General features: G+C 51.2%; 2 protein-coding genes across 2 annotated transcripts; one reads left to right on the top strand and one right to left on the bottom strand.

Annotated features, from left to right (window-relative positions):
- Positions 1–24,621: 24,621 nt before the first annotated feature.
- Positions 24,622–38,232, bottom strand: LOC750576 (chitobiosyldiphosphodolichol beta-mannosyltransferase-like). The gene is made up of 8 exons (XM_063809302.1): positions 38,219–38,232; positions 37,629–37,739; positions 36,767–36,888; positions 36,526–36,581; positions 35,836–35,895; positions 34,523–34,632; positions 32,858–32,972; positions 24,622–25,509 (listed from the first exon to the last, which is right to left on the bottom strand). The coding sequence occupies exons 1-5, from the start codon at positions 38,230–38,232 to the stop codon at positions 35,881–35,883; spliced, it is 318 nt and encodes a 105-aa protein (XP_063665372.1). The 3' UTR covers positions 24,622–25,509; positions 32,858–32,972; positions 34,523–34,632; positions 35,836–35,880.
- Positions 38,233–44,107: 5,875 nt separating this feature from the next.
- On the top strand, positions 44,108–48,389 carry LOC741067 (putative gustatory receptor clone PTE01). Its single transcript, XM_009447286.5, has 2 exons — positions 44,108–44,249; positions 46,186–48,389. Exons 1-2 carry the CDS (start codon positions 44,126–44,128, stop codon positions 46,884–46,886), a joined length of 825 nt encoding a protein of 274 aa, XP_009445561.4. The 5' UTR covers positions 44,108–44,125; the 3' UTR covers positions 46,887–48,389.
- Positions 48,390–71,087: the final 22,698 nt, after the last annotated feature.

The following is a 71,087-nucleotide window of genomic DNA, read 5'->3' as shown; positions in this document are numbered from 1 at the left end:
ATCTTAAATTGGGGGAAGTTCTTTAGAGAAGCACTTCCATAAAGCTGAATCGCATCATAGACTATGACTGCCAGGCAGTAGGGAAGGTAATATCTCACCTGCCTGTGGATAGCAGAGCTTCTGAGGCCTTGCAAAGTATTTAGTACTAAGATTTCTGTCTTAGCTCAAGTTCCCTAAAAGCAGAGCCTGAGGCAGGGATTGAATGCATGTAATTGATTCAGGAAGAACTCTCAGGAGATAGGAGTAAGGAAAACAGGATATGGCAGGGCAGGAGCTAAGTGAGATGTGGTCTCAGCTGGAGACTGGCTCCAGTCTGATCTCACAGGGAGCGCCAGAGGATGAACTGCACCACTATGTTATCCCAGCCTAAGCTGTTTTGTTCTCCTGTGTCAGCCGGTCCCTGGCCAAGGGCTGCAGACACTCTGGGGGCCCCAGCAGACTGGAGGAGAAGGAGCATGGTCTGTGGTCTACTCTTTTGTGCACACCAACCCACCTCTTCCCCAGCTGACACTGCTGGAGGAGGAGAGGGAGAGATGTCATCTCCTCCTATGGCAACCTGTGGGATGGCAATGGACCTTTTCCTGTTGGGCGTAATCTGCTGCCATCTCTTGCTGTCTGCAGCCTGACACAGAAGGGTGAAGGTCACCAGGTTCCACTGACAGGGGTCTTTGTCTCAAGCGGCAACCCTAGGACCGCGGGTCCCTTGCAAGATTCAGTCACATTTCATGACTGTCTGCAACACACCCCATGCCTCTGATGGAAGGAACACAATGCTCCATGCTGCACACATTTCTGCCAGACCGGGGTCCCTGATCTCAATTATCCTCTGCAGTCCCCAACTCTGGGGTCTGCAGACACATTTCAGATCCCTTCTTAGTATCTCCCAGGAGGCAGAAGCCAGAGGAAATAATCCTTGTCCCAATGCACCTGACCATGCCACCTCACTACATGCTCTTTCTCCCTCTCCAGGAAAAATCAAGCTTGTTGAATACTTACCAATATGCCCACATGCATTTAGTCCCCATAACCACTTCTTGGGGCAGCATTACCATCCCCAAGTTACAGACGAGGAAAATGAGGAGAGCATTAATATAACATGCATCTAAGTGGTGGACAAAGGATCTAACCAGGCAGTGCGGCACCAGAGCACACATTTTTGTTGTTCAGAAAGATGGGGTCTCTCTCTGTCCCTCAAACTGGAGTGCAGTGGCCTGATCATAGCTCACTGCAGCCTTGAACTCCCGAGCTCCAGCAATCTTCCCGCCTCAGGCTCCCGAGTAGCTGGGACTAGAGGCATTCACCACCAACACAGCTAATTTTTAAAAAACATTTTTCTAGAGATAGGGTCTGATCCCAAACTCCTGACTTCAAGCGATCCTCCTGCCTCAGCCTCCCAAAGTGCTGGGATTAAAGTCGTGAGCCCCCGCGCCCAGCCCAGAGCACGCTATTTTTTTTTTTTTTTTTTTTTTGAGATGGAGTCTCACTCTGTCGCCCAGGCTGGAGTACAGTGGCAAAATCTCGTCCCAGAGCCCACTTTTAACCACCATATCATTCTGCCTCTGGGTAGGTTAGTCAAGCTCTGTAGCTGATCAGATGTCTTAGAGAGAAAGAGACATCAGTCTCCCCTTTTTCCAGACACCCCCAAATTTTACAAGTGATTTTCTCAGATCCCTCAGCATCAGGAATGGGGATGAGCAGGGCAGCCTTTCCCCTTCCCAACAGCCCAGCAGATATCCCAACATTACATCTCATTGGCTCTGACTAGGACATGAGCCCAAAGCTGACCAGTTGCTGTAGCCATGGCATTCAGCATCCTCAGTCCTCTGGCCAGGCCAGAGCTACATCCCACCTCTGGATCCTCGGGTTGAGTCAATACATCTTGAACCAGGTGTGGACTGAAGCTCAAGGGGGAGTCAGAGTAATGTGACCCAGCCCACCAGGGAGTGGGTGCTGAGCAGGCAAGCATTCATCACCCACTGCACACACCAGGGAAGGCTTGTGGTGGCTTAGTCCCACCTGGGGGCAAAGAAAAGAGTGCCTGCTCTGTGCCAAAATGTGATGCCCAACACTGTATCTTAAAGCTAGCTGGCTTTGTAATCCCAGCTACTTGGGAGACTGAGGCAGGGGAACCACTTGGATCCAGGAGGCGGAGGTTGCATTGAGCCAAGATCATGCCATTGCACTCCAGCCTGGGTGACAAGAGAGAAATTCTGTCTCAAAACAAAAAAATAAAATAAAATAAAAAGCTAGCCTGCTTAATCTTCACAAAGATGCCATCTACTTTTTGGCATTCTACAGGTAGAAACACTGAGACACTGAGGCACTGGGAGATTTTAAAACTCACCACCAGCCGGGCACGGTGTCTCATGCCTGTAATCCCAGCACTTTGAGAATCTGAGGCAGGCGAATTACTTGAACACAGGAGTTCACGACCAGCCTGGGCAAATTAGTGAGACCTCATCTCTACAAATTTTTTTTTTTTTTAAATTAGGGCTATGCGCGGTGGCTCACACAGGTAATCCCAGCAATTTGGGAGGCCAAGGCAAGTGGATCACTTCAGCTCAGGGATTCAAAACCATCCTGGCCAACACGACAAAATTCTATCTCAACTAAAAATACAAAACTTAGCTGGGCATAGTGGCACATGTCTATAATCCCATCTACTTGGGAGGCTGAGGCACGAGAACTGCTTTAACCCAGGAGTCAGAGGTTGCAGTGAGCTGCGATTGCACCACTGCACTCCAACCTAGGTGACAGAGTGAGACTGTGTCTCAAAAATGGCCCCAGCTACTCAAGAGGCTGAGGTGGCAGAATCACTTAAGACCAGGAGTTCAAGGGTGCAATGAGCTATGATTGTACTACTGCACCACTATATATACATGTATATGTATGTATGTATCTATACACACACATATACATGTATATGTATGTATGTATCTATACACACACATATACATGTATATGTATGTATGTATCTATACACACACATATACATGTATATGTATGTATGTATCTATACACACACATATACATGTATATGTATGTATGTATCTATACACACACATACATGTATATGTATGTATGTATCTATACACACACATACATGTATATGTATGTATGTATCTATACACACACATATACATGTATATGTATGTATGTATCTATACACACACATATACATGTATATGTATGTATGTATCTATACACACACATATACATGTATATGTATGTATGTATCTATACACACACATATACATGTATATGTATGTATGTATCTATACACACACATATACATGTATATGTATGTATGTATCTATACACACACATATACATGTATATGTATGTATGTATCTATACACACACATATACATGTATATGTATGTATGTATCTATACACACACATATACATGTATATGTATGTATGTATCTATACACACACATATACATGTATATGTATGTATGTATCTATACACACACATATACATGTATATGTATGTATGTATCTATACACACACATATACATGTATATGTATGTATGTATCTATACACACACATATACATGTATATGTATGTATGTATCTATACACACACATATACATGTATATGTATGTATGTATCTATACACACACATATACATGTATATGTATGTATGTATCTATACACACACATATACATGTATATGTATGTATGTATCTATACACACATATATACATGTATATGTGTGTATGTATATATGTATGTGTGTATATATACATGTATACGTGTATATATGTGTGTGTATATATATATGTATATATATATAAAACACACATGCACAAATTCACCACCACCAACTCAGAAATTACCCTCTCCCTCTATTCTAAGGAATTATTTTTCATTTTGCCATCTCTGAAGTTGGAATACACCTTACAATCACTGGAATGTCACGGTCTCCTTGGCAGCATTTTTCTGCTTAGTAGCCCATAACATAATAGCACATCTTGTAACTAACAATGTTGTAGACGATATGAGATCCTCGGGAAGCCCAGAATCTAACTCCACCCTGTCTGACTCCAAAGACCACATATTTCCTATGCCTTTGGACTGGGGCACAGATGTAGACAACTCGAGCTTTGCTGATTGTGAGAAAGGTATGAGAAATAGCCCTGATGCAATTTTCTTCTTGTACTTGCAGGGGAACAAAGCGGCATCATTCCACTATTCCAGGGGAGGTGCTAAATACGAGGGTGAGGCTGTCAAGCGGTCCCTGGTGGAGTCCTACACTCACCCAAACAGCAACGAGACAGAGCGGAGGGGAACATCGATACTGTCATGAACAGGTTCACCTAGGAAGACTTTGACTTTGTGACTCTGTGCTACAGAGAGCCAGATAACGTGGGACATCGATTCGGGCCAGAGGCAGAGAACAGGAAGTTGATGATTCAGCAAATCGACAGGACCATCGGGTATCTGGTGGGAGCCACTGAGAAGCACAGCCTGCAGAGCACCTCAGCATCATCATCACATGAGACCATGGGATGACCACCGTGAAGAAGAGACCCAATGTCAACAAGATCCCTTGTCCAACTACATCAAGTTCAGGAACTTGGTCAAGTTTGATATCGTGGGCTATGGTGGCTTTGGGATGCCCCTACCCAAATTGGGGCAAGAGGAAACCCTTTACCAGGCACTGAAGAATGCGTACCCTCACCTCCACATCTACAAGAAGGAGGAGTTTCCAGAGCATTTCCATCTCGCTAAACATGACCAGGTTCTGCCAATCGTGATGTATGCCAACTCTGGTTACAGTATCAATGGGGTAAGTTCATTCTAAAATGAATAAAGTCACCTTGGATCTAGGAGACAACCATTAGAGAAGGGTGGTTCTGCAAAAATCAAACATAAGTGCACAGCCGGGCAGGGTGGCTCAAGCCTATAATCGCAGCACTTCGGGAGGCTGAGGCAGGTGTATCACCTGAGGTCAGGAATTTGAGACCAGCCTGGCCAACATGGTGAAACCCCATCTCTACTAAAAATACAAAAATTAGCCGGGCGTGGTGGCGCGCATCTGTAGTTCCAGCTACTCTGGAGGCTGAGGCAGGAGAATCGCTTGAACCTGGGAGGCAGAGGTTGCAGTGAGCCAAGATCATGCTACTGCACTCCAGTCTGGGCAACAGAGTGAGACCCTGTCTCAAAAAAAATAATATAATATAACATAATAAAACAAAACAAAACAAAATAAAATAAAATAAGTGCACACACTACGAGTTGTAGCCCACAGGGTCCTAAATGTTCCCCACCCCCCGCCCAACCAATGCTGCCCCAAATTACCATTATACAAGATTAATGACCAATTCAACTTGACAAGGCTGATTTAAAAATAAAAATAAGGCTGGCCATGGTGGTTCATACCTGTAATCTCAGTGTTTTGGGAGGCCAAGACAGGAGGATTGCTTAAGGCCAGGAGTTCAAGACCAGCCCGGGCAACATAGGGAGACCCATCTCTACAAAAAACAAACAAATAAATAAATAGCCAGACATGGCGATGCATGCCTGTAGTCCCAGCTACTCAGGAGGCTGAGGTGGCAGGATTTCTTGAGCCCAGGAGGTCAAGGCTGCACTAAGCTGTGACTGCACCACTGCACTCCAGCTTGAGCAACAGAGCAAGACCCCGCCTCTAAAAAATAAATAAACAAATAATAAAAAATAAACACCAACTTCATTATTCAAAACTGTGCACAGCGCTTCACTAAACATTGAATAGCAGTTCTTTCATTTTTGTCTTCCCAACAGCCCTATAAAATAGATGATCTTAGTTCCACCATTTTAAAGAAGAAATCAAAACCTAGAGAGAAGTGACTTGAGATTAAAAATGTAAGGTTGGGCTGGGTGCAGTGACTCACACATGTAATCCCAGCACTTTAGAAGACTAACGTAGGTAAACTGCTTGAGCCCAGGAATTTGAGACCAGTCTAGGCAACACAGTGAAACACCACCTCTACAAAAAATGCAAAAAAAGTAGCTGGGCGTAGTGGCACGTGCCTGTGGTCCCAGCAACTCAGGAGGCTGAGGTGGGAGAACTGCTTGAGCCCGGGGGTGTTGAGTCTGCAGTGAGCCATGATCACGCCACTGTGAGATAGGAGGCAGGACTTGACTCCACAGGCAGGGCTTGGACACCAGACCAAATTGAGGACTAGCTAAAACAGGGCTGGGGCAGAAGCAGCTTTCCATCAGACATGCCCACCAGTGTGCCATGTGAGTTTACTATTGCCAAGGCAACACCCAGGAGTTACTGCCCCTTTCCATGGCAATGACCCAATGACTCAAAAGTTACTACCCATTTTCTAGAAATTCCTGCATAAACTGCCCTTTAATCTGCATGCAATTAAAACTGGGTATAAATGTGATTGCAAACTCTCTGCTGCTGTTCTCTGCCTCCAGGGTAGCCCTGCCCTACAGGAGCAGTCACAGAGCTGTAATGCTGCCTCTTCAATAAAGCTGTCTTCTTTTATACCTCTGGCTTGCCCTTGAATTCTTTCCTGGGTAAAGACAAGAACCCTCACGTACTGTTGAGAGGTGACAGCATGCTGGCAGCCCTCAAGCTCACTCTCGGCGCCTCCTCTGCCTGGGCTCTCACTTTGGCGGCACTTGAGGAGCCCTTCAGCCCGCCGCTGCACTGTGGGAGCCCCTTCCTGGGCTGGCCGAGGCTGGAGCCGGCTCCCTCAGCTTGCGGGGAGGTGCAGAGGGAGAGGCGCGGGCAGGAACCAGGGCTGGGCACGGCGCTTGTGGGCCAGCGTGAGTTCTGGGTAGGCATGGGCTCACTGGGCCCTGCACTCGGAGTGGCCCGTTGGCCCCGCTGGACCCGGGCAGTGAGGGGCTTAGCACCTGGGCCAGCAGCTGCTTTGCTCAATTTCTCGCCGGGCTTTAGCTGCTTCCCTGCAGGGCAGGGCTCGGGACATGCAGCCCGCCATGCCTGAGGCTCCCCCCAACCCGCCATGTGATCCTGCGTGGCCTGAGCCTCCCCGATGAGTGCCGAGCCTCTCCCATGAGCACCGCCCCCTGCTCCAGGGCACCCAGTCCCATTGACCACCCAAGGGCTGAGGAGTGCCAGTGCAGGGCACAGGACTGGCAGGCAGCTCCACCTGCGGCCCCCATGTGGGATCCACTTGGTGAGGCCAGCTGGGCTCCTGAGTCTGTTGGGGACTTTGAGAACCTTTCTGTCTAGCTAAGGGATTGTAAATACACCAATTGGCACACTGTATCTAGCTCATGGTTTGTAAACACACCAATCAGCACCCTGTGTCTAGCTCAGGGTTTGTGAATGCACCAGTCGACACTCTGTATCTAGCTAATCTAGTAGGGACTTGGAGAACTTTTGTGTCTAGCTCAGGGATTGTAAATGCACCAATCAGCACCCTGTCAAAACAGACCAATCAGCTCTCTGTAAAACAGACCAATCGGCTCTCTGTAAAATGGACCAATCAGCAGGATGTGGGTGGGGCCGTAAAAGGGAATAAAAGCAGGCTGCCCCAGCCAGCAGTGGCAACCCACTGGGTCCCTTTCCACACTGTGGAAGCTTTGTTCTTTTGCTCTTTGCAATAAATCTTGCTGCTGCTCACTCTTTGGGTCCACACTGCATTTATGAGCTGTAACAGTCACTGCGAAGGTCTGCAGCTTCACTCCTGAAGCCAGCGAGACCACCAACCTACCAGAAGGAAGAAACTCTGAACACATCCGAGCATCAGAAGGAACAAACTCCGGACAAGCCGCCTTTAAGAACTATGACACTCACCGCGAGGGTCCGTGGCTTCATTCTTGAAGTCAGTGAGACCAAGAACCCACCAGTTCCGGACACACTATGATCCATTTCGGGTCTCCCCTGCCCTGCGTCAACTGCACTCTGGCCTGGGTGGCAGAGAGAGAGACCCTATCTTAAAAAAAAGAAAGAAATGTAAGGTTAAGTGCTGCCCCCAAGCCTGAGTGGCCAATCATTATACAGAGTACACAAAGATCACCTAAAAAGTCACCACAGAAGCCCCCCGCCGCTGGTTCTCATTTGCCCATATCAAAAAATATGCAAGCCTGTTCATACAAAGACACACACAGATGCTCATAGCAAAATTATTCATAATTGTCAAAGGTGGCAACAACACAAATGCCTATCAACAACAGATGAATGGGCAAACAAGTACAGTCTACCCATGTGATGGAACATTAATCAGCCAAAATATGGAATGAAGGGCTGATTCATGCTACAACCTGGATACACCTTGAAACCATTAGGCTAAGTGAGAGAAGCCAGACAAATATGAGATGATTCTCTCTCTCTCTCTCTCTCTCTGTGTATATATATATGCCCAGAATATGAAAATCCAAAGACACAGAAAGTAGATTAATGGTTGCCAGGAGCCAGGGGTGGGGATAGTCGGGGGGAAATAAGGGGTGACTGCTAATGGATACAGAGTTTCTTCTGGGGTAATTAAAATTTCTAAAATTGATGGTGATGATGGCTGCACAACTCTGTGAATATATTAAAAACCACTGAATTATGCACTTTACTTATTTATTTAGAGACAGGGTCTGGCTCTGTTGCCCAGGCTGGAGTGCAGTGGTACAATCTCAACTCACTGCACCCTCCACTTCCCAGGCTCAAACCATCCTCCCACTTCGGCCTCCTGAGTAGCTGGGACTACAGACACACACCACCATGCTCAGCTAAATTTTTTGTATTTTTGGTCGAGACAGGGTTTTGCCATGTTGCTGGGGCTCATCTCAAACTCTTGGGTTCAATTGATCCTCCCACCTCAGCCTCCCAAAGTGCTGGGATTACAAGTGTGAGCCACCATGCCCGGCCAAATTGTACACTTTAAATGGGAAAATTGTGTGGTATGTGAATTATCTTTCAAGAAAGCTGTTATTAAAAAGCAGCTTTAAGGGCCAGATATAAGGGCCATGCCTGTAATCCCAGCACTTTGAGAGGCCAAGGCAGGAGGATCACTTGAGCCCAGGAGTTCAAGACCAGCCTAGACAACATGGCAAAACCTGGTCTCTACAAAAAATTTAAAAATTAGGCTTGGCGTGGTGGCTCATGCCTGTAATCCCAGCACTTTGGGAGGCTGAGGTAGGTGGATCACTTGAGGTCAGGAGTTCAAGACCAGACTCACCAACATGGTGAAACCCTGTTGCTACTAAAAATACTTTTTAAAAATTAGCCAGGCATGGTGGTGGGTGCCGAGGCTGAGGCAGAAGAATCGCTTGAACCCGAGAGGTGGAGGTTGCAGTGAGCCGAGATTACGCCACTGCACTCCAACCTGCTGAGAGACAGAGCAAAACTCCATTTCAAAAAAAAAATTAAAAATTAAAAATTAGCCAGCGGTGGTGGCCCTTGTTTGTAGTCCCAGCTACTCAGGAGGCTAAAGCGGGAGGATTGCTTCAGCCCAGGAGGTTGAGGCTGCAGTGAGCCAAGATTGTGTCACTGCACTCTGGCCTCAGCAACAGAACAAGACCCTGTTTCACAATTTTGAAAACAATTAAAAAACAAGCCTAAAGAAAACACAAAAACCAATGCTAACTGTGAGACATAAATGAGGTGGTCTATTTTTTGTTAACTACCAACCAACAATTCATGGCAGAAACAAAGTTTAAATGATGCTATAGCCAGGCGCTGTGGCTCACGCCAGTAATCCCAACACTTTGGGAGGCTGAGGCGGGTGGATCACCTGAAGTCAGGAGTTTGAGACCAGCCCGGTCAACATGGTGAAACCCCGTCTCTACTAAAAATACAAAAATTAGCCAGGCGTGGTAGCGGGTGCCTATAATCCCAGCTACTCAGGAGACTGAGGCAGGAGAATCGCTTGAACCCCGGGGGGGCAGAGGTTGCAGTGAGCCAAGATCGCACCATTGCACTCCAGCCTGGGCAACAGAGCGAAACTCCGTCTCAAAAAATAAATAAATAATTAAATAAATGATGCTATAAACCTCATGTGAGGGAAGACTGCCCCAGGTACAGCTTGAAGAACCCTTGCTGTGAATAGGAGCCAAATGCGATCATTATGTTTACAACTTGCTTCATGTTAGCTTGCTGCAACTCCAGAGTGTAACAGGTATGAGAAAACTCATGCGGTTACTGTTGAATGTTGGTGGAAATATTCACATTAAAATACAACAGTTTATCACCTAAGGTATATTTTATCCCTCAAGTGGCCCGGAACACTGTGATTACTGCACACCAATCCCACGCCCATAAACCTGGTTTATGACGTTTTGTAACAGGGTATCTTGACAGTAGCATGAGGACATTTAACGAGACAAGAACATTCCCCACTGACCAACCAGATGGTTTGAGGGAACAGGATGCTGTGCTCAGTTTAATATTCTGCTGAACCGACCATTAGCCAGAAAATCCTTTGGGTCAATGTCTCTCACTGAATCCACTTCTCATCCTCTCCACCTGCCTGCTTTGCAGTGCAGAGTAAAGTGGGCCTTCCTTGACTCTCTTCAGGGACCAACGTGCTTGAGGCCAACATGAGGACGTTCATTTTTTTTTTTTTTTTTTTTTTGAGAGAGTGTCACTCTGTCGCCCAGGCTGGAATGCAGTGGTATGATCTCAGCTACCCACGGCAACCTCTGCCTCCCAGGTTCAAGTGATTCTCCTGCCTCAGCCTCCTGAGTAGCTGGGATTACAGGCACGCGTCACCAGGCCCAGCTAATTTTTCTATTTCTTGTAGAGACAGGGTTTCACCATGTTGGCCATGCTGGTGTTGAACTCCTCACTTCAAGTGATCCACCTGCCTTGGCCTCCCAAAACGCTGGTATTATAGGTGTGAGGAAACGTGCCTGGCAGAGGGCTTTCATTCTTGATGGACTGCTCCATAGCCTCAGAGACAGTCGGACTGGTTTCTTCAACCAGAGCGGAGCAGACAGGCAATTTCTGTATGCACCAGGCCAAATATTAGACCAACTCTTCAATGTACAGAGAGCATCACATTTCTTATATGCTAGAATATCTGTTGGTCTAAAATATAAATAAATAGTATTGTAGCCGCCACAGTGGCTATAATTCCAGAGCTTTGTGGGGCTGAGGCAAGAGGTTCACTTGAGGTCAAGAGTTCGAGACCAGCCTGGGCAACATGGCCAGACACGCCCACCACCACCTGCCATCTCTACAAAAATTAAAATAATTAGCTGGGCATAGTAGTGTGGGCCTGTAGTCCCAAGTACTTGGGAAGCTGATGTAGATGGATTGCTTGAGCCCAGGAATTTGAAGCTGCAGTGGGCTATGACTGCATCACTCTACTCCAACTAGACCTTGTCTCAAAAAAAGAAAAAAGTGTTGCCATTGACATTACTTTATCATTTGAAAAGAGGGACAGACAAGAAAGGTATTTGGCATTTACCATGCAATTACCCAGAATCCTCATCCCATTCTACCCCCACCCTTCCCCTAAAAGTATATGTATATGTATTTATACCATAAAAAATACATCTATTTGGCTCTGGAACCAGATTGCTTGGGTTCAATTACCTGATCTAGCATTTGCTCCTGATGACTCAGTGCAGAAAAGCTCTGTAACTCAGTTTCCCCAGCTGTAAAATGGGGAATGGCACCTTTACTGGGCTGCCATGAGGGTAAAGGAAGTAACATATATTTATGAAGCATTCAGAACAATTCATGATACATAGTAAGCTCTATATATATGAGCTTATTATTACTGTCAGAATGATTATCATCATCTTGCTGTTTCCAATGGGTACGCTTTCTACATTCTCTTTCTTAAAGACCTTTAAATCCTTGGTATTCTCTCCACCACCACCGAGAGCAGTGTCCTTGTAGTTTAAATTCTCAAAGACTTCGTGGATTCAACAAGCATGACATTAACTAAGGGACAGTTTTCTTTCAGCGGATTGGAACCTAAAATGGCTTTTTTATTGTTATTATTTTTCAGAGAATTATAATGTGTTTCAACAAAGGCAGCCGTGGCTTTGATAATGTCCTCATGGATATGAGACCATATTCAGAGCTTTCGGGCCAGATTTCAAGAGGAATCGCCTGGCCGAGCCTTTTAACGGCATCCACATCTACCCATTCATGTGTAAGCTCCTGGGAGTCACCCCCAAACCCACAACAACTCCCTGGCAGTCACCCAGGAAATGCTCGTGAACTCCTATGTCCAGCAGCCAGGTGAGATACAAAAGCAGCTGCCAGAAAACTGTCAGCATAGTCTGCTCCGTCCTGAGATAGAAAAGAATCAAAAAGGGGTCTCATGGTGGGGAGGAGGGAATTCAAGCACAACAATCCTGTTTCCCAGCAGCTTTGGAGCCCCAGGAACAAGATGCCAATAGCTCCAAACATATAGCAGGGGAGGTAGGGAATCCCTCGACCTGCTGGCAACATTTTACATAGTGTCTTTTAGGCAAAGGGAAGGCGCTCTATAAAGTCAGGCTGTAATCCTTCCGGTCCTCAGGAAATCACTGTGTACAGTCTGCCCCCAAGATGCCCCTTCCAGATACGGAAATCAGCCCTCCTTCAATAGCACAGAAAGCTGTTCATAGGGGAGGAGCAAAACCCTGCTGTTCCCTCGATGCTGAAAAAAGGAGAGGGGAGAGTCTGAAATGAGACTGCAAATTCTCAAGACTTCAAACCCCTTCAATCTGGGTGATACAAAGGAAGAATAAAATCATCTCAGAATTTGCTGTTGCCTTCTTTTGTGGGTTGTTTACAAACACTGGCTATCTTTCCTTTTGCCAGGAGAGACTTGGATACTGTCCAGTGATCTAATGAGCGCTTAAAGCAATTACATGCAAAAAGGAGTAAGGAGCTGGGCACAGTGGCTGATACTTGTAATCCCAGGACTTTGGGAGGACGAGGTAGGAGGATCACTTGGGGCCAGGAGATTGAGACCAGCCTGGGCAACATAGTGAGACCCTGTCTCTACAAAAAATTAGCTGGGTGTAGTGTCACATGCCTGTAGTCCCAGCTACTGGGAGGCTGAGGCGGGAGGATAGCTGGAACCCAGGAGTTTGAGGCTGCAGTGAGCTATGATTGTGCTACAGGACTCCAATTCCTGCCTCTGAAAAAAAAAAAAAGGAAAAGAGGGGAGGGCAGGGGTGATACACATCCTTTCTCTTCTTGTAAGCCACTGCCCATGATCTCCTTGTGAACATACAGGAAGCAGTCCCTTTTGTAGAAAACTAATTAAATGAATGACTAATTCACCAAATTATGGAGGATTTTTCTGCTTTTTAAGTTTTGGAGTTTTGCTACAACTATTTTGTAGCCCCTCCCCTGTCCCACATCCCATTGGGAGCCTGGGATAAGCTGCGTCTGATTGTCAGTTACTGATAAGCAGGACATCCCACAAACAGATTTTCAGTGAATTGGCTTTCAGCAAATTGATCACTTGGCAAATTGTTCATTAGGCAAATGGGTCATTTAGCGAAAAGGTCATTTAGTAAATCGGCTTTCAACGACTTGCCCTGTGAGATTTCTCTAGAGTGAGCATTTTCTTGGTTAAATGTACATTTCATTTCCATAATGAATACTCACTGGCGGCTAGATGGGAAACTTCCCAGGGAACCAGGAACAACCAGAACAACCTCTTAATAATCAGGCAATTAAAAACCCTCTGGTTTCTTAACAGGAGCGGAGGTACAGATGGCATCTGCTCTGCAAGGCACAGTGATCGGGTTCAGCATTGTCACAGGAGCTCTTGCGGTTCTGTTTGTTGCTAGTGTGACATACACAGCCATTCGTCGGAAAAAGGACTGAGTGGTCTTTGGGTCTCCTGTAGTTGATCATTCATATGATAACCCATGACAACTCCTTGCCACATGCCACAGGAGGTCCAGCACTCCAAGAACCCAGCAGCCAGGGCCAGCTTCATGGGTTTGCAACCTGGACAGTCCCACAGGGACACAGAAGAGTCCCCACTGTGGTTTAATAATCTGCCATCACCATCTTGAAATTCTTTATTTTTTAACAAGGGTGGCCAGGGATAGTGGCTCATGCCTGTAATCCTAGCATTTTGGGAGGCCAAGGCAGGCAGATGGCTTGAGCCCAAGGAGTTTGAGACCAGCCTGGGCAACATAGCAAGACCCCATCTCTACAGAAAATACAAAAATTAGCCAAGCGTGTAGTCCCAGCTACTTGGAGCCTGAGATGGGAAAATTACCTGAGCCCAGGGAGGTCAAGGCTGCAGGAGCTGAGATTGTACCACTGCACTCCAGCCTGGATGACACAGAGGGATCTCGTCTAAAAAAATAACCACAAGGCAGGGCATGGGGGCTCATGCCTGTAATCCCAGCACTTTGGGATGCTGAGGCGGGCAGATCACTTGAGGTCAGGATTTTGAGACCAGCCCGGCCAACATGGTGAAACCCCATCTCTACTAAAAATACAAAAATTAGATGGACAAGGTGGTGCATGCCTGTAATCCCAGCTACTCAGGAGGCTGAGGCAGGAGAATTTCTTGAACCTGGGAGGAGGTGGTTGTAGAGAGTCGAGGTCGCGCCATTGCACTCCAGCCTGGGGCACAAGAGTGAAACTCCGTCTCCAAAAAAAAAAAAAAAAAAAAAAAACAACCACAACAACAATGAGGGCCCCGCATGTGGCTGAAAACAACAGAAAAGTATTGTCTCGCAGGCCTGGATGCTAGAAGTCCAAAATCAGGGTGTCAGCCGGGCTTCGCTTCCTCTGAAACATGTAAGAGAGAATACTTCCTCGTCTATTCTGGCTTCTGGTGGCCGCTGGCAATGCTTGGTGTTCCTTGTAGATGCATCGCTCTAATCTCTCCTCCCTCATCACATGGCTGCCTTCTCCCTGTGTCTCTGTCTTCACCTGACATTCTCCTCTTTATTTTATTTTTTTGAAACGGAGTTTCCCTCTGTCACCCAGGCTGAAGTGCAGTGGCACAATCTTGGCTCACTGCAACCTCTGCCTCCTAGGTTCAAGTGATTCTCCCGCCTCAGCCTCCTGGGTAGCTGGGATTACAGGCGCCCGCCACCACGCAGTGCTAATTTTGTATTTTTAGTAGAGATGGAGTTTCACCATGTTGGCCAGGCTGGTCTCGAACTCCTGACCTCAAGTGATCCACCCACCTCACCCTCCCAAAGTGTGCTGAGATTACAGGCATGAGCCACCATGCCCGGCCCTCATTCTCTTCTTTTATAAGGCCACCAGTCATTGCATCTGTCCCCCCAACAGCAGCCCCCAATCCAGTATGACTCATCGTTACTTGATTACATCTACAAATACCCTATTTCCAAATAAGGTCACATTCCTGGGTACCGAGGATTAAGATTTCCAATTTTTTCCCTGACTCAATTTTTTTTTAGTCAGGGCCTCACCCTATCACCCAGGCTGGAGTACAGTTATGTGATTATAGCTCACTGCAGCCTCAAACTCCTAGGCTTAAGGGATCCCCTGACCTCAGCCTTCCAAGTGGCTGAGACTACAGGTGCACACCATCATGCCCAACTAATTTTTTTTTTTTTTGGTACAGATTAGGTCTCACTCTGTTGACCAGGCTGGTCTCCTGACCTCAAGCGATCCTCTTGCCTTGGCCTCCAAAAGCACTGAGATTACAGGCATTATCCCATGCCTGGCCCTCTTTCTACATCTCAATCATTGTATCATTAGCCTGAGCTGCCCATATTCCTTATTCTGCCCATCCCTGACCAATCTCCTCCTTTAACATAACTTCCATCTCGATATCATGGGGCCTGCTGGGCACTGCAAACAGCCTAAGGAAAGTGGAAACTTTACTTAACTTTAAATCCTATTACAAAGTCCACATTGAATGTAATTTATATTTGAACTATAAAAATTTTCTGTAAGTTGAAACAGGACCTATAAAGGTCTCTACACCCTGAAGCAACGTTTTAGAAAGAAATCAATTGGTGCTTTTCTGCAGAAACCATTAACCATAGGAGAGATAAAGGAAAAACTTCAGTGTACTGATTGAACTTCCATGCCCATAGCTTAATTTCTAAAAGGCAATCATTCCATACTGTTAAACTGCCTTAGGTTGCTATTACTGTTATTAAAGAGACCCTCAAAGCCAGAAGTTGAATCTTGATTGTAGTTCTTGCACATACACACACACTTGCAACTGAAACCACTCAGATTGTCCTAATGCTGAGCCCCATAACAACACCACCTGGAATTTTACGTTTGGTTTTAAGCATCAGTCCTAATCTTCACTTGCACCCGAACACACCGCACCTGTGAGAGCCACGTGACATTAAAAAAATCCCTTCAGTGAGGCCGGGCATGGTGGCTCACGCCTGTAATCCCAGCCCTTTGGGAGGCCAAGGCAGATGGATCATGAGGTCAAGAAATTGAGACAATCCTGGCCAACATGGTGAAAACCTGTCTCTACTAAAAATACAAAAATTAACTGGGCGTGGTGATGCGTGCCTGTAGTTCCAGCTACTCAGGAGGCTGAGGCAGGAGAATCGCTTGAGCCCGGGAGGCAGAGGTTGCAGTGAGCCGAGATCGTGCCGCTGCACTCCAGCCTGGCAACAGAGGGAGACTGTCTGAAACAAAAAAATCCCTTCAGTTCCTTGATCCTTCCAGATTCAGGTCCAAGATAGATGACATTTGTCCCTCATCAGAGCCCGCACACCAAGATAAAGATTTCTTCTGGCCGGGCGCGGTGGCTCACGCCTGTAATCCCAGCACTTTGGGAGGCAGAGGCGGGCAGATCACCTGAAGTCAGGAATTTGAGACCAGCCTGGCCAACATGTTAAAACACTGTCTCTACTAAAAATACAAAAATGGCCCGGCATGGTGGCTCACGCCTGTAATCCCAGCTACTCGGGAGGCTGAGGCAGGAGAATCACTTGAACCCGGGAGGTGGAGGTTGCAGTGAGCCGAGATCGTGCGATTGCACTCCAGCCTGGGCAACAAGAGAGTGAAACTCCATCTCACAAAAAAAAAAAATGTTTCTTCTGTGTGCATGGCTCAGCTCTGTGGTCCGCTAGCGTCCTTCCTCAATCCGCTTCCAATCTATGGAATCAGGAAAGACTGAACCAACCTAGATTTATTAATATTTTAGTATAACATAATACAGTGTTACTTACTATGGTATTGACCGTATATATACCCTTTTGCTCCTTGGAAGAAAGGCAATTAATAGCTATTATGTGAGTTAGTAAAATAAGCCCAGGATTTATGAGTGTAACTAACCTGTTCCCATTGGTTTTCCTTGTCTCCTGCAGGCAGAGAGCTGATCAAAACAGCAAAAGCAAAGCAGTGCCCCTGGCCCAGTTCTGAAGCCAACCTTCCTTAACCACGCAGACCCATCCCTGGTTAGGACTTGCTGTGGATTCTCAGGTGACTCCATCTCAGGATACAGGGACTGAGAGGGTATATGCAACATCTCAGACCCAGAAACCATTGATTCTGTCTAAAAGCACAGCAATAACCACATCCCACCCTCTTGATTTAAATGAAAGTGTTTGGGAGAATAAAAGATGAACCTTTTTTTTCTTTGTCAGATCTTGCGCTCATTTGGTTCTGGTGGGGAACATCTATGAGAGAACAAGTGTATTCAATTAGAATTAATTCCCCTCTCTTATTCTCATAGCTGAGCAGGGCTCAAGTGGCTCTCATCTGAAAGAGGTAATAAGATTTTATCTGTCTCCTCATCTACCTTTTGCAAGTATACTTAACAAATTAGCTCTCTGGACTCTTCCAAATGGAGTTTTATGAGGCATTTGCTAAGGTAAAGGTTTTAGACTTTGAACACAGTTCAGATTTCAGGGGCAGTACTGAAATCTGAACTGTGTTGCTAACTGCCCTGCTTTTCAACTCAAGACACAATAACTTTGAACTAAAATAATTATATTTTTGTTGTTTTCCACTCTGTCCCCAAGTCTATATCACCACCACCACTAATCCCACCCCGCAGGAGCTAACTCCTCCTTCCTGTCCCTGCAAGATCAAAACTCCTCCTGGAAGCCCCGCTAGCTCTGTCTGCTCACCTTCATGGCAGATATCGCTATTGTACTTTTATATTCATTTATATGATAAGTACTTCAATGTCCACTTCTTCCACCAGCCCCTGAGACCCTGGAGGGCCTGGACCACACCTAGTTTTTCTCACTGTTACATCTGCCTTGCCAGGCGCATGGTAGGCGCTTAGTAAGTATTTGGTGAACGAATGGCTTGTTTGGTGACAGTCCAAAGGCTGGGGGACAGAGGGAAAGCTCCCTCCTGTCGGGCCCCAGACGGGTGGCGCTGATGGAGAGGCGGCTAGGATAAGGCCTCCAGGACCGAAGCGCGCACCCATAAGGCCCCTGCCAAAAAGACCTTCCTGAAGGCGGAGGAACTGCGACAGTGTCTACTTTGGCCCAAGGCCTGACTCGACGATCCCAGGGACCCTTGCCCTAACCGGCCCCGCCTCCCGGGCCCCAAACCCGGACTCGGCCCCGCCCAAAGCTCCGGCTCCTAGGGCCCGCCCCTGGCCCCGCCTCGGCCGACCATGGCCTTGCTCCTGGGCCTGCCTCAAACCCTCCGCAGGTAACGCCTCCCGAACGTGAGCCACACTCCGATCTCCTCCTCAAACCCCTCCCCGTTTCCCACACCCTGGACCCCTCGCTCCGTCTCGGCCCCGCACCAAGCCCAGCCCGTCGCGGCCCCTGAGCCCAGCCCCGACCCGCCTCCCAGTCCCTGGGATCCTCCCGACACCGGCGCCTCCCTAAGCTCCGCCTCCCAGGGCCCGAGCAGCGCCTGGCCATACCCCAGGGCCCGCCTCCTGAGCGTAGCCCGCAGCCCAGACTCGGACCCGCCTCCTGGACCCTGGGCCCCTCCCCACGTCGGCCCGCCCTAAGCTCTGCCTCCCAGAGTCCGAGCACCGCCTGGTCATGTGCTACGACATAGTCAACGCCCCGCCCTGGCCCCACCTCCTGAGCCCTTCTCTGTGCTATTGTTTTCTTCTTAATAAAATGGGGGATATAATGATAGCTACCTCTTAGGGTTGTTGTCAGAGTTGAGTACAAAAGCCTGTCGATCAGTGCCTGGCTCATGGTAAATGCATGTCGGTGTTAGCTACTGTTTTTATTCGGTCTGAAAATGTTTAATAAATGCCTTCCGTGAGCCAGGCACCATGGATCAGCAGTACCCATGACAGATGAGGCTCTGCTTGCATGGGAGAGCCAGAGAACAAACAAATAAATGAATAAACAAGAAAAGACCAGATGAGAGTAGCTTTAAAGCCAATAAAACAGGGAAATGGTGAATGGAGCAACTGGGGAGAAGAGTCACCAAAGTCGGGGAATCAGGGAAGCCTTCCCCAAGGAGATGGCATTTGAACTGGGGCCTGAGTGGTGAAGCAGCTAGCCATGGGAAGGGCTTGGGGAACAGGATATGCAAAGTCCCTGTGGTGGAAACAAGCCAGCTGTGGTTGAGGAACAACAGCAAGGCAGCCAGTGTGGCTGGAGTGGAGTGAGCAGGGTGGGCAAGAGGTGAGGGAGAACAGGCCAGAGAGAGGGATTAGGACCAGGTCTTGTAGGGCCTTTTACGGCATGGAAGGAGCTCTGAAGCAATGAAGTGCCTTGCCCCGTGTCACATACCAGCCGAGACAGTCTGCCTAACTCGGGAGCCAAAGCTCACTGCTGGGCTTGAGGCCCCTGTAAGAGGACAATGTAACCCAGGCTGGTATGGGCACATTCTGCATTTCCAGTTAAACTCAGATGGCAAGCCCATCAAACCTTGGTGCAATGGCTGCCCTGGTAATTCCTGGCTGACCAGTGCAACCAGGGAGCTGGCCCATGACCTGGGTGGCAGCTAAGTAGCCAAGACTAATGTGGCCAAGAGTCAGTGTTCTAGCCGTCTTCCTGTGACTCATCCAGGTGCACCTGCGATATTTGAAGGTCAGGCTTTCAGCTGCTGTGGCTTCCACTTCCAACTGGCTCCACGTCCCCAAGGAGAGATCACATAGCGCTTTGCCAACACATTCTATTGCATGTTTAATGTTCCTGTGAATGCACCCTTGAGATTTCTCTCTCTTCCCTCCACACAGAGCTTAGAAGCAAAGTTAAGAGACTCATCAGATTCTGAGCTTCTGCGGGATATTTTGCAGAAGGTAAGAATCCCAGAGTCCCTGGGACTCATGACCCTGCCTCCTGAATCTCTCCGGAAGACCTGAGAGAAGAACCACAGGTGTGCTTGTACCCTTTAAAAACACCCCTGTTCAAAGAACAAAACCATTGAGTCAGCACTGCAGGTGGGTGTCAGCACCTCCGACAGCTCCAGCACTTTTGTTTTCTATCTAAGACTTAGACAAAGACATCAGTAGATACAAAAATCTGCATAAGAGGGGGGAATCTAGGGAATGTTTTTTAAACCATCCACAGCAGAAACAGAGATGACAGGTGCAAAACAGCTTCTAGCATTTGGTAGATGCTCAGAGACTTTCTTTTTTGCATTTATGAGGCCTGTCCCGCCCACTCCTGTCTCTTCTAGACCTAAATGGGCCCTTGCTTTGCCCAGGGTGGGGTTTGCACTCAAGTGCATCTGCATGCAGGTGAGAGGCAGGATCACCACCCGGCCCAGCCACAGCCTGACCTTGGCCTTGAGGGCCAAGTGCAGATCACCCTGCATCCTGGGTCTTCACCTTCAAAGGGCCATGAGCCCTTCAGAAAAGACAAAGCAACAGACTCCCTCCCAGAAAGAAGTGCACCAGAAGAATACATTTTCCATACAAACTCAGGGGAGGCAGACATCCTCCACCCCCACCCACCCAGCCCATCCTAGGAGCCCCGGTGAAGATTTCCTGTGCTAGAGGTGAACCAAGATTATCCACGTGGAAAAGATGCAGCCACAGCAGGGAAGACTTTCGGGGCAATACAGTAGGACAGGGCTTCAAGCATGGAGATACCTGAAGTTATCTCGCACCCTACTCTGAGTTTCACCCTGAGCCTCACTCTCGTAGGTGGTGAAGCATGAAATGTAGGGAGAGCTGCTTTAAAATCCAGCAAAAGGCTGGATGCACTGGCTCACACCTGTAATCTCAGGACTTTGGGAAGCTGAGGTGGACGGAACACCTAAGGTCAGGAGTTCAAGACCGGCCTAGCCAACATAGCAAAAACCCATCTCTACTAAAAATACAAAAAATAGCTGGGCGTGGTGGTGCATGCCTATAGTCCCAGTTACTCAGGAGGCTGAGGCAGGAGAATTGCTTGAACCTGGGAGGTGGAGGCTGCAGTGAGCCAAGATCGGGTCACTGCACTCCAGCCTGGGCAACAGAGCGAGACTCTGTGTCAGAATAAATGAAAAACCAGCACCAGCCTGAAGAGCCTGTATATTGTGTGGGGTACTTTGCTGTCCTTGGGCAGAATCTGCATCCCTCCCAGCCAGCAGGCACTGCGGACCATCTCCTCCCTCTCCCTCCAGGCTCTTGTTTTCCCACCGTCCCCACTCCTGCTGCACAATTCCCTCTGCCCTCATTTCCAAGTGCCAGGCTATGGCCACCTCAGAGCTTGCACCGGCTGTTGCCACTGCCTGGAACTTGCTCGTCCTGCACTTGGCTTCTCTTGGCTTTAGTTGGAGTGTCACCTCCCCTCCATCCTGTCCCCAGGGACACACGCTCCAAGAGAGCAGTTGCCGAGTGGGCCTTCCCGCCTCTTCCATAGAGTCAGACAGTTGGCGGCTGTCCTTACTGCAAACCCTGGTTCACAAAGGCTCCCCTGGGAGGGAGGTGGTTTGGGCCCACATGCCCTGTGTTCCTGCTCAGAATGGGCATTAGAAATGCTGCCATAGCCTGTGCCACTGCAGTGGAAGCATTTTTAGGAAATGACTTATATCTTAAGACAAACTTCAGATGCTTGGGGCCAGAACGCTGTGTCCATCTACATCTTTGCTGAGGGATTGGGTAGCCTGGAGTTTGCCCTCTGCTGTGTTGGCTTGAAGCTCATAGGAGACTTAAGATGGGCTCTCGAGCAACCAACGTTCTGTCCTTTGCTATAGAATGTGAAGCATCCTGTGTGTGTGAAGCATCCTGTGTGTGTGAAGCATCCTGTGTGTGTGAAGCACCCGCCGTCAGTCAAGTATGCCCGGTGCTTTCTCTCAGAACTCATGAAAAAGGTCAGTTATGGGCAGTGTCCACCCAGTAGCCGGACAGCATTGCCACCTGCATGCTGGAGCCCCCGTCCTTCCCAGGCCCTGGCCCTGCTTTGCAAACCCCAGCATGGCAGGGCCCTCCCCAGGCAACTGGCTGCAGCTGTGTGTGACCCATGGGAGACAGTGCAGGGCGGGAAGAAGGGGAGGCCAGCGTCTCTCCCTCACTCTGCCTCCTGGGGTTTCCACAGCAGCTGCTTCTCTGGGGCCCCAGCTCCTAGCATATGGATTCTCATTCCTACCAGGCTGGCCCAGCCCACAGCACTGGAACCCTCACCCACACCCTCTGTCCTGCCCGCCAAAGGGTTTGGAGTTTCCTGCTCTTCTCCGTCTCTGGGTTGCCCCACGGGCCCCTGTTGGAAGTTTTTCCTCTTGCCATACCTTTGGAACTAGTTCCTCTGGTGAATTCTCCGCATTGATCCTGCTGGAATGAGCTCTTTCCTGACTGATATAGGATGGATTTTATTTTTTACTTATTTATTTATTTTTTTGAGACAGAGTCTCACTGTGTTGCCCAGGCTGGATTACCGTGGCACAATCTCGGTTCCCTGAAACCTCTGCCTCCTGGGTTCAGGCAACTCTCATGCCTAGCCTTCTAAGAAGCTGGGACAACAGGCACACGCCACCATGCCTGGCTAATTTTTGTATTTTTAGTAGTGACAGAATTTCACCATGTTGGCCAGGCTGGTCTCGAACTCCTGACCTCAGGTGATCCGCCTGCCTCGGCCTCCCAGAGTGCTGGGATTACAGGCATGAGCCACTGCACCTGGCCTAGGATGGATTTTAAAGATGGGCCCGAACATGCAGGGTTTGACATGAGGATATCGAGAGGCCATTCCTTAGTAGGTAGTAGCAGACCTGCTGAGTGAAAGGGCCACACTTTTAGCAACTAAACAATCCCCTGCTTCTCCAATAACTGCTTTCTCCCTAGTCCTCCCCAAAAGGGTGCATCTATGGTCACCAGCAGGTCTGCCCTGTGCCACCAGGAGAGGGCAGCAGTCACCCAGTGTACCCTGCTGCTGTCCTGTGAATCCTAGGACGGGGCCAGCTGTGGAGAAGCAGCCTGCTGACAGCCACAGCCTGCAGCATGGGCCGCCCTCACAGTTCTGCCTGGGCTCACTTAAAAGCACCTTTTGTTTTCCTCCTCTCTGTCATGGTCATGTGGCAGCTCTCACGGAATCTTTGTCTCCTGCACTAGACTACACCTAACCCTACCCTCTCAACACCTCTTGTTGAAGGCCCTCCCGTCCAGGTTTCCCTACCAAGTGGAATTATTTTTTTTTAGAGACAAGATCTCTGTTGCCCAGGATGTCCTCGAACTCCTGGGCTCAAGCAGTCCTCTCACGTCAGCCTCTAGAGTAGCTGGAAGTATTCGACACACACCACCACGCCCAATGAAGTGAATATTTTATATACCAGCTGGCCGATATTACACCATTCCATCCCAAATCTCCCCTCCGAACTTGGTGAAAATCATCTGGCCATTTTTACAGATTAGAACGAAAGCAAACAAGCTCTCACTCTGTCTGCCCTCAGCACGAGGCTGTCCACACGGAGCCTTTGGATGAGCTGTACGAGGCGCTGGTGGAGACTCTGATGGCCAAGGAGTCCACCCAGGGCCACCAGAGCTATTTGCTGGTATGAGAAGGACACCCTCCTCCCCCTCACAGCCCAGATACCCTTCCTGCACAGACAAAGTGTAAACGTGGGTGTGGGTTCAAATCCTGACTCACCCATTCTGCAGTCTTAGACATGAGGTCCATTAACCTTCTTTAGCCTCAGTTTCCCTGTCTGTAAATCAAGCACTTCAACAACAGCATGTGTCGTGGGGTGTTGGGCATTTGTCCAATAGGTGACACACACTACCTGCTTCACAAGGACCTGGTGCCCAGTCCTCAAAGAATACTTGACAGGGCTGGACATGGTGGCTCACGCCTGTAATCCCAGCACTTTGGGAGGCCAAGGCGGGTGGATCTGAGGTCAGGAGTTCGAGACCAGCCTGGCCAATATGGTGAAACCCTGTCTCTACTAAAAATACAAAAATTAGGCTGGGCGTGGTGGCTCATGTCTGTAATCCCAGCACTTTGGGAGGCTGAGGCGAGGGGATCACCTGAGGTCAGGAGTTTGAGACCAGCTTGGCCAACATGGTGAAACTCCATCTTTACTAAAAATACAAAAATTAGCGGGGTGTGGTAGTGGGCGCCTGTAATCCCAGCTACTCGGGAGGCTGAGGAAGGAGAATCTCTTGAACCCGGGAGGTGGAGGTTGTAGTGAGCCGAGATCGCGCTATTGCACTCCGGCCTTGGCAATGAGAGCAAATCTGTGTCTCAAAAAAAAGTACAAAAATTAGCCGGACATGGTGGCACACGCCTGTAGTCACAGCTACTTGGGCAGGTGAGGCAGGAGAATTGCTTGAACCCAGGAGGCAGAGGTTGCAGTGAGCCAAGATTGTGCCACTGACTCCAGCCTGGGTGACAGAGCTCAAAAAATAAATAAGATAAAACATAGATACAGAAAACCACAACGGAAAAACAGCATATTGAATCATCACAAGGCAGCCACCCCTTCATAGCCACACCTGGCCCCTGGCCACCACTGACCTGGGCTCCATCGCCAGAATTCCATTGTCTCAGGAATGTTCGATGAATGGAATCCTGTGTGGCCTGAGATGAGTGTCTTTCATGCCACGTGACACCCTTGAGGCCGTGCAAGCTGTTGGTATGTCAACAGTTAGCTGCTTCTCATTGCTGAGTGGCGATTGGTCCTGTCATGGTTTATTCAGCCATGTGGTGGATGGCTACTTGTCTTCTAAGCCACTTGCCTTCTGATCGCTGGACTGACTCTCTCGTCCTCTCTTGGTGTAGCCCTCGGGAGGCTCGGTCACACTCCTTGAGAGCACAGCCATCATCTCCCACGGTACCACAGGTCTGGTCACATGGGATGCCGCCCTCTACCTTGCAGAATGGGCCATCGAGAACCCGGCAGCCTTCACTAAGAGGTGACCTCGGGGCACAGGGCAGGGCACTGAGGCAGGCTTACCCTGGTGCAGTCGAAGACACGGTCCCCTTTCCTCCCGCCAGGACTGTCCTAGAGCTTGGCAGTGGTGCCGGCCTCACAGGCCTTGCCATCTGCAAGATGTGCCGCCCCCGGGCATACAACTTCAGCGACCCTCACAGCCGGGTCCTCGAGCAGCTCCGAGGGAATGTCCTTCTCAATGGCCTCTCATTAGAGGCAGACATCACTGCCAACTTAGACAGCCCCAGGGTGACAGTGGCCCAGCTGGACCGGGACGTAGCGACGGTCCATCAGCTCTCTGCCTTCCAGCCAGATGTTGTCATTGCAGCGGGTAATGCCCAGCCCCAGGCATCCTGTGCAGGCCGTGTCCTTGCAGCTCTACCCAGCTCTTGGCTCTGGGAAAAGGGAACAATGGACGCTGTCGGGCATGGACGTGATGGGGCTTCCAGAAGAGTTACTCTGGGCCTCCAGGGTGACATCAAAGGACAGGGGTGCCTCTTAAGGTGGCCTTCAAGCCACAGCCCTCTTGTTGGAGACAGGCATACTCCCGTTACAGTCGTCACCACATGGCTCTGTCCCAGAGCCATGCCCTGTGTCCTTCAGAGACCACAGGAGGAAAACAACCACTTCTGGGATGAGGTCGGGGCCCTTGAGAGAAGGTGGTGTTTGGCTGGGCCACCGAAAACCCCTCACCCCTGCCAGCACACTCAGTCCCCTCTCTGGTGGAGCAGAGCTCTGCCTGTGGTCCTGGGTCCCAGCCCTGAAACCCACAGGTCCAGCGGTGGCCAGGGACACAGGCCCACCCCTGAAAGCCAGCAGACCAATCGGCAGACACCTGAAACACGAAGTTCACGGCAGGGTCAGGCTTTCTGTCATTCAAAGCCCTCTAGATAGGCCGAGAACCAGAGCTGGTTTTTTAAGGAACGCCAGTGAGTCTGGAGATTTTTTTCTTTTGCTTTGGTCTTTTGCAGCTTTCTCTACTAAGGGTTCTCCTTTTTCACCCAAGTAATTGCCTTTCCATCTAATGGCCCGAATGGTTAAATGGCATCTAATAGTCTCATATGACCGCTGCCTCTCTGGCTTCGCCCTGCTGCTGAGGTCAGCATGAAGTGGAACTTTCCACTTGTCCCTTTCAGTAACCTGAAGCTTTCACTGTAGACGTGCTGTATTGCCCAGAAGCCATCGTGTCGCTGGTCGGGGTCCTGAGGAGGCTGGCTGCCTGCCAGGAGCACAAGCGGGCTCCTGAGGTCTACGTGGCCTTTACCGTCTGCAACCAAGGGACGTGCCAGCTGTTCACCACCGAGCTAGGTGAACCCCCACGCCCACCCGGGCCTACATGGTCCCCGAGCTGTCCCTGCAGGACTCCAATGGAAGTGAAAGAACTGGGTGCCGGGGAAAAGCTAGGATGCCCCACACTCCCACACCATGCAGGGAACTCGGGCAGAGGCCGGTGAGCAGGGTCGACTCGGGGCGTGGGGGGCTTGCGGCAGGAGGAGGGCAGCTCAGCACAGGGAGGGAGGGTCTGAGCCCAGCAGCCCTACTATGTGCTTCAGAACAGGGTTCCCTAAGCCCTTGGGCCTTGGTTTCCTCATCTATAAAATGGAGGTGGCGGGAGGGGCAGTCGGGGTCAGGGCTGGACACAGCTGTGGCCTGCAGGATGCTGGAGCACAGGCTGTACAGGCGGATCCTCCACGCCACTGTCCTGAGCACCCAGTTGATGGGAGATGAGCAGGGTGACTATAGAGAAGGGAACCTGGCCCCGTAGTGGGCCAGTCACTGTCCTCAGACCTGACATTTGTCAGCCCCCAGCACTTGTGAGGGTGTGCTGTCATTGTCCCATCCCACTGACAAAGACACTAGGACACACAGAGGCCAAGTGACTCCCGAGCTCCCGCAGACTGCAGCCCGGCCACCTGGCTCTCGTGCCTCCACACTACACCCAAGCCCCCCCATTGCCAACAGCCTCTGCCCCAGCTCCCCCTGAGCACAGCCCCTCCCGGCAGCCATGTGCACAGATGCACCCGCAGCAGCCTCTGCCTGCACACAGAGACACGGACGACCCAGTGCCTGTCCAGGTGGGGCAGCCCGTTAACTACAGAGTCAACAAACAAGCCAGCACACGAAGGCATACTGGGTTCCACGACAGAGTCCCGCACAACCTCGCACAGGAGGCTGGCCCGGCGCAGGGCTCAGGCCTGTCATCCCAGTACTTTAGGAGGCTAAGGCAGGAGGACTACTTGACCCCAAGTGTTCAAGACCAACCTGGGCCACATAGTGGGACCCCATCTTCACAAAACATACAGAAACTAGCCAGATGTGGTTGCACACGCCTGTAGTCCCAGCTACTCGGGAGGCTGATGTGGGAGGATGGCTTGAGCCCACGAGGTGGAGGCTGCAGTGAGCCCTGATCTCACCACTGCACTCCAGCGTGGGCAACAGAGCGAGACCCTGTCTCAAAAAAGCAAAAAAAAAAAAAAAAAGGAAGTCTTTCTTCAGATACTTACGTGAAAAAATACCTGCAATATCTTTTAAGTGAAAAAAACAGTGCCAAGCAGCACACATAGTATAAGAACCCACCCACCATTTTTTTTTTTTTTTTTTTTTGAGACAGAGTCTGGTTTCGCATTGCCCAGGCTGGAGTGCAGTGGTGCCATCTCGGCCCACTGCAACCTCTCACCTCCCAGGTTCAAGCTATCCTCCCATCTCAGCCTCCTGAGTAGCTGGGACTACAGGCAGGTGCTACCACACCTGGCTAATTTTTGTATTTTTTGTAGAGTCGAGGTTTTGCCATGTTGGCCAGGCTGATCTTGAACTCCTGACCTCAAGTGATCTGCTGCCTCAGCTTCCCAAAGTGTTAGGATGACAGGCGTGTGCCACTGTGCCCAGCCCCATTTTTGTTTAAAAACTAATAATAATCACCCACACATGGTTATGACTACCTATATTCCCAACTACTCAGGAGGTTGAGACGGGAGGATGGCTTAAGCCCAGGAGTTTGTGGCAACCTTGAGCAACATAGCAAGACTTCATCTCAAAAAAAAAATTATCACAATCATCATTTTCACATAAGTATACTTATAGGAGAAAACCTAGAATATATATATAGCAGGCTTGTCCAACCTGCGGCCCAACACAAATCTGTAAACTTTCTTAAAACAGTACGAGGTTTTTTTGTGAATTTTTTTCTTTTAGCTCATCAGCTATTGCTAGCATTAGTGTATTTTATGTGTGGCCCAAGGTGATTCTTCTTCCAATGTGGCACAGGGAGGCCAAAAGATTGGACATCCCTAATACACTCGTTAACAGGTGCCATCCTTGCATGGCAGGATTATAGAGACTTCTACACATTCATGTCTACACTACTTCATTTTTTATAGATATGCATTTTCCACTTGTAACAAAAAACTGTGATTGAAAATCATCCCGGGTCACAGTGTCTCACACCTGTAATCCCAACACTGTAAGAGGCTGAGGATTTGGGAGGCTGAGGTGAGCGGATCACTTGAGGTCAAGAGTTCAAGACCAGCCTGGCCAACACGGTGAAACCCCATCTCTACTAAAAACACAAAAATTAGCCAGGCGTGGTGCTGCACGCCTATAATCCCAGCTACTCGGGAGGCTGATGCAGGAGGATCACTTGAACCTGGGAGGCGTTGCAGTGAGCTGAGATTGCGCCACTGCACTCCAGCTAGGGGAACAGAGTTAAACTCCGTCTAAAAAAAAAATAATAAAAGAGGCTGAGGCAGGAGCATCATTTGAGGCCATGCGTTCAGGACCCCATCTCTACAAAATAAAAAAATTACTGGCATGGTGGCACGCACCTGCCATCACAGCTACTCAGGAAGTGGGAGGATTGCTAGAGCCCAGGGGTCGAGGCTGCGGTGAGCAATGACTGTGCCACTGCACTCCAGCCTGGGTGACAGAACAAGATCGTATCTCAAAAAAAAAAAAAAAAATCATTCTGGCTAATGGCTCTTCAGATATCTGTGCTTATGAGAACACCAGCCCCTTCTAAGCTGTGTGTGTGTGTTTTTGTTTGTTTGTTTGTTTGTTTGTTTTTGGTTTTTTTTTTTTTTGAGATGGAGTCTCACTCTGTCACTCAGGCTGGAGTGCAGTGGCACAATCTCAGCTCACTGCAACCTCCGCCTCCTGGGTTCAAGCAATTCTCCTGCCTCAGCCTCCCAGGTAGCTGGGATTACAGGCACCTGCCATCATGCCTGGCTAATTTTTGTATTTTTGTAGAGATGGGGTTTCACCATGTTGGCCAGGCTGCTCTCAAACTCCTGACTTCAAGTGATCCCCCCACCTTGGCCTCCCAAAGTGTTGGGATTACAGGCGTGAGCCACGTGCCCGGCCGCTTTCTAAGCTTTGTGAAGAGTGTGTTGACTGGGCAGCCAGGTAGATGTGGGTTCAGAGCTCTGCTTCTGTCCCGCTGTGCCAAGTGCTGGGGCAGATGCCAGCAGAGAGTGGACAGCGGCACGGTGCCTGCTGCTAACCATTTCTATGCAAAACCAGATTTCTGATCCCATCCTGGAGGCCAATTCTAGGTACCTGGGTGGGCCTGGGAAACTGTGAAACAAGTAAACTGACTTGGACACTCCCCCACCACACCAAGCCTGTCCTAGCAGCCCCACACAATACGCTCATGTCCTGTCCCCAAACACCGCCATCCTCAAACACATGTGCTCTGTTTCCAGGCTGGGCCAGGATCAGATGGGAAGTGGAAGCTCATCGTGACCAGAAACTGTTTCCCTACAAAGAGCACTTGGAGATGGCAATGCTGAACCTCACACTGTAGGACTCACACACGACTCCAACGGGATTGTGAGGATCAAGTCACTCTCATGGGAAGAATTTTTACATGGGAAAGCGGATAAAACTTTCATTGGACCAGAATGTTTGGAGACTGTTAATTTCCAAATCAGGAACCACAAACTGCCCTCTAATAAGACATCGGCTATCTAGGCGTGTGGGTGCTCCCTTTCTGCCAGCAGTTCTGGTTCTTAAGAAAATCACCATAAATCAGACATGAAAACTCTGGCTCCAAAAATAGCATTTTCTTTGTGTAAATAAAAACGTGTGTATCAAGTATGATGTTCCCCCAACGTGGACACACTCGGTTCCTCACAAAGCCAAGCCCGCTGCAGCTGCCACATCCCTGGGCTTACGGTGCAGCAGGTGCTTTTTTCAAGACCGGAATCAAAATGTTAGGAACACGGCAGAAAGGCGACACCTGGAGACCAAACGCAGGATGAGGAGTACTGCAGAGGTCACAGAGAAGTCACAGAACAGTAGTACGCTAGCAGGGGCATGGGGCGTGAAGAACAGAAGAAGACAGGAAGTGTTTCCGAGCCTCCAAAAAAGAAATCAGAGCCAACCACAGCTTCCCGGGTCACAGAAGCAATTCACTCACCAGGTGGCACCACTGCCGTCATTTCAGCTTCTGGCCACTGGGAGGCACTGCTCGAAAGGGTTTGCCCTGAGACTCCGAGAAGAAGCTGCGGGAAGGACAGCAGGGGCCCTGGGGTTTTAGCCTCTGGCCCGGGAGTTATGTGTCCATAACCAAAGGGAGCACAGTCTGCACCCAGCTCTCATCCCATCGGAGCTGCTGCAACTCCCGCAGGTTCTTCCGGAACTGGTTTAGCTTGCCCTCAGGATCAGGAAAGTTTGAGAAAAGCATCTGCAAAAAAATAAAGAGCAGAGCTTACCTCATTGCCTGTCCCCACCGCATCCCAGGTCACCACCTGGCTGACCCCAGGTGCCCGACCCAACAACAACCCCTACCAAGTTCTTAACTCCCTCACTTGGACTCGAGACTCTTCACGCCCCAGCAGCACTCCGCCTCCAACTTGACATCACGCTTTCTGGAAACTTCCCCGCATGTCCCACTTTCCCACACTTGGTGTCCTGGGGCACCTCCCGGCCTCTTCATGCTGTATGCTCCCCTGCGAGCACCCTCCTCTTGGCCTCTGGCCAAGTCCCACCCATCTGTGGGTAACAAGGGGGTGTCGGTGTTCTTTTCAGCCTTGCTAAACTGTCTGAATCAAGGATCACAAACTACAGCCTGCAGGCCAAATCCAGCCCACAGCCTGTGTTTGTAAATAAAGCTTTATTGGAACAAAGCCACACCCCTTAATCTACAGATGATCTGTGGCTACTTTCACACCCCAACAGAGTACCATGGTTCTGACAGAGACTGGGGGACCCAGTCTAAATGACTTCCGACTTGGACCTTTACTGAAAATCCTGCCAGTCATTCTGTTGGCAAGAATGATGTATTACTTTTTGCAATAAGAAACAAGTAACCTTTGCAGAATTCCACCCATCTTTCAAGGCTGGTCCCAGAAGCTCCCTTTGCCCACTCACCTACCTGATCCTGCTCACTTCCTAAATTGCAGCCCGGCCCACCCGGCTCCAGCGTCATTTGTGGAGTGTCTGTTCCATAAATCCAGCGGGCAGGTGGGGTTGTGTCCTAACTTTCCCGAGCCTACTGTACCGAAACGGGACAGCAGAGTGGGCCGGCCTCTGTGACCTCTGCTCCCTCCCTAGCTTTTCCGCCAGACCCCACATGGTCCCACCCTGGCTGTGGGAAGCAGGGATCAGGGAGCGTGTCTCGGTGCCAGTCTCCAGAACCCTCCCCACCCTGGCGTAGTGGCAGATGTGGCTACCTGCAGCTGAGCTGCCAGTTCCTCTGAGTACTCAAAGACCAAGCCGTTTTCTTCATGTTTCACCAGCTCATGTAAACTGCAGAGAACCAAGGGAGCCTGAGAGCTGCCTGGAGAAGACACCAGACCCCTGGGGTGCCCACCTGGGCTCCCCTCGCACCCCACGCTCAAGCCAGGCTGGAGGTTGGAACAGGGGGTGTGGTTTCTGGGAGCTGGTTCTTAGATTTGGCACCTGAAGGGTATAAAGGCCTGGGGGAGTGCACATCAAAATGGCCAACCGATTTGAGGAGGGAGCCTTAAGGAGGGTTTGTACCTTCTGTGCTGGATGCTCTTCAAGGACTGAAGAATTATTTTTGCATGTTTTTCTTAATTCCATGGCTGTGGAACAAGTAAGGCAACCCCCTGGGGACTGGTTCAGCACATAAAAGATGACTTTTCTAGGGCACCAGATTTGATCAAGACGTTCCCTGAGCTCAGCTCACACGAGGGGCTCACATCCCTGAATCCCATCCAGGGGCCGGCTCCTGAGCAGGGGCCAAGGGCTCAACTTGTGCTGGGGCTACTCCTTCTAGAATCTCCTCTAATGCCACCCTTTCAAACACCCATCTATACTGGGTGGAGTGAGGCCACAGCATGACACTCATTTAACTGATTCAAACCCACCATGTGAGCTTGGCCAAAAGGGACACGGTGGGAGAGAAAAACAAAGAAAACCATGTAAGCCTGCAGGCAATTCCCGCCAATTCTACTCTAGGAGCAAAAGCCCCGAGTGGAGTTCTTGTATTTAAGATGCGTTTTTTTCATATTAGGTTGGTGCAAAATCATTGCCATCTTTAATGGCAAAAGCTGTGATTACTTTTGTACCAAACTAAATATAACATGAGCTCTAAATGGAAGCAACTACTTCAGTGAGGCTCAGCCCAGCCACAGTAACCACAGGGCTCCTCCTCCTGGCCTCCAGTGTGTGCTGGACTGACCGAGGGGCAGGGCCTCACTGTGGGCAGCTCACTCTGCACTGCTCCCCCTCAGCGGTGGATCTGTGAAGCTATCCCCAGAAAGATTCGGGTTCTGCTCCTACCACTTGAAGTTCACGGCACACACAGGCAAACAGCACCCGAACATGTCCACCACCTTCATGGGCAGGTCCAGGCCACTGGAGGACGTGTGCAGACAGACACCAAGGCCCACCGACCCTGCTAGGCAAGAGGGGTGCGGTCAGAGAGCTGGTCTCTGCCCTGGGAACACAAATCCTCCCAGCACAGTGAGGCAACATCCCCCGAGGGGAGTGAAAATCAGATAAGGCCCCCCGCAGCCCCAAGCACAAGTGGCTTAAGCTGGCCAAGCAGCCACATGGTCTGGCTGGGACATCTGAAAATGTAAGTTGACACTTTTTCTACGTAATCACAATTTGGTTTTGTTGTTGTTGTTGTTGTTGTTGTTGTTTTTGTTTTGTTTTGAGACAGACTCTCACTCTGTCACCCAGGCTGGAGTGCAGTGGCACAATCTCAGCTCACTGCAACTTCCACCTCCCAGGTTCACCTCCCACATGTAATCCCAGCATTTTGGGAGGCCAAGGTGGGCGGATCACCTGAGGTCAGGAGTTCAAGACCAGCCTGGCCAACTTGGTGAAACCCCATCTCTACTAAAAGAAACACAAAATTAGCGAAGCGTCGTGGCAGGTGCCTGTAATCCCAGCTACTCAGGAGGCTGAGGCAGGAGAATTGCTTGAACCTGGGAAGGCAGAGGTTGCAGTGAGCCAAGATCGTGCCATTACACTGCAGCCTGGGCTACAAGAGCGAAACTCCTTCTCAAAATAATAATAATAATAATAATAATAATAATAATAAACCACAGCACACCCACTACAAACCAGCTGTCAGTGTGAAAATAAAGCGAAACAGCTTAACATTTCTAAAGACTAGCTGGGACCAGGCGTGATGGGTCACGCCTGGAATCCCAGCACTTAGGGAGTCCAAGACAGGAGGATCACTTGAGGTCAGGAGATCAAGACCAGCCTGGCCAACATGGTGAAACCCTGTTTCTACTAAAAATACAAAAATAAGCCAGGTGTTGTGGCAGGCTCCTGTAATCCCGTAATCTACTCGGGAGGCTGAGGTGGGAGAATCGCTTGAACCCAGGAGGCAGAGGTTGCATGAGCTGAGATCGTGCACTCCAGCCTAGGCAACGGAGCGAGACTGTCTAAAACAAAGACTAGCTGGAGAGTCCTGCCAGGAAAAGGCCCTCAGCCTCCAACTGCTCTGCTCACTCGAAGCTGGAAGATGCGGCTCTAGAGATGCATCAGGACCAAGACACACTCCCCACTTGGAGAAAACAACGGGGAAAGAGACGGAGGCAAAGCAGAACCATCTCACTGGGAGAGGCGACGCTGTTTGACACATCGTCCCTGTACCTCCCAAAGCCACTGCCTTCCCACACCTGGGCAACAGTGGCCCCAACCCCAGGCCCAGCCCTCCTGCAGGAAGGAAGAGGACTGAATGGAGGGCGTGGCAGGCTGAAAGGATGTGACCTCCTCAAACCCCTTGGTAAACGGCCTCTGGCGCCACCTGGCAGGGAGGGGCTGGCACACCAGGAAGTAGCCTCCTCCCGGGAGTTCAGCCAGAGCCCAGGTCCTGTCCCCAAGTGGCCTCCAGAGCCACCTTTTCAGAAAAATTACATCCCACCCACCCCTGTTCCCCCTGCTTAAGGCCCCGCTTCCTCCGTGAGCCTCCCGCTGGCCTCTCACCTAGAAGCGGGGGTAGTCCTCGGCCTCCAGCCAGGGGGTGCAGACCTGGATGTGCTGGAAATGCTTCTGGTGGATGAGGCGGCTGTAATACTCCCTCAGAGGCCCTTTGCCTTCACAGAGAAGAGCAGATACTGCCATGGACCCGTCTCTGTCCCTGCCACGTGGCCCCAGGCCCAGGACACTCCCCCCTAGGAGGGATCCCTTTCCCAGAAGCTCCACCCCTCAGCAGCTCCAGTCAGGCCCCACCCGGGCCCTTCCAGAAGCAACCCAGGAGCCCCGAGACCTGCAGGGGTGTGTGCACCCTGACCCCTGACGCACAGCCCTGCACCTGCGGCCAGCTGGCCTTGGACTGCAAACATGGCGGGGTAAGCACTGGCCTGTCACCCTACCGCCCACTGGGTGGACCCAGCCTTTTGTCTGTGTTGTGCGCAGGGGACACGAGAACTCCCCCTGCCCTGCCACAGCCCGCTGAGCACATGGCACGGGTTCCAAACCGCCGCTGCCCTGCCACAGCCTCCAGAGCACATGGCGCAGGTTCCAAACCACTCCTGGGAGCCTAGAAGCCAGAGGAGGGAGGAGAGCAGGACCAGCAGCTGGCCCAGACCCCGCCTCTTCCCACACCGCTTCCGCTTTTCTCCCTCCTCACTGAGTCACCTTGAAAGGGCTCAGCAGCAGTAACTGTGGTACAGGGGCTCTTCCGTTTAAAAAATTAAAAGACGCTTGGTTAAGGCACCAATGACATGGCCAGGCACAGTGATTCATGCATGTAATTTGAGCATATTGGGAGGCCAAGTTGGGTGGATCACCTGAGGTCAGGAGTTCAAGACAAGCCTGGCCAACATGGTGAAACCCTGTTTCTACTAAAAATACAAAAATTAGCTGGTTGTGGTGGGCCCCTGTAGTCCCAGATACTCGGGAGGCTAAGGCATGAGAATTGCTTGAATGTGAGAGATGGAGGTTGCAGTGAGCCAAGATCACACCACTGCACCCCAGCCTGGGCGATAGAGACTGTGTCTCAAAAAAAAAAAAAAAAAAGACACCAGTGATGTAACAACAACAACAAAAAAGATGCTTGGAAACTACTGAAAAAGTAAAAAGCTTGGTATCTACAGATTCAAATCTGGGCTCCCTGCCCTGCTGTGAAACCCTCTGAGCCTCAGTTTCCCCCATGTCAAGCAGTATAAGACCCTATGGCAGAGAGCTGCAGTGAGGATTAAGGAGACAAGATCGTGGGAAGCACAGGGTGAAGGCTGCGTGCCCCTCCCCATCCGCCATCCCCCAACCACACAGACACCCAGGGTCCCAGGCGGTACCTGTTATCACACAGACGAGAGAAGGAAGGTTGTGTCTGTCAAGAGTCAGTTGTTCAAACTCTGTGTTTAAAAAAAGAAACAATTCTACACGGAATTTCTGGTAGAATTTTTTTTTTTTTTTTTTTTTTTCCCGACAGACTCTGGCTCTGTCACCCAGGCTGGAATGCAATGGCATGATGTCAGCTCACTGCAACCTCTGCCTCCCGGGTTCAAGTAATTCTCGTGCATCAGCCTCCCAAGTAGCTGGTATTACAGGCCCCCACCACCATACCCAGCTACTTTTTGTATTTTTAGTAGAGACAGGTTTCGCCATGTTGGCCTCGAAGTCCTGCCCTCAGGTGACCTGCCTGCCTCGGCCTCCCAGAGTTCTAGGATTACAGGTGTGAGCCACCATGCCCATTCAGAAAAAAAGTTTTAAATAAACAATAGCCAGAGTCACCTGTTCAGGTGGAGAAAGAGCACTGCTCTGGTGGGGAGGCCACCAGCCTCTGTGAGATACTCTCCTGGAGGGGGCATTTCAGCCTGAGGGCCTGGTCACTCAATGACCCAACTGGGGATTCAAGGCGGCCCACCTCCACCACCCCCACTGTCCCCAGGCTGCCCCACCCAGTGGCCAGGAACAGGAACATGCTGCAGGCCAGGCAAGCAGCTCACAGCTCAGTGGCCCCCGACAAGCCCAGAGCTCCTCACCGCAGCCACACAGCTACTTTCTAAAGCTGCCAGCAGGATGGAGAAGTCTTCGTCCTCTATGAGAAGAGAATTGAATGTCAGGGGCCTGTTTCTAGACACCCCTCTTCCAGCTCTCACGCCCTCCCCTTCTCATTGAGACCATGGCGGGGTGGGGGCATGCAGGACTGGCAGGGGTGAGGACAACACAGGTTGGCCAGGTGCCTGTCACACCAACCCCAAGTGTTGCAGGGGTCGTGCAGACCTGTCCAGCCTGTGCTGCTGACCAGCAGGGCTGGCCGCTCGTGGAGACGCATCACCAGCCCGCTCCCAGCATCCCGCTTCATGAAGGCCGACGGCTCCGTGGCTGGGTCCTCAGGTTCTGAGCTGAAAGAGCAGGAAAAAAGCCTGTGAGAGGCCACAGAGCAGGCCCAGGACCCAGGACGGGCATCTCCTGCCGTGGCAAGGCCTGCAGGCTCCCAAAGGTTGGGGTGCCCGGCCACATCAGCAGCACCAGGTCACCCCTGCCATCTGAGGCCTGGGCTTGCTTTCTCTAATATTGTTGCTGGGTGATAAGTTTACAACAGCAAACAAGACTGACTCATTCCTTTTCTCCACGGGACTTACTGTCTTATCATCCCCTGGACTCAAGATGATGGTGCAGGGACGCCCTCCCACACCACCCCAGCTTACACAAGGGCACACCTCAGGGTGCATGGACCTGCACAAAGTTCCCCTCCTTAGCCCCGTGAGACACCCCAGGGGACACACAGGTCCACAGATCCTGCCACAGGCCTGGGAACCCATTGGCAGGAGAGTAAGAAAGCGCAGGGGTCCACAAACATTTCTTAAAGGGCCAGAGAGTAAATACTTCAGGCTTTGCGGGCCACAGGTTCTCTGTTGCAAAACACGATTCTGCTATTGTAGCTCAAAGGCGGCTGTAGACAACTCAGAAGTTAATGAGTGTGCTGTGTCCCAGTGACACTTGATTTACAAAAGCAGGAGACTGGCCTGTAGCCTTAGTTTGCCAACCCCTGGGTGAGTGGGTTCCCAGGTCTGCAGTGAGAAGGGGACAGGCCAGGGCAGTGGCGAGCAGGAGAGAAGGCAGCTGAGGATGGGAGGCCTACTGGGCCCTGAACGGAGAGTGTGTGCCGCTCAGCTTCATGAAGAGCCGGCGCTGCAGGTCCAGAGGTGTGTCTTGAAAGAAAGATGCCGGCTTGTCATAGATGGTCACAGCCCTGCAATGAAATCATGGCAGGGCTATTGGGAGGGCTGAAGAAAGGCCTCAGGAATGGAGGACTCAGAGGCTCCAGGAAAAGAAGGACGCTTGGGGAATCCAAGTCTCAGGCGATGACAAGAAGAAGCCTTGCAATTACTTGGGAATGCAGAGAGAGATGTCCTAGGACCAAAAGTGCCTGGACACCCTGGCTGGCTGGGAAAGAAACTCTGCCCCCTCCTCTCCCGGCTTCCCCAAATTTTCCCATAGTGTTGCCAAGCATTAGTCCAGCGTGGAGGCTACTTTTTGCTCAAACCACTCATTTGGGTCCCGCGCCCCATGTAACCCATCCCCAGCGATGCGGGGAGTAAGAGCCAGCCCCTCTTGCCCCCCTGGCTCTTAGGACCCCCATCGCAGGGGGGCGAGGCGCCCCCCGCGATGCGGGGAGTAAGAGCCAGCCCCTCTTGCCCCCCTGGCTCTTAGGATCCGCGCTGGACTCACCTCCTGTTTGTCATATTGTGAGTAATATCATCTCCCACTCTGAAGATTATGAACTGTTTCACAGACGGGTGTACACCCTTGGTGTACAGATGTTGTACACCCATCTTTATTGGGAGTCATATCATCCTCTTCCTCCTTGTATTTTAAGAACAGTATCATAGGGGTCTTTCTACTCCCTGGGATATCGGGTGTCATGTCCTCCTCTCCCACGTAGCTTTTAGAAACAATATCAGTGGGGGCGTGTCCACCTTCTGTGATATTGAAAGTAGTATCATCCTCTTCCCTTCAGAATCATGGGAATAATATCCTTGGGGGTGTCTACTTTCTGCCATATATGTAGTCATATCACCCCCCCCCCCCGCCTTGGAATATTTTTAAGGACCAGGTCACACGGGGGTGTACACTTCCTGCGATGTTGGGAGTAATAGCATTCTCTTCTTCCGTGAATATTAGGAGCAAAATCACCAGGTGGATGCACACCCAGTGCTATATTGGGAGTAACGTCATACTCCACCCCCTGGAGATTATATTCGGATCTATATCACCGGCTGGGTGTACACCTACTGCGATATTAAACGTAATATCATACTCTCTCCCTCCCTGGACATGAGGAGCAATATCACAGGTGGATGTGCACCCACTGAGGTATTAGGACGTAATATTAGTATGAATTATTCCTCATTTATTGTTAACATGAATATGAATAACCGATATTAATATTAACAAATAATTGCTAATAAAAAGTTTTCTGTTTATTAATATTAATATTAATTATTAGGGGCTAATATTACTGTTTTCTAATGAATAAGATCAATATCAGTTATTAATGTCAGGCGTCTTTAATCATTAATATTAATCATTTATTGTGATCGTTAGTATAACTGTTTAATATTAATTATCATTATTATCGGTATTGATTTTAAAAATTATATTATGGGTTATTAATATTGATAAATATTAGTGTCAATTAATAATTGAGATTATTAATTGCGGTAAGTCACATTGCGCCATTCCACCCCTCCCTCGGCAGCTCGTTTACGACACAAAACGGGGACACAAATGCCCCTGAGAGAGCAGCGGTAGACTGGGATAGATGAGGATGGTCACGTGGTGGAGAGGCGTGTTTTTGGGTACCAGCCCTTCACCTGCGTCGACCTTATCTACTGGAAAAACACTACACCACCCTCTACCGAAAAGCCACAAGCCCTAATTGATTTTCTCCAAGCTGTTATCCAGACCCACAAGCCCACCTGGGCTGATTGGCACAAGTTGCTCGTGTTCCTCTTTAACTGCGAAGAAAGGCGGAGAGTCCTCCAAGAAGCAACTAAGTGACTAGAGGAACATGTACCAGCTGATTATCAAAACCCCCAAGAGTATGGAAGGACCCAGGTGTCAGGAACCGACCCCCATTTGGACCCACATGAAAGAGAGGATATGCAAAGGCTAAACCGAGACAGGGAAGCTCTCTTGGAAGGATTCATGAGGGGAGCTCGGAAGGCCACAAACATTAACAAGCTCTCTGAGGTCATTCAGGGAAAAGAAGAAAGTCCAGAACAATTCTAGGAGAGACTGTGTGAGCCCTATCTTATGTATACTCCCTTTGATCCCGATAGCCCTGAAATAGCGCATGATTCACATGGCTTTAGTCCGTCAAAGCGCAGAAGACATGAGAAGAAAACTGCAGAAACAGGCTGGGCTTGCCGGGATGAATCCATCCCAATTACTAGAAAGAGCTAGCCAGGTGTTTGTAAACAGGGATGCAGTAAGCCGTAAGGAAAATGGCAAAGAGAATGGAGGACAGGCCCGGCGACACGCCGCCCTGTTTGTCAGCTGCTGCAATCAGAGGGGCCCCCACAAAGAGGCAATGGAAGGGGGGCCATGGGAAGGAAACTCAGCTTGGCTGTCAGAGTTTGCAGCGTACCCAGTGTGCTTATTGTAAAGAAATAGGACAGTGGAAGAACAAATGCCCTCAGCTCAAAAGAAAACAAGGTGACTCAGAGCAGGAGGCCCCGGACAAGGAGGAAGGGGCCCTGCTCAACCTGGCAGAAGGGTTCTTAGACTGAGGGAGACCAGGCTCAAGCGTCCCCAAAGAGCCTCTGGTCAGAATGACAGTTGGGAGTGGAAACATTGACTTTCTTGTAGATAGCGGTGCTGAACATTCGCTAGTAACCGCCCCGGTCACCCCTTATCCAAAAAGACTATTGACGTCATCGGAGCCATGGGGGTTTCAGCAAAGCAAGCTTTCTGCTTGTCTCGGACTTGTACTGTAGGAAGACATAAAGTCATTCATCAGTTTTGGTACATGCCTGACTATCTCTTGACCTTTTTGGGAAGGGACATGCTCAGCAAGCTGAGAGCCACTATCTCTTTGACAGAGCACGGCTCTTTGCTACTCAAGTTACCCGGAACGGGAGTCATTATGATCCTTATGGTCCCCGAGAGGACGAATGGAGACTTTTGTGAACTAAGCCGGGCCAAGAGAGAAGACCAGCTCTGGCTAAGCGGTGGCCAAGAGTACGGGCAGAAGACAACCCTCCGGGATTGGCCAGTTAAGACTGGGGCCCAGCCAGTGAGGCAAAAACAGGACCCGGTCCCCACAGAAACCCTTCAAGGTATCCAGGTCCGTCTCAAGCACCTAAGAACTTTTGGAATTATTGTTCCTTGTCGGTCTCCATGGAACACTCCCCTCCTGCCTGTTCCCAAGTCACAGACCAAGGACTACCGGCTGGTACAGGATTTGCGCTTGCTTCATCAAGCTACACTGACTTTCCATCCAACACTACCTAACCCGTCCACATTGCTGGGGTTGCTGCCAGCTGAGGACAGCTGGTTCACCTGCTTGGACCTGAAAGATGCTTTCTTTCCTCTCAGAGTAGCCCCTGAGAGGCAGAAGCTGTTTGTCTTTCAGTGGGAAGATCCGGAGTCACGTATCACTACTCAGTACACTTGGACCGAGCTTCCCCAAGGGTTCAACTACTCCCCCACCATCTTCGGGGAGGCGTTGGCTCGAGACCTCCAGAAGTTTCCCACCAGAGACCTAGGCTGCGTGTTGCTCCAGTAGGTTGATGACCTTCTGCTGGGACACCCCACGGCAGTCGGGTGTGCCAAGGGAACAGATGCCCTACACCGGCACCTGGAGGACTGTGGGTAGAAGGTATCCACGAAGAAAGCTCAGATCTGCCCACAGCAGGTACGTTACTTGGGATTTACTATCCGACAGGGGTCGGAACGCAGCCCAGGATCAGAAAGAAAGCAGGTCATTTGCAATCTAGTGGAGCCTAAGAGCAGAAGGCAGGTGAGAGAATTCTTAGGAGCTGTGGCATTTTGTAGAACTGTGGATCCCAAACTTTGCAGTATTAGCCAAGCCTTTGTATGAGGTCACAAAGGAGGCGGGGACCGGGAACTTTTGGAATGCAGATCCCAACAACAGCAAGTCTTTCATGAGTCAAAGGAAAAACTTCTGGCAGCCCCAGCCCTGGGGCTACCCAATCTGACAAAGCCTTTTCCATTGTATGCATCAGAGAGAGAAAAGATGGCAGCTGGACTTTGAACCCAAACTGTGGGGCCCTGGCCGAGGCCAGTGACCTACCTCTCTAAACAACTAGATGGGGTTTCTGAAGGATGGACCCCCTGTTTGAGGGCCTTGGCAGCAACTGCCCTGCTAGTACAAGAAGCAAATAAGCTGACTCTTGGGCAAAACCTGAACCGAAAGGCCTCCCGTGCTGTGGTGACTTTAATGAATACTAAAGGACATCATTGGCTAATGAATGCCAGACTCACCAAGGACCCAACTTTGCTCTGTGAAAATCCCCGTATAACCATTGAAGTTTGTAACACCCTACACCCCGCCACCTTGCTCCCAGTATCAGAGAGCCCTGTCGAGCCTGACGGTGTAGAAGTGTTGGACTCCATTGACTCTAGCAGACCTGACCTCCGGGGCCAGCCTTGGGCATCATAGACTGGGAACTATACATGGATGGGAGCAGCTTCTTCAACCCCCAAGGAGAGAGGGGTGCAGGGTATGCAGTGATAACCCTGGACACTGTTGTTGAAGCCAGATCATTGCCCCAGGCCACGTCAGCCCAGAAAGCTGAACTCATTGCTTTCATTCGGGCCTTAGAACTCAGTGAGGGTGAGACTGTCAACATTTACACTGATTCTCCGTGTGTCTTTTCAACCCTTCAAGTGCATGGAGCGTGATAGAAAGAAAAGGGCCTATTGAACTCTGGGGAAAAAGACAGAAAATATCAACAAGAAATCTTGCAATGATTAGAAGCAGTGTGGAAACCCCACAAGGTGGCAGTTATGCATTGCAGGGGACACCAGCGAGCTTCCACCTTGCTGGGTTTGGGGAATTCCCGCGCTGACACAGAGGCTCGAAAAGCAGCATCTGCCCCCTTCTGGGCATCAGTGCTCTCTCAAGCACCTGATCTTGGACCTACTTCTTCTAAAGAAGAAAAGGACTTTCGCCAAGTAGAGGGAAGGAGAAGTGATGGAGGAAGGATGGATTCGGTTACCAGATGGGAGAGTAGCTGTGCCACAGCTGCTAGGAGCTGCAGTTGTACTGGCTGTGCAAGAAACCACCCATCGAGGTGAGGAGTCACTGGAAAAGTTGTTAGCCTGGTATTTCTACATCTCGCCTTTGTCAGCCCTTGCCAAAACGGTGAGGCAGCGGCGTGTTACCTGCCGACAGCATGATGCGAGGCAAGGTCCAGCCGTTCCTCCCGGCATACGAGCTTATGGAGCAGCCCCCTTTGAAGGTCTCCAGGTGGACTTCACAGAGATGCCAAAGTGTGGAGGTAACAAGCATGTACTAGTTCTTGGGTGCACCTACTCTGGGTGGGTGGAGGTCTGGGTCGTCCTCCCCAAACCTGGATGTTAGCAACGAGATCACAGAGGGAGTGAACACACCCTGCGACATGGGAAGTAATATGATCCTCTCCCCACCTGGATACTGGGAAAGATACCACAGCGCGGGCATACGTTTCCTATGCTGTTGCGAGTAATATCATTCTTTTCCTTTCTGGATATTAGGGAGAATATCACAGGGGTGCTGTACAATTACTTCGACATTGGGAGTAACATCATCCTCTATTTTCCTGGATATTGGGCACAAAAACACAAAAGGGTGAACAACCCCTGCGATATTTGGAGTAATATTATCCTCTCCCCTCACGATTATTAAGAACAATATCGTAGGGGTGGGGGATGTACACCCCCTTTCATGTTTGATATCATCCTCTTTCCCCCTGGATATTAGGAACAATATCAGGAAGGGATGTACAGACCCTGTGACCTTTGCTGTCATATAATTGTCTCTCCCCTAGATACTGGGAAAAAATGTCCCTGGGGATGTGAACAGCCCTGCGATATTGAGAGTAGTATCATCCTCTCCCCCTTGCATATTGGGAACAACATCACAGGTGGGATGTACTGCCTCTGTGATATTGGGAGTGAAATTTTCCTCTCTTCCCCTGGACATTAGGAAGGGTATCAGAAGGGGTGGGTGTACATTCCCTGCGATATTCAATGTAACCTTATCCTCTACCTCCCAGGGTATACAGAACAATATTACAGGAGGGGTGTACACCCTCTGCAATATTAAGAGTCATATCATCCTCTTTCACTCTGGATATTAGGAACAATATCACAGGGTTGTGTACACGCCCTGCGATATTGGGAGTCATATCATCCTCGCTCCCTGTGGTTATTAGGAAGAGGATCACAGGGCTGTGGAAACCCCCTGCGGTACTGGGAGTAATACCATCCTCTCTCCCTCTGAAAATAGGAAGATTTTCACAGGGGTGTGTTCACCGCCTGCGATATTGGGAGTAAGATCATCCTCTCCACCCAGGAAATGACTAACAAGGTCATGGGGGGTGAACTCCACCTGCGATATTGGGAGTAATGTCGTCCTCCCCAAACCTGGATGTTAGCAATGACATCACAGAGGGGGTGTACACACCGTGCGACATTGGAAGTAATATGATCCCCTCCCCACCTGGATACTGGGAAAGATACCACAGCGCGGGTATACGTTTGCTACGCTGTTGGGAGTAATATCATTCTTTTCCTTTCTGGATATTAGGAGAATATCACAGGGGTGCTGTACAATTACTTCGACATTGGGAGTGACATCATCCTCTATTTTCCTGGATATTGGGCACAAAAACACAAAAGGTTGTACAACCCCTGCGATATTGGGAGTAATAGCATACTCTCCTTCCCTGGATGTTAGAAAACAATATCATCAGGGCTGAACACCCCCCGCGATAATGGGAGTCATATTTACTCTTTCACAGGCCATTTGGAACAATATCACAGGGAATGTTTACAAACAGGGGTGGTGTACACCCCCTGTGACATTGGGAATAACATCATTCTCTCCATCTCCGGATATTAAGAAAAATATCCCGGCGGGAGGTGGTACACCCCCAGTGATATTGCGAATAATGTCATCCTCTCCTTCCCTGGATATTAGGAACAAAATCTCAGGGGGGTGTACACCTTCTGTGATATTGGAAGCAATATCATCCTCTCCCCCGCTGGATATTAGAAAAAAAAATCACTCACCGTGTAAACCCACTGTGATATGAGGAGTAATATCTTCCTAGGGTATTACGAATAATTTCACAGTCTGTACACACATGGTGTACACTCACTGTGGTATTAGGAGTAATATCTACCTAGTAGATAACAAATAACATCGCAGGGTGTACACCCACTTTGATATTAGCTGTAATATTTTTCTAAGTTGTTACAAATAAGATCACAGGGTGTACCAACATGGTGTACACTCACTGTGATATCAGGAGTCGTATCTCTGTAATATATTATGAATAATATCACAGGGTGTACACCCACTGTATTATTAGGAGTAATATCTCTGTAGGATATTACAATTAAGATCAGAGGGTGCAGAGCCACCGTGATATTAGGAGCAATATCTTTCTAGGATATTACAAATAATATCACAGGGTGTACGCCCACTCTGCTGTCAGGAGCAATATCTCCCTAGGATATCAAAAATCCTATCACAGGGTGTCCAATCTCTGCCTTCCAGGTTCTAAGGGATTCTCCTGCTTCAGCCTCCCGAGTAGCTAGGGTTACCCCCACCACGCCCGGCTAATGTTTTTTTTATTTTCACTGGAGACGGAGTTTCACCACGTTGGCCAGGCTGGTCTGGAACTCCTGACCTCAGGTGATCCATCAACCTCGGCCGCCCAAAGTGCTGGAATTACAGGTGTGAGCCATGGTGCTGGGCCAAGAGTTATAGATTCAATTCATTTGGAAACACAGCTCCCATCTTTGAGCGTGCATGTACTTTTATGAAGAAATGATGTCAGAAAACCGAAGGATGATAATAAATACGAAAAGTAACAGGCATGTGAAAAGGTCTTCCGATTGAGAACTATAAGGTTCGATGTCGTTTTCAGATAATGGGGTCCTAGCTCTTGTGTCGTCCTTTTACATATTCTACATCAATGGAAGTTGTAGCACGGTGTCAGAATAAAGTAGAGTGTATTTCACGGCTTCTTAATTCCTTTCAATTAGACTGAGGTCTTTTTCTTAAAGAGAGAAGGACATTGTCATTGCATTGTATTTTTTCTGAAAAGAGTAGGCCGTATTTTACTGAGATCATGGATTTGTTATATATGACGTTTCGGTCTTCTAATATTCTTCAGTGGATTTTCTCTAAAGTAGTATGTACAGAAAGCCTTGTATAGCAAAAAAGTAAATCACGTAATAATTCTGAGATTTTTGGAATTGTCACAACTGAGAAACATTGCTGGCGGTGTATGGTCCGCAAGTGTGAAGATGTTCCTTGTGAATTGCTTGCATCCAGCATTAAGGGCTGGTTTTTATCTTTTATTTTTCCAATCCTCTTTCCTTCTCAAGGTGTCCAAGACACACAGAGCCACGGAATCTCACAGATGTCTGAGAATTCCTCCTCCTCGGACTCTCAGAGGATCCAGAACTGCAGCCGGTCCTCGCTTTGCTCTCCCTGTACCTGTCCATGTATCTGGTCACGGTGCTGAGGAACCTGGTCAGCATCCCGGCTGTCAGCGCTGTCTCTCCCCTCCACAACCCCATGTACTTCTTCCTCTCCAACCTGTGCTGGGCTGACGTCGGTTTCACCTCGGCCATGGTTCCCAAGATGATGGTGGACATTCAGTCGCATAGCAGAGTCATCTCTCATGCGGGCTGCCTGACGCAGATGTCTTTCTTGGTCCTTTTTGCATGTATAGAAGGCATGATTCTGACTGTGATGGCCTATGACTGCTTTGTAGCCATCTGTCGCCCTCTGCACTACCCAGTCATCGTGAATCCTCACCTCTGTGTCTTCTTCGTTTTGGTGTCCTTTTTCCTTAGCCTGTTGGATTCCCAGCTGCACAGTTGGATTGTGTTACAATTCACCATCATCAAGAATGTGGAAATCTCTCATTTTGTCTGTGACCCCTCTCAACTTCTCAAACTTGCCTGTTCTGACAGCGTCATCAATAGCATATTCATATATTTCCATAGTACTATGTTTGCTTTTCTTCCCATTTCAGGGATCCTTTGGTCTTACTATAAAATCGTCCCCTCCATTCTCAGGATTTCATCGTCAGATGGGAAGTATAAAGCCTTCGCCACCTGTGGCTCTCACCTAGCAGTTGTTTGCTGATTTGATGGAACAGGCATTGGCATGTACCTGACTTCAGCTGTGTCACCACCCCCCAGGAATGGTGTGGTGGCGTCAGTGATGTACGCTGTGGTCACCCCCATGCTGAACCTTTTCATCTACAGCCTGAGAAACAGGGACATACAAAGTGCCCTGCGGAGGCTGCTCATCAGCACAGTCGAATCTCATGATCTGTTCCATCCTTTTTCTTGTGTGCGTGAGAAAGGGCAACCGCATTAAATCTCTACATCTGCAAATCCTGCCCCTTAGTCACATTATTTTTGTGGCTTGATGGCTTTTATTCCTTTCCGCATTTCCTTTGTGAATATTGCTTTCTTCGTTATGCCTTTCACTGGAATGGGTGAGGATTCTGGGATCCTCTGTTTAGCAGAAACCTCATGACAGAATCCTCTATACCTAGGCGGCCTCTTTTACTTTCTGAGCAATAACCCTGTTATCCAGCTGGAATCACAACCATCTTTTTATATACACGAAGTCCTCACTTCATTTTGGAATTCCCTGAAACCTGACTTTATGGAAACAATGTACAGGAGGTCCTCCAACACCATTGGTTGTTCAAAGTTGTGTAGTTACACTGTTGATGAAAAATAAGTGGTTTCACTCTACATAATTTTGCTTCAAGGTGAAGTTTCCAAGAGACTTTCAAAGATGTTAAGTGAGGACATACTGTATATCAAATTCATATCCTCTTCCACAGTTCATGTGGAATTTCTTTATAAGCTGCTTCTAGAGAATCTATTTAGGCAGGTTATGTGTAGAGATCCGTGTCGCCATTCCTCAATCTTGGCTTTGAGTCCAATCACCTGGGGAGCTTACAAATGATGAGGCCTGGATGTCAATACCTGAGATTCTGATTTCCTTGCACCTGTGTGAGTATGTGGATTTTTTTTTTTTTCTTTTAAAGCACCAGAGGTGGTTCCAATGAAGAAGTTTTTAGAGGCATCAAACTCCAATGAGTAAGAACAGAAATTAATTGTAATATGATTTCTTCAAATATTATCTTCAAATGCATTGTCCATCAACACCATACAAATGATTATTATGCTGTTTTTTCTTACCATTTCTCATTTTCTATTTCTTTCTTTTCCTTTTTTTTTGAGTCAAGAGTTTCACTCTTGTTGCCCAGGCTGGAGTTCAATGGCACAGTCTCGGCTCACTGCAACCTCTGCCTCCCGTATTCAAGCAATTCTCCTGTCTCAGCCTTCCAAGTAGCTGGGATTACAGGCATGCACTAACATGCCTGGCTATTTTTTTTTTTTTTTTTTTTGTATTGTTAATAGAGACGGTGTTTCTCCATTTTGGTCAGGCTGGTCTTGAACTCCCAACCTCAGGTGATCCGCCCGCTTCTGCCTCCCAAAATGCTGGGATTACAGGCATGAGCGACCGCGCCCAGCCACCACTTAGCATTTACATTTTACATTTGTTGAAGTTATAGATTTATACACACATTGATTGCTGCTTTGTTATACACTTGCATATACATAAGATGGGAAATAGAAAAGAACAAAATGGGCACAGTATCCCTGAAGTTTCACATTCCGAGACATTTTAAAAATATTTGCTCTTCAGAAATTTGTTTCAATGAAGAAACTGTGGTATACACACCCAGTGAAGTATTGTTCAGCCTAAAAAGGAAGAAACTCCTCTCCGCTGCAGACAAAATGGATGAGATTGCAGGGCTGTATATTAAATGAAAGAAGCCAGGCACAGAATGACAAATATTTCATGTCCTCACTTCTATGTAGGAAGGAAAAAGGACACCTTGGCCAGGTGTGGTGGCTCAGGCCTGTAATCCCAGCACTCCGGGAGGCCGAGTCGCACGGATCACTTGAGTCCAGGAATTCGAGACCTGCCTGGCCAACATGGTGAAACCCCATCTCTACGGAAAACACAAACAATGAGTTGGGCATGGTGACACGTGCCTGTAGTCTCAGCTACTTGGAGGGCTGAGGCCCAAGAAGCGCTTGAACTCGGGAGGCGGAGCTTGCAGTGAGCCCGGATTGTGCCTGTGTACTCCAACCTGGGCAACAGAAAGAGACTCCATCACACACCTACACACAAAAGGAATCTCAGGAAGGTGGAAAGTATAAAGGTGATCAGCAGACGCTAGGAAGACAAGGGGTGGGATAGGGAATGAAGACAAGTGGATAATTGGGTCCCAAAATACAGAAAGATGGAATAAGTGAGTTCTAGTGTTTGATAGTACAGTATGAAAATTTTAGTTCACAAGAATTGCTTGCATATTTCCAGATGCTTTGGTAAGAAGCTTCCTAACTTTCTCATTATGCTGGTTTTTAAGCTCTTCTCTTTCTGCTCTTGAAATCATGCTGGTTTTTTGTTTTCTGTTTTTGGTTTTGAGATGGAGTTTCACTCTTGTTGCCCAGGCTGGAGTGTCATGGTGAAATCTTGGCTCACCGCAACCTCTGCCTCCTGGGTTCAAGCGATTCTCCTGCCTCCACCTCCTGAGTAGCTGGGATTACAGGCATGCGCCAGCACACCCAGCTAATGTTGTATTTCTAGTAGAGACGGGGGTTTCTCCCTGTCGGTCAGGCTGGTCTTCAACTCCTGACCTCAGGTGATGCGCCCACCTCGGCCTCCCAAAGTGCTGGGATTACAGGCGTGAGCGACCGCGCCCGGCCCGTGCTGTATCCTTATCTGTTGTCTGTTGTTGTTTGTTCGTTTTTGAGCCCAGAAATAACTTCTCACCTATATGTTCCAATGATTTTTCACATGAGTGCTAAGAAAGCTCACTGGTGGAAAAGCAGCCTTTTCAAGAAATGGTGTTGGAGAAACTTGATTTCCACATGCAGAAGAATGAAGGTGGACCCTCTGTCACACCAGGTGCAAAAATTCACACAAACTGGATCAAAGACCTCACCCCAAGCGCTAAAAGTATCATACGCCTAAACGAAAACATTGGCCACACTTTCATGACATCAGATTGGGCAATGTTCTCTGGGATATGACACCAAAAGCATAGGCAACAAAAGAAAGTTAGGTTCCTTGGATTACATCTAAATGACAGACACTTTTGTGCAGCAAAAAACACTGTGAACTGAGTGAAAACATAACCCATGGATTAGGAAAAATATTTGCAGAGCATATATCTGAAAAGAGGCTGATATCCATCATATATAAAGAACAGCTAGAACTAAACACCAAGACACCCAAAGCATCCCATCAACAATGGTCAGAAGACTCGAGTAGACGTCTTCCTGAAGAAGATATAGCAATGGCCAATAAGCATCTAAAATGATGTTCAAAATCAGTCATCATAGGGAAGCACAAATCTAACCAAGAATGTGATACCACATATTAGGATGCATATTATAAACAAACAGGCATTGGTGAGACCAGAGGGAAGTAGCAATGCTCGAATATGATCGGAGGGAATGTAAAACCGTGAAGGAACGGGGAAAATAGTATGGCGTGTACTGGAAAAATTAGAAACAGAATGATCAGATGTTCCCGCAGTTTCATTTGTGGGTTCCTACCAAAAAGAATTAGAAGCCAGGAGTGGAAGACAGATTTGTGTACACCCATATTCATAGCAGCATTATTCACAACAGCCAAAATGTGGAAGCAACCCAAGGGTTCGTGGACAGATGAATGAAAAAGCACACTGCAGTTCCTTCATACAATGGGAGACTATTCAGCCTTCAAAAGGCGGGCACTTCTGGCCGGTGCGGTGACTGACGCCTGTAATCGCAGCGTCTTGGAAGACCGAGGTGGGCGGATCACCTGAGGTCAGGAATTCAAGACCAGCCTGGCCATCTTGGTGAAACCCTGTCTCTACTGAAAATGCAAAAAATGACACGAGCGTGGTGGCTTGTGCCTATAGCCCCTACTACTCGGGAGGCTGAGGCACAAGAATGGCTGGAACCCGGGAGGCGGAGGTTGCAGTGAGCCCAGATCGTGCCACTGCACTCCAGCCTGTGCGACAGAGTGAGACTCCATGGAAACACAAAACAAAACAAAGTCAAACGAACAAACAAACAAACAAAAAAAACAGAGAGGCACTTCTGACGCAGGCCGCAACATGGATGAACCTTGAAAACATCGTCAGTGAAATAAATAAATCACAAAAGGATAAACACGCCCAGTCTCAGTGGCTCACCCCTGTAACCCCAGCACTTTGGGAGGCTGAGCCAGGCGGATCACTTCAGGTCAGGAGTTTGAGACCAGCCTGGCCAATATGGTCTCTATTAAAAATACAAAAATTATCTGGGCGTGGTGACACACGCCTGTAATCCCAGCTACTCGGGAGACTGAGACACAAGAATCGCTTGAACCCACGATGCGGAGGTTGCAGTGAGCCGAGATCACGCCACTGCACTCCAGCCTGGGTGACAGAGAAAGACTCTGTCTCCAAAACAAAAAATTAAACACGGTATGATTCCACTTATCTATCAAGTGTCTAGAGTAGTTAAACTCATAGAGTTGCAAACTAGAAAGGTGGCCCCCAGGGGTGGGCGAGAGAGAGGATTGGAGAGCTTGGTGAATGGGTGCAATTTCCATTTTGAAAGATAAAACTGTTCCGGAGACGATGGCGGTGATGGTTGCTAAACAATGTGAACGTACTTAATGTCACGAAACTGTAAACTGAAAAAGAGTGGAAACTGTAAATGTTTATACTGGCCATTCTATATGAACTAATATATTTATAATTTTTAATATTTCTACGTGGTATATTTTCCCATAATAAAAGATGAAAATTAAAGCAGTTGGATGTTTACAAAGAAAAGAAAGAAGTGAAGAATACACACCAGCTTTCTCCTGATTAGAGGAAGAGTCCCAAAGCTTCTATGGACACTCACTTTTCTCTTCTTCTTGCATTATTATGAGGAAATCCTTAGAGGTTGGGGAACTTGGGTGACTTTGGCTAATAAGGAGCTCTATGCCTTGAGCCCCCTTTGGGGGTTCCTTGTAGACCACAGCTAGACCAGTGGGTGCCACAATCACTGTGTCATGTATAGAAAGGGCAGCTGAGATCACATCAAGGATTCCAGAAAGAATTGGCACAGGATCATTCGGGACGCATCCCTCCCTTGCCCCTGTTCCTGGCTTTTCTTACAGCTCTCAGCTTCCTCAAAGGAGTCATCAATTCGGAGTTTGGCTTCCATTCCTATTGAGGAAGCTGGAAAGTGTTTCAAAAATGCTCCTTCCATGTGCCTGTGGTTAAGACCTCTGAGCTCTGCTTAAAACTTTTGGAAGCTGGGCGCGGTGGCTCACGCGTGTAATCCCAGCCCTTTGGGAGGCTGAGGCAGACGAATCACAAGGTCAGGAGTTCGAGACCAGCCTGGCCAACATGGTGAAACCCTGTCTCTACTAAAAATACAAAAAAAAAAAAAAAAATTAGCCAGGCATGGTGGCGTATGCCTGTAATCCCAGCTACTGGGGAGGCTGAGGCAGGAGACTCCTTTGAAGCCGGGAGACAGAGGTTGCAGTGAACCGAGATCACGCCACTGCACTCCAGCCTGGGCAACAGAGCAAGACTCTGTCTCAAAAAAATAAATACATAAAAATTACAAAAAAAAGTGCTTGGATGGGCTTGGCAAACTTTAGCCATTAGCTCACGTACCACTTTGGAAGGGCATACCTTCAGTCACTTCACCCTTTAATCCCTTTGCTCAAGACTAAAGTTCTGAGAGGAAGTCTAATCGGCTGAGTTGTGTCCATGTGGGCAGTGCAGGAAAGGATGCAGTGGGAGGCGGCTCCAGGGACGTCTTTGGCTTCCATCATGGGGGAGCAGGCGCGTGGATTATCCACCCTAACAAATTTGGACAAAGGAAAACGAGGTTCTCTGAGGAAGGAGACATAGAGCCCAAGGAGCTAACCAAGAGACAAATAGTCATCCTGTCTTGTCATTTTCTTTTACACATGTGTGTACATTATCTTACACTTATCACTTTGTTTTCTTTCTCTCCTTTAATTGCAGCCTGCTGCCAAAAGTTAAAATAAAATGAACGTATTGAGATAGCTCAGTAACTGACTTTTGGTCAATTGCCTTTTCATATAGTGAACAGCTGCCCAAACGATTGTCTCTGTCACTGTGCAAATTTGCAAGCATTTGCATGATCACTCCCAATCCCCCAACACAGGGCTGTGTTACAGCACAATTTAGTTCAGTGTTTTGCTCTCTGCAACAGGGAGGTTCTCATCCATTGCAGGTTGCAGTAAAAACAGGGGTACCATAAGCAACCACCTCTTTCCTCAACGATGTGATGGAAGCAAAAGCCAAGTAGCTCCATGTATCCAACTTAAAAATATAAAAAGTTACGCCCGTGGGCTGTGGTGCCCACCAAAGTGGGCACCAAAGTGGTGCCATCTTTGGTTCAGTGTAACACCAGGGGTGAGAAACGGACAACTTCTAGCCTCCAAGGAGACCCTGGGGCATGGCGGCAGACCCTCGCTGCACGGAAGGGGCTCCAGGGCTCCAGGACTCGGGCAGCCAGCGATGCGGCCCCACCTCTCCACCGTCCGCCTCTGGGAGCCTCGGTTTCCTCAGCAGGGATCATGACACTTCATGGCTGCTCTCATTGAGGCGGAGGCTTTGTCATCGCCACTTTGTGGATAAAGGAAATAAGGCCCAGAGACGTTGATTAACCACCCAAGGTCACACAGCCAGAATCTAAGCCCAGGTCTGTCCAAGGCCTATCCAGCTCTTTCTTCCAGGAAGGCCCTCCCTCTTCCTTCCCGTCTCCACGTCACCCATCTCTTTCCTCCTCCTGTCCTCTTCTCACCTCTTCTTGCCTCCCCTCCCCTCTTTCCTCCCTTCTTCCCCTCTCCTCCCTCAATTTCTCCTTCCTTGCTCTCTCCTCCCCAAGCTCTCAGGTGAACGTGCGTCCCACCTCTTATGGCGAATGGTCAGCAGGTGGCAGCAAACCCCGCCTTCCTGCGCGGGAGCCGGCCTCAGCCCGTGAAACGATGAGAACTGGGCTGCGGAGCCTGAGCTGGGCGGGCGTGAGTTTGCAGATCTGCAGGAGGAACCCGGTGCAGGCGCCTCTGGCAGGGGTGGAGGTTGGGGTGCCCAGGCCTGGTGGCGGGGCGGGGCAGGGGGGTCACCTGCAGGCGTGCGGCCGGGGGAGGGACGGCTCCCAGCTCAGCATCTGGGCAGAACAGCTCCTTGGGGGTGGGAAGGTTCCCTGCAGCGCTTCATCCTTCTAAGTGAATATGCAAATCCCCTCCTCCCGCTCGAGAGGGAACTTCTGCGGACCCTCCTCAGGCAGCCCCAGGGCAGCAGTCCTTCCTCTGGGCGCCATCCTCACAGCGCCCTGGCAGCGCAGCAGACACTCAGTCCGCACCTGTTCTGGACAGGGGTGGGAGACACCAGGATTGTGGCCACAGGTCCCTACCCAACATGGGTACCTAGTGAACAGAGCTCAGCCTGCCCAGTCAAAGGGCTGGGCCCTTCCTGCATAGGGTCGCCTTGCTTGGGTGTATCTTGAAGGAAGGTCAGAGACACCCAAAAGGACCGGGCTGAGGGAGCAGCGTCTGGGTCCAGGGCACAGCCTGGGCAGAGGCCAGAGGGCAGCAGGCCTGAGTGTGGGATGCAGATCTTGGGGTGGAGGCCAACTCCACGCAGGGAGGCCCCTCCCGCCGGCGGGTGGTCATGGCTGATTTGAGCCTGTTGTTATTGTTGGCAAATTAACAATACACTGTTAATTGCATGTGGCTGAAAGGAAAAATTAATAACAAGGAAACAAGTGGGCCCTGCTGAGCTGCTCGCGCCGGGGCTGTGGTTCCCACGCTGGGGCTGTGGCTCTCGCGCCGGGGCTGTGGCTCTCGCGCCGGGGCTGTGGTTCCCACGCCGGGGCTGTGGCTCTCGCGCCGGGGCTGTGGTTCTCGCGCCAGGGCTGTGGCTTTCACGCGCTCCTCCTCGGCTTCCGAACCGGAACACAGCTGCAGCCTCTATAGACTCCTTCCGTGGCGCTTCAATGCTGAGCCCTAGCAGACTCCTCCTGGCCAGACTTTCCTGGCTCCTCTGATACCTCATTGCCACCGGGCCTCCACCCTGGGCTTTGGATTCATCTCTGCTGGTTTAGGGAGAACCTCTGACCTCTGATATCTGCTCCCCTCCGTGAATGATCAGGTTCCTCATCCCCCACCTGTGAGTTCTGACTCCTCGGCCGCCTTCAACAAGAATCTCCTGCCCTTAACTTCTCATCTCAGTCTTTTGCCATCCCCCGAGGCCCTTGGCTATCAGCCCCCACTAGTCCTTGTGGCAGGGGCTATGAACCCCCTCCTCCTTGGCTAGAGAGTCCCACTTGTCCTCGTGGTCTTCGGCGTTGAGCTCAATCTCTCCCTGTTGTGGTCATCCTGACGGCTGCTGCGATAGTCCTGAATAGAGTCTTCCTCACTGTTTTAAGTGTCAGGATCGTGTTCTATGTACTCCCACCCCCGGCTTCTCCTGCCCCCTCAGCTGGCCCGGCATTTTCCCTGGGAGCCTTCATCACAGGTCAGTGGATGCCATATGTTTCTGAGCCGGGGTGTGAACTCTGTTGCGATTCTTAGATAACTTGTTCTCCCCGTGACTTAAGCATGACCTTATAGTTTAATTTTCTTCCTCTATGGGGGACCTATTCGAGAGTGTAATAAGGGTTTTCTGCATCCCTGTATTCCAGATGTATATTTCCAGGATACAGGGCTGCTTTTAAGTACCAAAATATTCATATTTTTGTTGGTATCATGCCAATACTTCAGTATGTTGAAAGTTCTGAGACCTGATTCCATTTACACAAAGTAGAAGAACAGACAAAAGTAATCTGTGCTGTGAGTCAGAACTGGCATCACCTGTGGGAATAGGCGGGGCCCGAGGGGGCTCCTGAAGTGCTGGTTCCCTAGTGTGGGCACTGGTTACTCAGGAATCTTCACTTTGTGCATTTCCCCAAGCTGCAGACTTAGGGGAAGAGTGTCTGACCTGTTTTGTGATCCTCTCCCTATCCCCATTTTTCTGCCCCCAAATGCTTTACAGACTTGACACTCACCCAGCAGTGCTTTTTTCCAATGCCCAAGCATAGCTCTCAAATGTCTGTCCCATGCATTTTCCTTTTGAGCTGCTCCCCAGTTCCCTATGTCACACCACACTCAGGCTGCACCGGGCTCTCCAGGCCTGGGCACCATGTATGTCCCCACACTCCCCATGAACTGGTTCCTGGGTGAGAGCCACTAGCTCTCAAATTGTGAGCCCCCTCACTGAGGTCCCTCCCTCACTGACTTACACCTTCTGGAGCAAGCTTGTCCAACTGTGGCCCATGGACTGCATGTGGCCCAGGACAGATTTGAATGCAGCCCAACACAAATTTGTAAACTTTCTTAAAACATGAGGGTTTTTTTTTTTAATTTCTTTTTTCTTTCTTTCTTTCTTTTTTTTTTTTTTAAGCTCACCAGCTATTGTTAGTGTTAGTGTATTTTATGTGTGGCCCAAGATAATTCTTTTCCAGTGTGGCCCAGAGAAGCCAAAAAATTGGACACCCCTGCTCTAAAAGTCTCTTAAGGAAAGAAGCATGGAATGGAACTTGTAAATTCCACTTATTCTGACAATATCTTGATTCATCCCTCAAACCTGATTGATAGTTTGGCTGGGTATCAAATTCAGGGCTGAAAATCATTTTTACCTTGGCCCATCCAAGGCCTTGCTCACTGACTCACAGCCTCCAGTGCTGCCCTCCAGGAGTCTGAAGACCTCAGAGTCTCTGCTCCAAGTGTGACCCTTTCCTTTGTCCCTGAAGTACTCAGCTCTTTTCTTTGTTCCTACTGTTTTGAAATTTCACAATATCAGTGCTGGGGCCTTGGTAGGACCTTCAATCTGGCAAGTTATATTCTTTAGTTCTGAGAAATTTTCTTGAAATAATCAGGTAGAAATTGTTTTCACTTTGGTTTTCCTTTTTCTCTTTCAGGCACTCCTGCTCGCTGTATGTTTGGTCTCTGTGGAGTCTCCATTTTTAACATGTTTATCTTTTCTATTTTCTATTACTTTGGGGATTTTTTTTGTTCTATGTTCTAAGATAGCCCCACACATTTTATTTCTGTTAAATTTGTTTTCCTTCTGAAGTCCTCCTCAACTTCAGATAGAATAGATATTAATATATAATAGATATTAATACATATAATAGATATGGATGGATATACATTTGCAACAGCTCATGTGTATTCTCTGCCCATTCCTTTTGTAGAGCACACTGTTCTTGTTCTATGGAAGCAACATATTCTCTCTCTGAGATTCTCTTTTGCTCCCTGTGTTTATCTGTTCTGGTTTCTGTTCCTCATGGTACAGACATTCCTTGACTGCGCAGCAATCCTTGGTCATCTGTATTAGTCAGAGTTCTTTGGAGATTACATATGCCTATATAAAATAAGATTTATTATAAGGAAGTGGCTCATGCAATTATGGAAGCCAAATCCCACAATCTGCATTCTGCAAACTGGGGACCAAGGAAAGCCAGTGGTGTAGTTCAAAGGCCTAAGAGCTGAGAGCCAATGGTGTAGTACCCCATCTGAGTTTAAAGGCCTGTGAACCAGCAGCATCGGGAGCAGGTTCTTCTGCCCAGCTCAAACATTCAGGCAGAGTAAGAGCGAACTCAACCTTCCTCTGCCTTGCTCTTTTGTTCTATGCAGGCCCTCAACAGACAGGAGCGGTGCCCACCCACACTGGGGAGTGCAGTGTGCTCACTCAGTCACTATGCTAACCTCTTCCACAGACAACCCAGAAATCATGTTTCACCAGCGATCTGGGCATCCCATGGCCCAATCAAGTTGACATATAAAATTAACCATCACACCATTCACCCCTGCTTGAGGACGAGGCACCTGAAGGCAGAAAGAAAGGTGGGTGAAGAAGGACATTGAGTAAAGGTAGGAAGACAGCCAGAGAGTGAGTCAATAGCTCTCTGGTGGCACCTGTGAGGCAAGCACTGCTGTTCCCCATTTTACAGATGCTCAAGGTCACACAGTCTGTAGAGAGTAGATCTGGTCATCTCTGTTAGTTCTAAGGTGCAGCCCTGGGATGCCTGCTCTCACACCCTTGTCTGGCCGGAGCTCTGCAGTGCACTTCACGTGCTTTTGTCACCCTGACGGGTTTGGAGAGCTCTGCAGTGTGCTTCACGTGCTGTGGTCACGCCGCAGGGTTCCCAGAGCTCTGCAGAGCCCATCACGTGCTGTGGTCACGCCGCAGGGTTCCCAGAGCTCTGCAGAGCCTGTCACGTGCTGTGGCCACCCTGAAAGGTTCTCAGAGCTCTGCAATGTACTTCACAGGCTGTGGTCATCCCAAAGGGTTCTGAGAGCCCTGCAGTGCACGTCACGTGCTGTGGTGACCCCGCAGGATTCCAAGAGTTACCCCGCAGGGTTCCAAGAGTTCTGCAGTGCGTTTCATGTGCTGTGGTCACCCTGAAGAGTTCTGAGAGCTCTGGGGTCACATGAGCTCTTACTTAGGAGTAAAGAGTTTTTTGTTTGTTTTGTTTTATTGCCCTGGAATTCAGAGGACATTCCAGGGTCTGCATAGGGCAGAGAAGCTGGTTCAGGGTTGCAGCTGGCTTGAGTCTCTTTGTCTCCCACCCTATCTAGTGGGATCTGTTGTGTCTCTGTGGCAGAGCTGTCCTTTCCATCCTCCGGCAGCCGGGTTCCAGCAGCAGAGGCACCGGCATGCTTCCACTCACTGTGGCTGCACACTGCAAAGCGAAGTCCACTCCAATAGCAAGACCATCAGAACGGAGCCCACACATAGAGGTCTCTGTCTTCACATCATGGCCATTCTGGGAGGTGCCTTTTCTCACCATACTCTGGGTTCACGGCTCTCTCCACTCTATTCCTACCCTCCATTCTACGCAAATGCTAAGCTTCTCCTTGCAGAGACCCTGGGGACCAGCATGGGCAGGGCAGGGGGACAAGCAGCTGCTTCTACTGTGGCCAGATATGGCAGAGGCTGGCAGAAGAGGAGCTGCTTGCTCTCAGCAAGCAAGGAGGAGGGCAGCAAAGGGGCGATGACTCCCGCTGTGCCCAGTCCTGTGCTAAGGCTACAGAATCACCTTAAAAATGAATTCTTGTGTGCCCAGATCTTGGGTTCTAAAACCATTTTCAAAAAAAAAAAAAAAAAAAGGAACCACGGCTGCTCGGAGAAATGGCTGATTCTAGAACTGGAGCAAAGGGAAATACAAGAGGGGCCTGGGGCACCGTTTCACCCCAAAGAGCAAGGAGGTGCTCAAATGAAACTGAAACACCCAAATCACACTGATGGGGCCTGTCAAAGGGACAGGAGCCAGCACAGAGAGCTCCCAAGGGCTGAAGCTGGGGCTACTGAGCAACGGAAGGAAGCACCACTGGATTATCAGGAAAAGCGCACGACGGATGTCCACAAGCCCACACTGGCAGAAACAAATGGCCAAATAAATAAATAAATGGGGGTGGGGGGCGAGGGGACAACCTCCATGCAGAAGGATGCCACATAATATAGGTAGATGCTCCGCCCTCAGAAAGCTGTGGCATAGCTCCCCATGCCTTAAGCCTCGGCTGCACAGTGACTTCCTGCCACAGAGGACAGTGTGGAAATGGGGAGAAAGAAACTTCACAGTGGAGAAACCTGACCAACACCCCTCAGCCAGGTGACCAGGGTCAAGGTCCACAGTGCACAGTCCTAAGTGTGCCCTTGGTACAAGGTGATGGGGATGGCACCGCACCTCTCTGGTTTTCCCCACCAAGAACCCATCATAACCCCAATCTAATCACAGGAAACACATCACACAAGTCCCTATTGAGGGACAGTCTACAAACTCCCTGGCCAGTCCTCCTCAAAACTGTCAAGGTCATTGGACACCAGGAACGTCTGAGAAACGGCCCCAGCCAGGCAGAGCCTACGGAGATGCGAGCAAGTGCCATGCGGGGCCATGGGTGGGATCCTGGGACAGGGCATTGGGTAAGAACCGAGGCAACAGGGATTTGGGACTCTGGTTAGTAACAACAACGTGTCAATACTGGTTCACTGATTGTAACAAATGACCACACTGCTGCCAGATGTTAGTGATGGGGAAACAGTGGAAGATATATGGAAAACCTGTACTATTTTCTCAATTTTTCTATAAATATAAAACTTTTAAAAAATAAACATTATTTTAAAAAGTAATTCTAATGATAGCACTAATGGTCGGGTGGGATGTTCTCATTCACAGGCAAAGACACGGAGTCTCTGAGAGGTGAATGCTTCCCCCACCCCAGGTACAGAGCTCTGAGCGCCGAGGCGTCGGAGGATGGTGGCTGGAGGCTGGTGTCATAAAGGCTGGCATCCCGTGGCTGGCATCCCAAGCCTGGCGTTATGAAGGCTGGTGTCCTGAGGCTGGCCTCCCAAGGCTGGTGGCCCGAGGCTGGCACCACAAAGGTTCTTTCTGTGCCTTGGGCAGCATCTTCAGGAGGAACCGGATCAGATCTGGGCAGCGGGTTTGGGCCTACAATTCACCCCTTCCATCCTTGGGCCGCCCAGCCAGACGCTAGGTCCCGCATCTTCTTCTTGGCTTCTCAGGGTTTCATCTCCCCAGACTGCATTTCCTTCCGCTTTTCCATCCTGTCTCCCGCCCAACCCTCCCTCTCTCCCCTTTCCCTGATCAGCTTCTCCCTGCCCCTGCCCCACTGCCCGGCCCCACCCTGACCATCCCCAGAGCTGATCCTGCCCTGGCCAGGTTCCAGAAGGCACCTCAGGGGCTCACCATGACGGGTCCCATGGAGTCTGCCCTTCCTCCTTCCCTGGCATGTCTTCATACATGAAGACGCTGACCTGGCCTCCAGTGAAATATTTAAACCAAATGCATCTGCTGCGAGGTAGCAGGATCTGGGGTGGAGGTGGTTGGCTCCGCCCCTGCCTGGCTGGCTCAGAACACAGAGAAGCCCGGGGCTGGGGAAGGGCGGGGAGTGCGCGCAGGGACAGAGACTCCAGCCATACAGGGGAGTGGCCTCCCCTCTTCACACAAGAGGGCAGGGCATGGCTTGGTGGGGAGGGGCCTTCTGAGGGAAGCGCCCTGACTGTCCGAGAGTGACCCTCCTCTGGGGTGGCTTTTGGATTCTGCTGCCCCTATCTGCCTAGACTATGGGGAATGTTCCAGACATTCCCCAGAGAGGGCACAGGCCCTCCCTACTCCCCTCAGTAGGGCCCCCAAGCCCTGGGGAAGCAGCAGGGCAGTGGAGAAACAGGAACTCAGATGGTCTTCCCCATCTGCTGCCTAGCAAAGCCCTACCTGCCCTTTGATTCAGCGTTTCTGTTGCCTCTTCCAGGAAGTCCTCTCTGATAGCCCTCGGTTGGGCTATGGCCTCTTTGACAGCTGTCACAGCCTTTAGGGTCACTCTGCAAATTAGGAAGAAGCGTCTCCTCCTCCAATCATCTCATGCCTCCGCTGCGTCCCCTCCTCCAATCATCTCATGCCTCCGCTGCGTCCCCTCCTCCAATCATCTCATGCCTCCGCTGTGTCCTCTCCTCCAATCATCTCATGCCTCCGCTGCGTCCCCTCCTCCAATCATCTCATGCCTCCGCTGCGCCCCTCCTCCAATCATCTCATGCCTCCACTGCGTCCCCTCCTCCAATCATCTCATGCCTCCGCTGTGTCCTCTCCTCCAATCATCTCATGCCTCCGCTACGACCTCTCATCCAATCATCTCATGCCTCCGCTGCGTCCCCTCCTCCAATCATCTCATGCCTCCAGTGGGAACCTCGTGATGAGCATGCATCCGATTTTTACTATGCGCGCAGCATCCTTCACGGTGCCCCTCTTCCCCCGACCCCTGCTCTTCTCACCACCCTGGTCCCACCACCATCCAAGAGCCAGCTACCCCAGGCCTCAGGCTGTGTATGGCCCATCTCTGTGTCTACAGGACAGGGCGGGCACGCAGTAGGTATAGTGGGGTATCCTGGGAACACCCAAGCTCACCAGGACAGGCTCTGGCTGTGGCTCAGGAGGGGAGGGCGCTGGGCTGGGACTGGAGCTGGACAGGGTGGCACGGCACTCCCCAGAGACTGCAGACAAGTGTGCCGGGCAGGCCCTCCCTGCAGTTCTCCTCTCACCCATCCACCCATCCACCCATCCTCCCTCTGTCTCTCTGCCCACCCCTGCGCAGAGGGGCCACGGGGCAAGCCCGCTGAGCTCAGGTTTTCAAAACACAGGAATGGGAGGGCAGGTGACAGGGTTGGTGACACCAGTGCAGGGTGCTTGGAGATGTCCTAGGGTAGGGCTCCCCCAACCCTGCAGCGCCACTCTGCGAGTCAGCGGCCTCCTTCTCCATTAGAGAGGAGCAAATGAGGCAGGAGGCCAGCCCTTCTCCCACGTGCAGCCGGCAGAGCCCCCAGACGCTCCAGCCCCAGGACAAGCTGCCTTGTACCCTGCGTTAAGGCCATTTCACCCGGGCTCGCAGCCCGCGCTCCGCGTCTCCAAACAGAAGGCCCGGCTAGGAGCTGCGCGCACCTCGGAGGCCTGGGCAACTTGGACCCAGTGCCGTCTGCGCCTCCGTTTCCTCATCAGTAAAAGGGACCGTAATTCCTCACCAGGACATGACCTCGAGCCCACCGAGAGCCCCCACGGCAGGGAAGTACTGGGTTCCCCTCTGTCTCCCGCACGCTGCCGGGCGCAGGGTTGGCGCACAGTAGGTGCTTCCTCTGTGAGTGTTCGAGCCGCGCCGCGACGGCCTGGATGGCAGTGGGGGCGCGCACTCGCCCTGCGACGCCCCCGCCCCGTCCCCGCGGCCCCACTGTGCACCTCCCCCGCCCCTGCCGCCGTCCTTCCCCTCCCCCTCACCCCTCCACCGCCCCGCCACGTCCCCGCCAGCCCCGCCAACCCCGCTCCCTCTGGACAACGGCTCCTGGGAGGGCCTATTAAAGTGCAAGTCGAGTCTCCCGCTCTGCTTTCGGCTTCCTGTCCCGGTGCACACCTGGGGCTCCGCGGGGCTGGGCTCTCGGTCTCCATGGCAACCCAGGCGTCCCGCCCACAGGAACCGCCACTCAGGAGGGCTGACGCTCCGCCGCGGTGGGCTCTAGACCGGCCAGGCAGCGGTCGCGCAGGTGCGGCACCTTCTCCGCAGCGGTGTGGCCAGGAGGGAGGTGGGGCGGCGTAGACCCAGATCCGGGCCCCCACCACCTGCCGAAGGGTTGGGCTCCTCGAGGCTCCTCCCCGTTGCTCACCCTCGTGATGTCCCCGCGGAGCCCAACCCGGCGCACCCCAGGGCAGGTGCGGGCCATTGGAGCCAGGGTGGGGATTTTACGTCAAGGCGCACAGCTGCTCCCTCCCCGTGGAGCCCGCGATCGCCCTCCAGTCTACTGCACACAGCCCTAACTCCCACCCCGGGACAGTGACCTCCCTGCGGTTGAGGCCGGTCTGTCTCCCACCCTAAACCTCCTTCCAGGGACCCCCGGGGTGTCCCAGCCTCACCTCCTTTCCTCTGCGGCGCGGCCCTGGACCGGTGTGGACCAGGCAGGCTCCGCCAGGGAGTGCCTCGATGACCAAGTGCGTCCTGTCTCTGGCCCTTGTCCCCTCCCTCTCTGTCTCTTTCTCTCTGAGCACCTCTGTCTTTATCTCTGTCTCTTTGTCTCTATCTCCCAGTGTGTCAGTATGTGTGTCTGTCAGTCCCTGGAGTTCACTGTGTCTCCCGGTCTCTGCGTGTCTCTGTCTCCTCCTGTCTCTGTGTCTCTCTGTCTCCTGTCTCTCTATGTCTCTGTCTCCTCCTGTCTCTGTGTCTCTCTGTCTCCTGCTGTGTCTGTGTCTGTCTCCTCCTGTCTCTGCATAGATGGCACCCAGAAGAGTGTTCGTGTCACCAGAAGGCAAGGAGGACCCTCCCCACAGCACCTGTCCCTCCCCACCCCCACCCTCGCCGGGGGTGCCCCCGCAGCATCCCACTGTCCCCGCCATCTCTGCCTCGCCCCCTTAGTCCTGCTGCCACCCGCTCTGCCTCTCCAGAAAGCTCACCAGGTTAGGAGTCCCATGCGGCTCCCTCTAGGTTAAGAAGTGAAACTTCCCTCTGTTGGAAAGTCTTGAGCGTCAATTTTAAATAAAAAGTTAATATCGTTGAAATAGGGCAAGAAACTGCCGATGAAATCTTCAATATTTTCTCTCCATCAACAGCTTTAATATTTTATGACCTTTCCAATTTGGTGGTTGTACCCTGATGTGTCAGAATTCCATGCCAGTGTCCGGGCCCGCTTCGTTTGCTGGGTCTCCAGTGTGTGGGCGTCGCAGCTGGCATTCCTATGTGACTGATGAAATCGCCCCATGAAGCTCAGGTGCTCCTGCAAAGCCCTGTCCTGGGTCCCTTGCCTTGGGCCCCATCTCCTCCCTTTCCCCAATGGGGAGGAGTGGAGGGGCTGATGCCTGCGAGTTCCCCAGCACCAGGTGATCACACGGTGTCTCCTGAAGCTGCCCAGCGTGGTGTGAGGGCAGCCCCAAGCATTTCTGAGGCAGGAAGCCTGGCTCCAGGGGATAAAGGACCGGCCTGTCCCTTCTGCTCCATTCTGCTCTGGGAGAGCTGGGGTCTGGGGCCTCCGCCTTTTGCTCCTGAAGTCTGCTTTTCTGTTGCCTGCCCAGCCTGTGGAGGGGAGGGCAGCCAGGGCTTACTGGGCAACGAGACAGCCCCTGGCTTACCACAGGGGAGGCCCACGAGGCTATCCAGGACAGCGGCAGTGACAGCCGGCCCCGGCTTCAGCCTGCCAGGCCGAAGGACCCTGGTGGCACATCAGGAAGCCCTCCCTGGGGCTGGCAGAACAATGTTGGGGACAGGGGGCTTCTGGGCCAGGCAGACCTGCCATGCTTTTGGGTTGGGGCCTGGAGTTGTGGCGAGGACTAGGTGAGGAGAGTCCATGGACAGCAGAGCCCCCGGACGTGAGCTTTCCACGTGATGTGGGGACCAAAGGTGGGGTGGGGACCATGGCTTCAGCTGTGCAGGTGCCGGTTGGCTCTCACCTGGGCTGGGTGGGGACCAAGGGGGATTGCCGTGGGTGGAATTGTGTCCCCCCAAAATACATGTTCAAGTCCTAACCAGCTGCAGCTGTGAATGTGACCGTATTTGGAAATAGGGTCTTTGCTGATGTCAGTAAGTTACGATGAAGTCATCCTGGATTTAAGGTGGCTTCATCCAATGGCTGATGTCCTTGTTAGAAGATACAGGCACCCGGGGAGAATTGACAAAGGAGGCAGGGATGACAGCAATGTAGCCACAAGCCCAGGAACACCTGGGGCCCCAAGAGGGAGCCTCCCCAAGGCCTCCTGAGGGAGCACGGCCCACCGTCACCTTGGTCTGGCATTTCTGGCCTCCGGGATGGTGAGAGGATAAACTCTGTATCTGAGGTCACCGGCTTTACTGCGCTTTGTCGGCAGCTGTAGGAAATTAAAGGCATGATGTCAAGTGGACCCACTAGGACCCGGCCACCACAGGGAGGCCATCTGGGAAGCTGCAGGTCTCTCCTGCTTAGTGGCTGCCTCTCCTCCCTCCCCACTGCCCTTGACACTGCTCTCTTCGACTCCCAAGGACACATTAACCCTCAGATCCCTATCTCCAGTCAGCTCTGGGGAGACACAAACCCAGACACGTCATTTGCTTGCACTGCGGGGCACTCGGAGATGGATGCCCATGTTTGGTCTGCTGCAGTGGGTCATCTGGGGAGTGGGGGTACGTGGTCGTGGGGTCTGCATTCCTTGTTTCCAGAGAACCTCTATGATGTGGCATTCCCAAGTCACAGGCCCAGGCCAGGTCTTGCAGCAGGGGTGAAGTGCATGGGACCCTTGGGCCCTGCCTCTAGGGGGCTGCTGTCCCTCTGCTTGCCCCCGGTGTGAGCGCCTGCTTATGGTGAGAATGTGAACCCTTCGAGGTCCTCGGGGAGCGAATCTGGGGACCCCAAGAAGGAGGAGGTGGGCCGGGGCATTCCAGGTTCACATCTGGAGCTGGAGACTTTGGCCTGGCATGCACAGGTCTCAGCTGCCCAGGCCTGGGAAGAACTGGCATGATGACACCCGCTGGCATGGCCTCGGTGCACGAGCCTGGCACACAGTGGATGCTTGAAGACTGTCTGCAAATGCTCCAATGACCCTATCAGGAGGTACATCTGGTGGTTAGGCCGCTGTCCTTGGTACTGCTAGTGCTGAGTCCCTGAGGGTAGCAGCTATCTCTAGGACTGAGACTGACCCGTACTCCTTGGTGATATCCAGGAGCAGTGCTGGCGGCTGCATGGTTGGGCCTCCAAACCTCAGGTTGCAATTTGATCCCAGAGTGTTGGAGGTGGGGCCTAATGGAAGGTGTTTTCCTCATGGAGTGGAACCCTGTGAGTAGATTCATGCCCTGGGGCCGGGGGTGGGGAGTGAATTCTACTGTCTGAGTTTCCGACAAAGCAGCTGCTGAAAATAGCCCGCACCCACCTCCTTCTCTGACTTCCTCTCCCGCCCTGTGAGCTCCACACACGCAGCCCCTCCCCCTCCACCGTGAGTGGAAGCTTCCTGAGGCCTCCCCAGAAGCCAAGCAGATGCCAGGGCCGTGCTTCCCAGGCAGCGTGCAGAACCGTGAGCAAGTAAGCTTCTGTTCTTTATAAATCACCCAGCCTCGGGTATCCTTTGTAGCGACACAAGTGGACTGAGATAGGCAGCTGTCGTTCAGCAGCATTTACTTTGTGAAGGCACTGGAAGCCTTTCCACTTTAGCACAGAAGACTTCCCAGGGGCCACAGCAGGTGCACACTTGTGCAGCCGACAGCGGAAAGGCAGAGATGAGTTGGCCAGTCACTGGGCGTCTTCCCCATGATGCTGGGGGCTCCTGGAAGGCAGGGCCAGCGCCTTGTCATCTCTGTACCCAGTGCCTTTTCTAGAGGAAAGGGACAATATTAGAGATTCGATGTTTTCCAAGTCAGAAAGTTCCCGAACGTATTGCAGGAGGCTTGGACTCTGCTCCTTAACAGCCAGTGTGTCTGCAGCAGCAGCTGCCCACAGTGGGGGACATGTCCCAGCCAAGGGCTGCAGAGTCCTCACAGCAGTGCCTCCTCGCCTCCAAGGCCTGGCTGGCAGGTCAGCCCGAAGAGGCTTCCAGACTTCCCCGGGCAGGATGGGCGGCACCGCCTGTGTCCCTGCCCCTCTCACCTGCTACCTTGCATCCTGGTGCTATGGCCATCGCCACAGCCAGGCTTGCTCCCCGAGGACAAGGGCCACAGCACAGCCCTCTCCCTCACTGATTCATCCACACGTTTGTGGAGGCTGGCTCTGAAGGCCCTGGACTGCTCACCTCCACAGGGACCAAGTCTCCCTCCCACCCTGAGACCAGCCCAGGAGGCCCTGAGGCCTTCAGCCAGTATACTGGGTGGATAATGTCCCCCTCATTTCATGTCTCTCCTGGAACCCCAGAATTTGCCCTTCTCCGGAAACAGGGAACTGCAGGTGTAGTTGGTTCAGTTAAATGAGGCCCTGTTTGAGTAGGGTGGGCCCTGAACCCACATGACTGGTGTCCTTAGAAGGGGGGAAGAGGCATGGACAGGCAGGGAGTGTGCGGGGCCAGTGGGGGCAGAGACCAGAGTCCTGCTGTAGCCTGCAGAGGCTGGAAGAGGCAGGAAGGAGCCTCCCTGGGGACTGCAGAGCCACCACAGTCCTGCTGGCACCTGGATCTCGGGCTTCTGGCCTCCACAACTTGGGGAGAAGCAGTGTCTGTTGTTTGAAGCTCCAGTTTGTGGGACTTGGTTTTGGCGGCCCCAGGACACGAATCTGGCCGGCATCCATTGGAATGAGTCTATCTGAGCAGACAGAGCGGCCCCAGCCTTGCTGGCCTCCTGTTCCCGCAGCCCATTCTGTGTTCTGCCTCCCCACTCTCCTGCCGTTTTTCTTCCCATCCCTGCTGTCCCTCACATGGGGGCCACCACGCTGGACCACTGCCTTACCCTCCTGTGTCCACGTCCGTGGTGACGGAGGTGGCTTAGCAGTGAGTCCCCATCTCAGGGAATTCAAGCCAGGCTGGAAGGGGGATGACTGAAGGTCCTTTGCAGCCTGCCAGGAGGGCTCTGAGAAGTCAGGCCCAGCCCTGGGCTCCCCATGGAGCTGCCCACTCCCCTCGGGGCTACCCTCCTCCTCACCGGGGAAGATGAGGCCTTGATCCCAGAGCTCCGGGGGCCCATCTGGACTCCACAGTGGGCATAATTATCACCTGAGTTGTAATATTCTAGCCAGGATTCAGCCTTCCCCTTGCCTGTCCAGCTCACCAGCCCCGCCTTCAACCCCTGCTGGGCCTGCGTCGCCCCCACCTCTGGGTCAGCCCAAGATGCTCCTGGCCCTCCTGACAAAATCTCCATCTCTCAGCCTGGCATAGCTCTTGCCTGCCTGGGTGGCCGTGACTTCCATTTGGGCTGCAGGCATCACGCTGCTTTTTCCACCTGAGGCACACCTGCCACCCGTGTCCACCCAGATCACACCTCCCACCCTCGTCCACCCAGCTCACCCCTCCCACCCGCGACCACCCAGATCACACCTGCCACCCGTGTCCACCCGGACCACACCTCCCACCTTCGTCCACCCGGGTCACGCGTCCCACCTGTGACCACCCAGATTACACCCCTCCCACCAGCGTCCACCCAGATTGCCCCTCCTGCCCACATCTACCCGGGTCACCTCTCCCACCCGTGTCCATCTGTCCCACCCGTGTCCACCTGTCCCACCCATGTCCACCTGTCCCACCCGTGTCACCTCTCCCACCCGTGTCCACCTGTCCCACCCGTGTCCACCTGTCCCACCCGTGTCACCTCTCCCACCCGTGTCCACCTCTCCCACCCGTATCCACCTGTCCCACCCGTGTCCACCTCTCCCACCCGTGTCCACCTGTCCCACCCGTGTCCACCTGTCCCACCCGTGTCCACTTGTCCCACCCATGTCCACCTCTCCCACCTGTGTCTACCTGTCCCACCCGTGTCCACCTGTCCCACCCGTGTCACCTCTCCCACCCGTGTCCACCTGTCCAGCTTTCACAACTTTCTTTCAGCTTGGGAGCTGTAATGTGTAGAAAACCTTCCTGTCCAAATGAGCTCTGACTGGCCCTTAACACAGTGGCCTGCAGCTTGGGGAAACAACTCCAGGTTGTTTCCAGCAACTGGTGGGTGCTGGGCATCGGAGTGGCACGGGCAGCCTGTCTGGTTGGGGATAAGACGAGCATCAGGGCAGGATGGGCCTCAGGAGAGGGATTTGAAGGACAGGCAGGCTACCTCCTCTGGAGCATGATGCTTATTCTGTGTTGCCTGGACTGGATGCAGAGGACAGTACCCTGGGTGGGACGCCTGGACCTGCCACCCAGCTGTCACAGCCACAGCCACAGCTCCAGTCATCACAGCCACAGCTCCAGCCGTGTTCCCCCAGGGAAGGGCAGGCGAAGTTGCTCCCTCCTTTCTCCTGTGGGCAGATGGAGCCCTGTGCTCCTGCAGCCCCGGTGAGTACCTGCACAGGAAGCCTTGTGACGACCTCCCCGAGGCAGTGGGTGGGGGGCGGGGGCGCTTTCAGAGCTGGCACAGGCTGCCCTGGAGGGAGAGGGGTGTCTTCAGGGCCTGGAGCCTACCCTGGTGAGGGTAGCCTCTGGGCCATGGGCTGCAGGAGCTGAGAGCCATGACGGCCCCCTCCCCACGCTGGCACGGCCGGCACAGCGCAGCACTGCCCGGCAGCAGGGAGGCTGGAACCCCAGACACTCATCTGGCCTGCCCCTGGACCGTGGCTACCTGGGCCCAGGCAGGGAGGTGGGAGGCAGAGACGGAGTGCAGGCCCCTCCACAGCGCCTGGGTGGCCCCGCCGCCACAGCCGGAAGGTGGGCTCAGCACTCAGCTGTGATCTCCCTGGAGCTCAGGGAGGCCATATCAACCCTAGAGCGGGGACCCCAGGAAAGGAGAACCACCTGCACCCCACGCCTTGCAGAGTCCCGGCCGGGCCTCTTCCTGCTCCAGCTCGGGCTCCCGGAGACGGCTGCTGTAAAACCCAGGCTGTTCCCATCCTACAAACAAGGAAACAAACAGCACTTGGGTGTACTCCCATTTTAGAGACCAGGAAACAGACCTGGAGAATGAGGGGCTTTGGACCAGCGCTCCCCGGGGAGGGGTAAGGGCTGACTGTGGTCAGAAGTGGGGTCAGGGAGGTGGGAGGGGAGTGACCTGTGACCTTTGGGCACACGTGTCACCTGCTTCCTGGGAGGCCAGCAGGGCTTATGCTTTTTGGTTTTCAGGAGAAGCCATGAGGACCAGAGGGACTGAGTGACTTGCCAAGGTCGCACGGCAAGGAGGCGTGGGATCGGGCAGCTCTCCTTGTTAAGGCCGCTCCCGGGGGCTCTGTCATACCCCCGTCACCCAGCCCAGGGCCGTGGATGCCCATGGCCTTGGCCTCCCGGGGGACATCCCTTGCAGTCAGAGCCAAGGGCAGGCTGCTCACTGAGTGGCCTGCAGGGCAGGTGTCAGCGCGGGCGGGAGACAGGGCTGACCCTCTTGGGAGAGCAGAATCAGCTTCGTCCAAGCCGGTGGATTAATCACAGGAATGAAGATTGATCTCCAACGTGCCTGGCCTCGTTACTCATGTTGGAGCTTGCAGATGAGAGGCTTCCGGCTCCACGCGGAGCTGTGACCCCCCAGGGCGGGAATGGTTCCCATTCTCTCCCATCTCAAGTGCAAAACCAGGAAGGCTGCATGCCAGGCAGAGGGACCCCTGGGGACCCTGACACATGAGGGCTCTGGGGTCCTGTGTCCCCTTTCTGACCCACACAGAGGCGGCCTCCGCTTAGTCACAGCTGCCTGTGACCCTCCAGCTTCATCCCCAAACCCTGCCCACCGGGGCCCTGCCATCCTGGTGTAACTCTGACAGTGCGAGCTTTCCGGGGATTGTGGCAAGGCTGTGAGGTGTGGACCCCCTAGAGATAGTTGCATTTAAGAAAGATCAGCTGGCCGCCTGTTAGGACAGCTACCATGAAAAAGACAGGAGATGTGGGCGGCGAGGGCCTGCAGAAAAGGGGAACCTTGGACATTGCAGCTGGGAATGTGGAATGCTGCGGCCGCTACGGCAAACAGAGCAGGGGACCTAAAGAAATTAAAAAGGGGACCACCCTGGGGCCCAGCAATCCCACATCTGGTTGTATACTCCCAAAATCAAATCCCCACCTCGTAAAGATGTCTGCACTCCCAGGTTCACTGCAGCACTACTCACCATGGTAAGTGTCCATCGACGGACAGATGGTAAACTGG

This window comes from Pan troglodytes, chromosome 3 (assembly GCF_028858775.2).
Source record: "Pan troglodytes isolate AG18354 chromosome 3, NHGRI_mPanTro3-v2.0_pri, whole genome shotgun sequence".
NCBI classification, from domain to species: Eukaryota; Metazoa; Chordata; class Mammalia; order Primates; family Hominidae; genus Pan; species Pan troglodytes.
The sequence above is the reverse complement of the archived record's forward strand: the minus strand, read 5'-3'. Positions and strand labels throughout refer to the sequence as shown.

Excerpts from the sequence above, each read along its gene's own strand:
- LOC750576 (XM_063809302.1), bottom strand. Across the intron at positions 36,889-37,628 it reads CACTCTCCGTTCAGGGCCCA|CTCAGAACCTGAGGACCCAG; the intron begins GTAGGCCTCCCA and ends CTGCTCTTTCAG. Across the intron at positions 36,582-36,766 it reads CAGCAGCACAGGCTGGACAG|AGGACGAAGACTTCTCCATC; the intron begins GTCTGCACGACC and ends CTCTTCTCATAG.
- LOC741067 (XM_009447286.5), top strand. The coding sequence starts at position 44,126 with ATGTCGTCCTCCCCAAACCTGGATGTTAGCAATGACATCACAGAGGGG. Across the intron at positions 44,250-46,185 it reads GGAAAGATACCACAGCGCGG|AGGATCCAGAACTGCAGCCG; the intron begins GTATACGTTTGC and ends TCGGACTCTCAG.